The sequence below is a fragment of the Triticum urartu genome, chromosome 7A (assembly GCF_056163025.1).
Source record: "Triticum urartu cultivar PI428250 chromosome 7A, HENAU_Tu73, whole genome shotgun sequence".
Lineage (NCBI taxonomy): Eukaryota > Viridiplantae > Streptophyta > Magnoliopsida > Poales > Poaceae > Triticum > Triticum urartu.
Window position 1 is genome coordinate 520,626,396 of NC_141879.1, and position 72,089 is coordinate 520,698,484.

The following is a 72,089-nucleotide window of genomic DNA, read 5'->3' on the forward strand; positions in this document are numbered from 1 at the left end:
CCATAAAACATATCTCTCATATAAATAGAACAACCTTTATTCTCGGATTTAAATGAGTAGCCATCTCGTATTAAACGAGATCCTGATACAATGTTCATGCTCAATATAGGCACTAAATAACAATTATTGAGGTTTATCACTAATCCCGTAGGTAAATGTAGAGGTAGCGTGCCGACGGCGATCACATCAACCTTGGAACCATTCCCGACGCGCATCGTCACCTCGTCCTTTTCCAGTCTCCGTTTATTCCGCAGCTCCTGTGGTGAGTTACAAATATGAGTAACGGCACCGGTATCAAATACCCAGGAGTTACTACGAGTACTGGTAAGGTACACATCAATCACATGTATATCAAATATACCTTTGGTGTTGCCGGCCTTCTTATCCGCTAAGTATTTGGGGCAGTTCCGCTTCCAGTGACCCTTCCCTTTGCAATAAAAGCACTCTGTCTCAGGCTTGGGTCCATTCTTTGACTTCTTCCCGACAGCTTGCTTGCCGGGCGCAGCAACTTCCTTGCCGTCCTTCTTGAAGTTCTTTTTACCCTTGCCCTTTTTGAACTTAGTGGTTTTATTCATCATCAACACTTGATGTTCCTTCTTGACTTCTACCTCTGCTGATTTCAGCATTGCAAATACTTCAGGAATGGTCTTTACCATCCCCTGCATATTGAAGTTCATCACAAAGCTCTTGTAGCTTGGTGGAAGCGACTGGAGGATTTTGTCAATGACCGCGTCATCCGGGAGATTAACTCCCAGCTGAGTCAAGCGGTTATGTAACCCAGACATAGTGAGTATGTGCTCACTGACAGAACTATTTTCCTCCATCTTACAGCTAAAGAACTTATCGGAGACTTCATATCTCTCGATCCGGGCATGAGCTTGAAAAACCATTTTTAGCTCTTCGAACATCTCATATGCTCCATGTCTCTCAAAACGCTTTTGGATCCCCGGTTCTAAGCTGTAAAGCATGCCGCACTGAACGAGGGAGTAGTCATCAGTACGTGTCTGCCAAGCGTTCATAGCGTCTTGGTTTTGTGGGATGGGTGGATCACCTAGCGGTGCTTGTAGGACATAATCTTTCTTGGCAGCTATGAGGATGATCCTCAGGTTCCGGACCCAGTCCGTATAGTTGCTGCCATCGTCTTTCAGCTTGGTTTTCTCTAGGAACGCGTTGAAATTGAATACAACGTTGGCCATTTGATCTACAGGACATATTGTAAAGATTTTAGACTAAGTTCATGATAATCAAGTTCATCTAATCAAATTATTAATGAACTCCCACTCAGATTAGACATCCCTCTAGTCATCTAAGTGTTACACGATCCAAGTCAACTAAGCCGTGTCCGATTAACACGTGAGACGGACTAGTCATCGTCGGTGAACATCTTCATGTTGATCGTATCTTCCATACGACTCGTGTTCGACCTTTCGGTCTCTGTGTTCCGAGGCCATGTCTTCACATGCTTAGGCTCGTCAAGTTAACCCTAAGTGTTTTTGCATGTGTAAAACTTCTTACACCCGTTGTATGTGAACGAAAGGATCTATCACACCCGATTAACACGTGGTGCTTCGAAGCGACGAACTGTAGCAACGGTGCACAGTTAGGGGAGAACACTTCTTGAAATTGTTGTAAGGGATCATCTTATTTACTACCGTCGTTTTAAGTAAACAAGATGCAAAACATGATAAACATCACATGTAATCAAATAATAATAGTGACATGATATGGCCAATATCACACAGCTCCTTTGATCTCCATCTTGGGGCTCCATGATCATCCTTGTAGATCGTCATACTCATCGACATATAAGTCGTGATTCCTTGTACAAGAACATGATCAATCTCATACATCACATATATCATTCATCACATCCTTTTGGCCATATCACATCACATAGCATACCCTGCAAAAACAAGTTAGACGTCCTCTAATTGTTGTTTGCATGTTTTACGTGGCTGCTATGGGTTTCTAGCAAGAACGTTTCTTACCTACGCAATGACCACAACGTGATATGCCAATTGCTATTTACCCTTCATAAGGACCCTTTTCATCGAATCCGATCCGACTAAAGTAGGAGAGACAGACACCCGCTAGCCACCTTATGCAACTAGTGCATGTCAGTCGGTGGAACCTGTCTCACGTAAGAGTACGTGTAAGGTCGGTCCGGGCCGCTTCATCCCACGATGCCGCCGAATCAAGATAAGACTAGTAACGGCAAGCATATTGAACAAAATCAACGCCCACAACTACTTTGTGTTCTACTCATGCAAGAGAACTACGCATAGACCTAGCTCATGATGCCACTGTTGGGGAACGTTGCAGAAAACAAAAATTTTCCTACGGTTTCACCAAGATCCATCTAGGAGTTCATCTAGCAACGAGTGATTAGATGCATCTGCGTACCTTGTAGATCGCGAGCGGAAGCGTTCAAAGAACGGGGATGATGTAGTCGAACACGACGTGATTCAAATCACCGATGATCAAGCACCGAATGGACGGTGCCTCCGCGTTCAACACACGTACGGAACGGATGACGTCTCCTCCTTTCTTGATCCAGCAAGGGGGGAAGAGAGGTTGATGAAGATCCAGCAGCACGACGGCGTGGTGGTGGATGCAGGGCGTCACAGTAGCAGGGCTTCGCCTATACTACGAGAGAGAGACGTAACGGGGAGAGAGGAAGCACCAAAGGCTGAGGTATGAAATCCCTCCTCTCCCCCACTATATATAGGAGGGCCAAGGGGGGGTGGTGCGCAGCCTAGGAGATCCAATCTCCTAGGTGCGGCGGCCAGGGGAGGGTTTCCCTCCCCCCCAAGGCACCTCGGGGTGCCTTCCACCACTTGGACTCCTCCGTGGTGGAAACCCTAGGCGCATGGGCCTAGTAGGGCTGGTGCCCTTGGCCCATGAAGGCCAAGGCGCACCCCCTACAGCCCATGTGGCCCCCCGGGACAGGTGGCCCCACCCGGTGGGCCCCCGGGACCCCTCCGGTGGTCCCGGTACAATACCGATAACCCCGAAACTTGTCCCGATGGCCGAAACAGCACTTCCTATATATAATTCTTTACCTCCGGACCATTCTGGAACTCCTCGTGACGTCCGGGATCTCATCCGGGACTCCGAACAACATTCGGGTTACTGCATATTCATATCTTCATAACCCTAGCGTCACCGAACCTTAAGTGTGTAGACCCTACGGGTTCGGGAGACAAGCAGACATGACCGAGACGACTCTCCGGTCAATAACCAACATCGGGATCTGGATACCCATGATGGCTCCCACATGCTCCACGATGATCTCATCGGATGAACCACGATGTCGAGGATTAATCAACCCCGTATACAATTCCCTTTGTCAATCGGTATGTTACTTGCCCGAGACTCGATCGTCGGTATCCCAATACCTTGTTCAATCTCGTTACCGGCAAGTCACTTTACTCGTACCGTAATGCATGATCCCGTGATCAACCACTTGGTCACCTTGAGCTCATAATGATGATGCATTACCGAGTGGGCCCAGTGATACCTCTCCGTTATCCAGAGTGACAAATCCCAGTCTCGATCCGTGTCAACCCAACAGACACTTTCGGAGATACCTGTAATGCACCTTTATAGTCACCCAGTTACGTTGTGACGTTTGATACACCCAGAGCACTCCTACGGTATCCGGGAGTTACACGATCTCATGGTCAAAGGAAAAGATACTTGACATTGGAAAAGCTCTAGCAAACGAACTACACGATCTTTGTACTATGCTTAGGATTGGGTCTTGTCCATCACATCATTCTCCTAATGATGTGATCCCGTTATCAATGACATCCAATGTCCATAGCCAGGAAATCATGACTATCTGTTGATCAACGAGCTAGTCAACTAGAGGCTTACTAGGGACATATTATGGTCTATGTATTCACACGTGTATTACGATTTCCGGATAATACAGTTATAGCATGAATAAAGACAATTATCATGAACAAAGAAATATAATAATAATGCTTTTACTATTGCCTCTAGGGCATATTTCCAACAGTTATATAGGAGAGCACACAAGCAACAGACCACACATCTTGTGCTAATTTCCATGATAAGTTTTAGCGCATATGAACAAGTTATAGTGCCAGTTAAGTTATGAATAGAAATTGAGTTGCTTATCATTGAGTAAAAGACGTTACTTTAGAGTATTTATAGTTTTATACTAATACTTTATCAAGGTGATATGCTGAAGATTTGTGATTATCACAGTATGGCCTTTACATTGCTTCTGTATGATCTGACCTGATGAGCTCATCACAAAGACCATAAAAATTGGCTCTATCCCTGATGTCCTATAAAAAAGGGGAACTATAGCCTCATATCGAAAAGGTTTCTTTTCCTATGTGATTTTGCAGCGGGACTTGCTTATGGAGACGTTCGCTCTGGGTCAAAGCTTAAGAGGACTGATGCTTTTGACCATTTAATTAGTGTTTAGGTATGCCCTCCTCTCCTTGCCCTTCAGCTGGAATCTCTGATAAGGTTGTAATTTGCTAGTGCAGTGCTGCTCTGCTTTTATTTGTGGATTTCTCTGGGATCTAATTTTGAACTGTCAAAACTGGTTTGTTGGGTGCCGGTTGGTTTAACATGATGCTATAATGCCGTAGAGAGAGATATGTTTTTCCAGTAGAAGTGGCCTGTTAGTTAATTTGAGATTTGTGCCTTTTGTTCTTTAGGCCTGAAGCTTTTGGTTTCAGGCCGACAGTTAAAAGTTGCATTGGCTTGTAAAAAACTTCATGTGACTGGACCAGTAGGGGGAGGATAGCTTCATATGGAAAATAATTCTCCATGGTGGGAAAATTTGTTATTTGACATGATTATATAGAGAGATACAACTAGCAGTGTTTAAATATGGGTTCATCTCAACCTATGATTCCTATGTATATAATTTTTGGGGCTAGAACTGCGGCCACTGCCCACCACCATTACAAGTCAATGATAGGAGCTCCTTGGATGTACTCATGCATGCTTTGTCAGATCCTTTTCTGATGAATCGATTGATGAACCGATGGCATCTCAGGACTAACTACCCCGTACGTGTACTCCACTAACTAAGGATAGCTCGTGAATATTTCAGCCTTTTTGTCGAAACGCTAACCAAAATCTCTGAAATTCACTAAATTTAGGTGGTTTCGGTTGGTGATGAAATTTTTCTGAAACTGAAAGTGAAAACCATAGAATACTGAAGGTGTTTGCAGCCTGTAATTAGTGCCCTACTTAGCATCAAGAATTGAGAGAGGGCATTTAGATGATTTTAGATTTTACGACTTCGTATCTATTTTCTTAATCTCTAAGCATTTACATAGGCGACTCGCATTGTAGATGCTATTAGCCTGCTGCTGCTATGGTCCCTCTGTACACACATGCACATTTGACTGATGAAGAAAATGCCTCAAATCATCAAACCCCTGATTATGTGTTGTGCTCTTGCAACACTGAAACTGACACATTCTCTTCTGGATGTTAATGATGTTCGATTGCATGTGGTGGTTGTGTCGTTGAAGCTCACATGATCGAGTGTTTATGCACAACTGAAGTTGGCACATTCAGTTCTTCATATATTGAACAACTTTTAAAACTTATGAAAGCAAAGAGCAGGCGAACCATCCTCTAGGCTCTACTGTACCTCCCATAGATTTTTTTACTTCCAAAACTTATAATGAACACAACAAGTTCCAATGCAATTTCACTTGACAGATGTTGTTATTTAGGTTTTAATCATACTATATCAGCTTCAAAGTTTATTTTTACTCTCAAGTAGTCAATATCTGAGCATGCACACTCAAACTATTGCAGGGGGAGGATTTCCACAGTAACCTTGGGCTGGTTAACCTATTTGGAATAGAATTCCCTGATTTGAATATCAAGCATTCACAAATGTAGAATACATTGTCTCGAGGTACAATCCCACTTGATTCTCAAACAATCACTAATTCATGAATTGCAGTAGGGTGAACCCAAGATGTCCGGAGCCTCTCTTGTGAATCGCATTGCTTACAATGATTTCATGATTGAGATCTCGGGATTTAACAGTTGTATTTTCTTGTGGAGGAGAACAAGATGCATCTTTTAAAGGTGTGACTGTAGAAGTTTAGCTAAATAAACAGAATATATCTACTGCAAGTTGATATATAGAAAAGTGGATTTTTGCATAGGTTTTGTATTATATATATAGTTAAGTCAGTACTTCCTTTTCTTGCTTTGGAGTGATTGTTTTGCTTGACTCAGCATCCCTATGGTTCTGAGAGGGGCTGGGTGGCTAGATACAGAGGGCCTGGGTGCATGTGCTCTAATATATATTTTCTTTTGGGGAGGGTCACCTGAATGCATTATTAAGAGGTTCACTCTTAACTGCTCTTGCGGAACTAGGCCATCAGGCTACTATATATGCCCGTTGATTTAATCACCGTTGTCTGTGCTAGACGTTCACAGATCTGGATGCCTTTGCTTGCCAAATAAAATATGAACAATAATTATGTTAGGAAGTTACACTAGCTTTGACGATCCGATCATTCATGGAATGTTTTCCGGCATTGCCAACATATTGAGTACTTCAGTTGTAAGTCTGTAAGCAGTTCTCTTTGAAAGAGAAAAATGCATACATGCTTCAGTGAATGGCCACCCCCTTCTATTTTAGTAACAGTGCACTTCTTAGTAGTACTTGCTAATCAGTATGGTTATTGGTCTGTAATCTTATTGTTTCTACATTAATTCTTTGTACGTAGGCCGGATCAAGCGCATCGCCGATGCCACGATCGCCGGTCTGCCGTGCTGCTCCTCTCATGTGCGCCCTCGATGCTGACGCCGTCCTATTTTCCGCAGCCACCGCTGTCGGGCTCCGCGTCCACGTGCCCCTTCAAACCTACTGGATGCAATCTCGCATTGCGCTGTCATCCACACTGTCTGGCACCACCTATGGACACAGAACGGCAGATCAAGGTTTAATTACTTTGATCAGGCAAGATACATTCTGCCCGCTCATCTCCCCGTGGTGCCGTTGGTAAGTTTGGTGGTATTCTCCATGCTTCTTTTAGTTCTTCTCTCTAAATTCGTTGGGATCCAATTTTGTTCCTGCAAAAGTTGCTTGTGTTCTGTATAGGTGTATAGTTTTCATGTTAACTGGAAAGTACCAAAGTTATTTATCCTAGCTGCATCAAACTACAATTTTCTTGTTTTATTAATAATTTAATATGAGATATACAAGAAAGTGCAGCGGGCATGGCTTGTACTCATGCTTGAGGATATTTGGCTTAGGCTCCTGGACTGTGTCATGACCACACTGAAGATGGGACACTTGTGGTTATCTTCATGTGTCATTGGTGGTTAGAGAAACCAAACAAAGCTGGAGTGAAAGGTCTATGAGTTTCAATACCGAACAAAGGGTCTACAAGTTTCAATACATTGTCGAAAAATTGTGCCAAACATTAAGGTTGATTTCAGTTCCTTCATCCTTCTAGAGCATAAGAAAAATATGGTGCTTTGCTTGAAAAAATTATGGTTTAATTCTGAAAAGCATTAAGTTTCCATGCATGCTGATACTGATCAATCCATAACTCTAAAAACATGATACCCTCTTTCACATGCTTCATATAAGTTATGCACATGCCATCTCGCTAAGCACTGATAACATGTTTCATTTAACAGATCATCTAAGATTTGCATAATTGTTTTGAGAATGAGCAGGGCAGCATTGACACCGGCCTCGATCGGTGTCGGGGCAATGGTGAACCAATGAAGAAGCTTAAGGCGGCTCAGGTAGGGTGGCACACGATATTGACATCGGCCACGACCAGCGTCGGAGGATGGGTCATTGGGACGGAAGGAGGAAGACACAGAGGAGGAAGAAGACGATGATCACAAAATTTTAGCACTGATAAAAAACATGCGGTCGATGCATAGTTGCTCTTGTAGTATCTGCTAAAGAAATTCATAAAATATGATATATATTCGTAGGACTTCACTCATGTCACTTAGTCATCAGTTTGATTTATTTTCCTGTATTTTGCCCGTGGCAACGCACGGGCATTGTACTAGTAGATATAGTACGTGACTCGGTACTCCATGTGTCTGAAAATACCATTAGATTTGCGGAAAAACTAACGCCCACACGTGTGGGCGTTTGTAGATCGCCCACACGCCTCCATCACCACTCATTTTGCCACGTATGAATAGATGACATCAGTAGAAATCTTTTTGGTTTTCGGCTTAAAAATGTTTTATCTCCTAAATAAAAAAGCAAACTAAATATCCGTTTTCACCATTAAATCCGTCTCAACGAGATCTTCAAAACTAGACCCCATGTTGATATGTTCCGATGAATTTTTTTGCCCAGAAGTTGCCATGATGTTTACACTATAGTTGCCATAGTGCTTAAACTAAAGTTGCCATGTGGCATTTTTAGTTTGTAGATCATGGCAATTTTAGTTTTTTGATGATGGCAATTCCAGTACTTTGACCATGAAAATATTTTTTATTGAACCATGGCAATTTTAAGTGCATGTATCATGACAATTTTAGTTTATGGTGCATGGGAAGTCTAGTTTCTTAATCTCCATTTTATAATATGTTAAAATTTACTTTTAAATGTAAAAGAAAATAGTTGAAACATATCATGGCAACTTCAGTGTAAATATCATGGCAATTCATGTGCAATAGACATGGCAACTTTTAACCAAATTTTTTTTCGCCGAAGTATATCGATATGAGATCTAGTTTTGAAGATCTCGTCGCGAGGGATTTAATGGTGAAAATGGATCTTAAATCGGATTTTTCATTTAAGAGACAAAACATTTTAAAAACTGAAAATCCAAAAAGATTCTCGCATGCATGCATGCGATGACGGTGACAATCTATTTGCATTAGAGACGTGTGGTGCGTCTCCTTTCCTGCCACACGTGTGGCAGTTATCGACGTCCTAGATTTGAGGTGCCCCACTGCCTCGTTATCGTTAGATTTTCTTTTAAAATCAACTTTTCTAAATTTTGATCAAGATTATTAGAACATAAACATTTGGCATATCAAATTAATACCATTAGATTCACCATGAAATATATTTATATGTTGTATATATACTATAGACATTTTTTATAAATTTGCTCAAAGTATATCAGATAGAGAATTACTTGGTCAAAGTTGATGAAGCTCTTTTTTCTCCTTTTTGTGGGAAATACCTTTTGGAAGTTAATGAAGCTCTATTGTCGCGAAAACCTATTCACATTGTACTATGGGTACTAATCTTTCTGAAATCTTCATCTTTTCCTATCAAATCACTTTAATAGTCGCATTTACGATAAAAATAAAATTTTAGGATAAAGACACACCTAACGCGAATCCCTAAAGGTTAGCTCAATCTTTTTTTGAACACAATACAAACATAGTCAATAGGAGCGTCTCCTTCCGCTAAAGAAACATGGAAAGTCTCAATAAAATCCAGAAAAATCGACTAACAAGTGCCAACTTAAGAACTTGAAAGCAGACCTGCCGCTTGTTATGGCCTACATTGGAGGCTAGGGGCTCCCGTGACCCGCGCTAGGGTTCCTCCCCGCCGCTAGCAGCCGCCCTCGCCCCCCCCCCCCCGCCGGAGCAGGCCGCCGTCGCGCACGCCCCCTGGTCCATCTCCCTCTACCCCTCCTCCTCGCCATTCCAGGCGCTCATGTCGCCCCCGAGGCGGCGGAGCGCCCCCTTCCCTCCTCCCCCTCTCGGCCCCTCCTCCTTCTCCTTCCTTCGCCGCCGCTGGCGTGCCCGGGTGGCGCCAGCGGCGGCGGACGTCCCTTCCCCGCGCGCCTGGAGGGGGAGTCAGGGCTCCCTCCTGCCCGGTGGCGGTGCTACTCGGCTGGCGGCGGTGAGGCTCGGCGGCAGCATTCTGTAGGCCTCAGGTGCCCTCGATGCGGCGGCGTGTGTTGGGGAACATAGTAATTTCAAAAAAATTCCTACGCACACGCAAGATCATGGTGATGCACAGCAATGAGAGGGAAGGGTGTCATCCACGTACCCTCATAGACCGTAAGCGGAAGCGTTATGACAACGTGGTTGATGTAGTCGTACGTCTTCAGGATCGACCGATCCTAGTACCGAACGTACGGCACCTCCGCGATCTGCACACGTTCAGCTCGCTGACGTCCCGCGAACTCACGATCAAGTAGAGCTTCGAGGGAGAGTTGCGTCAGCACGACGGCGTGATGACGGTGATGATGATGCTACCGGAACAGGGATTCGCCTAAGCACCGCTATGATATAACCGAGGTGGATTATGGTGGAGGGGGGCACCGCACACGGCTAAAAGATCAATGATCAACTTGTGTGTCCAAGGGGTGCCCCCCTCCCCCGTATATAAAGGAGTGGAGGAGTGGGAGGGTCGGCCCTCTCTATGGCGCGCCGACTCCCTCCGGGAGTAGGATTCCCCCCTTCCAAGTAGGAGTAGGAGAGGAAGGAGGGAGGGAGGAGAGAGGGAGGAAGGAAAGGGGGGCCGCCCCCCCTCCCAATTTGGATTGGGCTTGGGGGGCGTGCCTCCCTCTTTTCCCTTCCCTCTCCTCTATTCCACTAAGGCCCAATAAGGCCCATATAATCCCCGGGGGGTTTCGGTAACCTCCAGGTACTCCAAAAAAATGCCCGAACCACTCGGAACCATTCCGATGTCCAAACATAGGCTTTCAATATATCGATCTTTATGTCTCGACCATTCCGAGAGTCCTCGTTATTCCAGTGATCAAATCTGGAACTCTGAACTACCTTTGGTACATCAAAACACATAAACTCATAATACCGGTCGCCACTGAACGTTAAGCGTGTGGACCCTACGGGTTCGAGAACTATGTAGACTTGACCAAGACTCACTTCCGGTCAATAACCAATAGCGGAACCTGGATGCTCATATTGGTTCCTACATATTCTACAAAGATCTTGAAGGAAATATTCCCTAGAGGCAATAATAAAGTTATTTTCTTCCTTATATCATGATAAATGTTTATTATTCATGCTAGAATTGTATTAACCGGAAACATGATACATGTGTGAATACATAGACAAACAGAGTGTCACTAGTATGCCTCTACTTGACTAGCTCGTTCATCAAAGATGGTTATGTTTCCTAGCCATAGACAAAGAGTTGTCATTTGATTAACGGGATCACACCATTAGGAGAATGATGTGATTGACTTGACCCATTCCGTTAGCTTAGCACTTGATCGTTTAGTTCGTTTCTATTGCTTTCTTCATGACTTATACATGTTCCTATGACTATGAGATTATGCAACTCCCGTTTACCGGAGGAACACTTTGTGTGCTACCAAACGTCACAACGTAACTGGGTGATTATAAAGGTGCTCTACAGGTGTCTCCGAAGGTACCTGTTGGGTTGGCGTATTTTGAGATTAGGATTTTTCACTCCGATTGTCGGAGAGGTATCTCTGGGCCCACTTGGTAATACACATCACTTAAGCCTTGCAAGCATTGCAACTAATGAGTTACTTGCGGGATGATGTGTTACGGAACGAGTAAAGAGACTTGCCGGTAACGAGATTGAACTAGGTATTGAGATACCGACGATCGAACCTCGGGCAAGTAACATACCGATGACAAAGGGAACAACGTATGTTGTTATGCGGTTTGACCGATAAAGATCTTCGTAGAATATGTAGGAGCCAATATGAGCATCCAGGTTTAGCTATTGGTTATTGACCGGAGACGTGTCTCGGTCATGTCTACATAGTTCTCGAACCCATAGGGTCCGCACGCTTCAAGTTCGATGACAGTTATATTATGAGTTTATGGTTCGATATATTGGATGAATGTGTTCGGACACTGGAATGGTTTCGGGGAGTTTCGGGCATATACGAGAGTACCGGGGGGGGGGGGGTTACCAGAACCCCCCGGGGAGACTAATGGGCCTATTGGGCCCTAATGGAGAAGAGGAGGGCCGGCCAAGGGCAGCCGCGCGCCCCCTTCCCCCTAGTCCGAATTGAACAAGGAGGGGGGCGGCGCTCCCCTTTCCTTTCCCCTTCTCTCTCCTTCACTCTCCTCTCCTACTCCCACATGGAAAAGGGGGAGTCCTACTCCCGGTGGGAGTAGGACTCCTCATGGAGTGCGCCTAGGGTGGCCGGCCCCTCCTCCTCCTCCTCCACTCCTTTATATACGGGTAGGGAGGCACCCCTTGGAGAGACAACAATTGATCTCTTGGATCTTTTAGCCGTGTGCGGTGCCCCTCTCCACCATAGTCCACCTCGATAATATCGTAGCGGTGCTTAGGCGAAGCCCTGTGACGGTAGAACATCAACATCATCACCACGCCGTCGTGCTGATGGATCGGAGTTCGAGGGACGTCATCGAGTTGAACATGTGCAGAACTCGGAGGTGTCGTGCGTTCGGTACTTGATCGGTCGGATCGTGAAGACGTACGACTACATCAACCGTGTTGTGCTAACGTTTCCGCTTTCGGTCTACGAGGGTACGTGGACACACTCTCCCCTCTCGTTGCTATGCATCACCATGATCTTGTGTGTGCGTAGGAATTTTTTGAAATTACTACGTTTCCCAACAGTGGTATCCGAGCCAGGTTTTATGTGTTGATGTTATATGCATGAGTAGAACACAAGTGAGTTGTGGGCGATACAAGTCATACTGCTTACCAGCATGTCATACTTTGGTTCGGCGGTATTGTTGGATGAAGCGGCCCGGACCGACATTACGCGTACGCTTACGCGAGACTGGTTCTACCGACGTGCTTTGCACACAAGTGGCTGGCGGGTGTCAGTTTCTCCAACTTTAGTTGAACCGAGTGTGGCTATGACCGGTCCTTGAGAAGGTTAAAACAGTGCTAACTTGACGAACTATCATTGTGGTTTTGATGCGTAGGTAAGAACGGTTATTACTCAGCCCGTAGCAGCCACGTAAAACTTGCAACAACAAAGTAGATGACGTCTAACTTGTTTTTGCAGGGCATGTTGTGATGTGATATGGTCAAGACATGATGCTATATTTTATTGTATGAGATGATCATGTTTTGTAATCGAGTTATCGACAACTGGCAGGAGCCATATGGTTGTCACTTTATTGTATGCAACGCAATCGCCCTGTAATTGCTTTACTTTATCACTACGCGGTAGCGATAGTCGTAGAAGCAATAGTTGGCGAGACGACAATGATGCTACGATGGAGATCAAGGTGTCGCGCCAGTGACGATGGTGATCATGACGGTGCTTCGGAGATGGAGATCACAAGCACAAGATGATGATGGCCATATCATATCACTTATATTGATTGCATGTGATGTTTATCTTTTATGCATCTTATTTTGCTTTGATTGACGGTAGCATTATAAGATGATCTCTCACTAAATTTCAAGATAAAAGCGTTCTCCCTGAGTATGCACCGTTGCCAAAGTTCGTCGTGCCCAGAAACCACGTGATGATCGGGTGTGATAAGCTCTACGTCCATCTACAACGGGTGCAAGCCAGTTTTGCACACGCAGAATACTCAGGTTAAATTTGACGAGCCTAGCATATGCAGATATGGCCTCGGAACACTGAGACCGAAAGGTCGAGCGTGAATCATATAGTAGATATGATCAACATAATGATGTTCACCATTGAAAACTACTCCATTTCATGTGATGATCATTTATGGTTTAGTTGATTTGGATCACGTGATCACTTAGATGATTAGAGAGATGTCTATCTAAGTGGGAGTTCTTAAGTAATATGATTAATTGAACTTAAATTTATCATGAACTTAGTACCTAATAGTATTTTGCATGTCTATGTTTGTTGTAGATAGATGGCTCGTATTGTTGTTTCGTTGAATTTTAATGCGTTCCTTGAGAAAGCAAAGTTGAAAGATGATGGTAGCAAGTACACGGACTGGGTCCGTAACTTGAGGATTATCCTCATTGCTGCACAGAAGAATTACGTCCTGGAAGCACCGCTAAGTGCCAAACCTGCTGCAGGAGCAACACCAGATGTTATGAACATCTGGCAGAGCAAAGATGATGACTACTCGATAGTTCAGTGTGCCATGCTTTACGGCTTAGAACCGGGACTTCAACGACGCCTTGAATGTCATGGAGCATATGAGATGTTCCAGGAGTTGTAGTTAATATTTCAAGCAAATGCCCGGATTGAGAGATATTAAGTCTCCAATAAGTTCTATAGCTGCAAGATGGAGGAGAATAGTTCTGTCAGTGAGCATATACTCAAAATGTTTGGGTATCATAATCACTTGACTCAACTGGGAGTTAATCTTCCTGTTGATAGTGTCATTGACAGAGTTCTTCAATCACTGCCACCAAGCTACAAAAGCTTTGTGATGAACTATAATATGCAAGGGATGAATAAAACAATTCCCGAGCTCTTCGCAATGCTAAAGGCTGCAGAGGTAGAAATCAAAAAGGAGCATCAAGTGTTGATGGTCAATAAGACCGCCAGTTTCAAGAAAAAGGGCAAAGGGAAGAAGAAGGGGAACTTCAAGAAGAACAACAAACAAGTTGCTGCTCAGGAGAAGAAACCCAACTCTGGACCTGAGACTGAGACTGAGTGCTTCTACTGCAAACAGACTGGTCACTGGAAGCGGAACTGCCCCAAGTATTTGGCGGATAAGAAGGATGGCAAGGTGAACAAAGGTATATGTGATATACATGTTATTGATGTGTACCTTAACAGAGCTCGCAGTAGCACCTGGGTATTTGATGCTGGTTTTGTTGCTAATATTTGCAACTCGAAACAGGGACTACGGATTAAGTGAACACTGGCTAAGGACGAGGTGATGATGCACGTGGGAAATGGTTCCAAAGTTGATGTGATCGCCGTCGGCACGCTACCTCTACATCTACCTTCGGGATTAGTTTTAGAACCTAAATAATTGTTATTTGGTGCCAGCATTGAGCATGAACCTTATATCTGGATCTTGTTTAATGTGAGATGATTATTCATTTAAATCTGAGAATAATGGTTGTTCCATTTATATGAGTAATATCTTTTATGGTCATGCACCCTTAAAGAGTGGTCTATTTTTGATGAATCTCGATAGTAGTGATACACATATTCATAATGTTGAAGCCAAAAGATGCAGAGTTGATAATGATAGTGCAACTTATTTGTGGCACTGCCGTTTGGGTCATATTGGTATAAAGCGCATGAAGAAACTCCATACTGATGGAGTTTTGGAATCACTTGATTATGAATCACTTGGTACTTGCGAACCATGCCTCATGGGCAAGATGACTAAAACGCCGTTCTCCAGAACTATGGAGCGAGCAACTGATTTGTTGGAGATCATACATAGTGATGTATGTGGTCCAATGAATGTTGAGGCTCGTGGCGGGTATCTTATTTTCTCACCTTCACAGATGATTTAAGCAGATATGGGTATATCTACTTAATGAAACATAAGTCTGAAACATTTGAAAAGTTCAAAGAATTTCAGAGTGAAGTTGAAAATCATCGTAACAAGAAAATAAAGTTTCTATGACCTGATCGCGGAGGAGAATATTTGAGTTACGAGTTTGGTTTACATTTGAAACAATGCGGAATAGTTTCGCAACTCACGTCACCCGGAACACCACAGCGTAGCGGTGTGTCCGAACGTCGTAATTGTACTTTACTAGATATGGTGTGATCTATGATGTCTCTTACTGATTTACCGCTATCATTTTGGGGTTATGCTTTAGAGACGGCCGCACTCACGCTAAATAGGGCATCATCAAAATCCATTGAGATGACACCTTATGAACTATGGTTTGGCAAGAAACCAAAGTTGTCATTTCTTAAAGTTTGGGGCTGCGATGCTTATGTGAAAAAGCTTCAACCTGATAAGCTCGAACCCAAATCAGAGAAATGTGTCTTCATAGGATACCCAAAAGAAACTGTTGGGTACACATTCTATCACAGATCCGAAGGAAAAACATTCGTTGCTAAGAATGGATCCTTTCTAGAGAAGGAGTTTCTCTTGAAAGAAGTGAGTGGGAGGAAAGTAGAACTTGATGAGGTAACAGTACCTGCTCCCTTATTGCAAAGTAGTTCATCACAGAAACCGGTTCCTGTGACGTCTACACCAATTAGTGAGGAAGTTAATGATGATGATCATGAAACTTCAGATCAAATTGTTACTGAACCTCGTAGGTCAACCAGAGTAAGATCCGCACCAGAGTGGTACGGTAATCATGTTTTGGAGGTTATGTTGCTAGACCATGACAAACCTACGAACTATGAAGAAGCGATGGTGAGCCCAGATTCCACAAAATGGTTTGAGGCCATGAAATCTGAGATGGGATCCATGTATGAGAACAAAGTGTGGACTTTGGTTGACTTGCCCGATGATCGGCAAGCCATCGAGAATAAATGAATCTTCAAGAAGAAGACTGACGCTGATGGTAATGTTACTATCTATAAAGATCGACTTGTTGCAAAAGGTTTTCGACAAGTTCAAGGGATTGACTACGATGAGACCTTCTCACCCGTAGCGATGCTTAAGTCTGTCTGAATCATGTTAGCAATTGCCGCATTTTATGATTATGAAATTTGGCAAATGGATGTAAAACTGCATTCCTGAATGGACTTCTGGAAGAAGAGTTGTATATGATGCAACCGGAAGGTTTCGTCGATCCAAAGGGAGCTAACAAAGTGTGCAAGCTCTAGCGATCCATTTATGGACTGGTGCAAGCCTCTCGGAGTTGGAATAAATGTTTTGATAGTGTGATCAAAGCATATGGTTTTATACAGACTTTTGGAGAAGCCTGTATTTACAAGAAAGTGACTGGGAGCTCTGTAGCGTTTCTGATATTATGGCCCTATTTGGTTCAGCTTTTATCGACAGATTCGGCTGTCGCACAGCAGAATCTGAACCAAAGGACGAACCTAGCAGAATCCGATTCCAGAAATCTGCTGCCAAAATCTAAACCAAAAGCGGAAGCAGCCCAGGATGTGCTTTCCAAAATCTGATTCCGCTGCGGGTCAAAATCTGAAAAAGCTGTATCAGCTGGTTTGCCAAATGACCTACATCCTTTTCACATCAGATTTTTCACAGTTGTTTTTCCCCAGCAGATTTTTCACAGCTGCTTTTAGAAATCCACAGCTGAACCAAACAGGGCCTATATGTGGATGACATATTGTTGATTGGAAATGATATAGAATTTCTGGATAGCATAAAAGGATATTTGAATAAGAGTTTTTCAATGAAAGACCTCGGTGAAGCTGCTTGTATATTGGGCACCAAGATCTATAGAGATAGACCGAGACGCTTAATTGGACTTTCACAAAGCACATACCTTGACAAAGTTTTGAACAAGTTCAAAATGGATCAAGCAAAGAAAGGGTTATTGCCTGTGTTACAAGGTGTGAAGTTGAGTAAGACTCAATGCCCGACCACTGCAGAAGATAGAGAGAAAATGAAAGATGTTCCCTATGCTTCAGCCATAGGCTCTATCATGTATGCAATGCTGTGTACCAGACCTGATGTGTGCCTTGCTATTAGTTTAGCAGGGAGGTAATAAAGTAATCCAGGAGTGGATCATTGGACAGCGGTCAAGAACATCCTGAAATACCTGAAAAGGACGAAGGATATGTTTCTCGTTTATGGAGGTGACAAAGAGCTCGTCGTAAATGATTACGTCGATGCAAGCTTTGACACTGATCCGTACGATTCTAAATCGCAAACCGAATACGTGTTTTTATTAAACAGTGGAGCTGTCAGTTGGTGCAGTTCTAAACAAAGTGTCGTAGCGGGATCTACATGTGGAGCGGAGTACATAGCTGCTTCGGAAGCAGCAAATGAAGGAGTTCTGATCTAGGTGTCATACCTAGTGCATCGGGTCTAATGAAAATCTTTTGTGACAATACTGTTGCAATTGCTTTGGCAAAGGAATCTAGATTTCACAAGAGAACCAAGCACATCAAGAGACGCTTCAACTCCATCCGGGATCAAGTCCAGGTGGGAGACATAGAGATTTGCAAGAAACATATGGATTTGAATGTTGCAGACCCGTTGACTAAGCCTCTTCCACGAGCAAAACATGATCAGCACCAAGGCTCCACGGGTGTTAGAATCATTACTGTGTAATCTAGATTATTGACTCGAGTGCAAGTGGGAGACTGAAGTAAATATGCCCTAGAGGCAATAATAAAGTTGTCATTTATATTTCCTTATATCATGATAAATGTTTATTATTCATGCTAGAATTTATTAACCGAAAACATGATACATGTGTGAATACATAGACAAACAGAGTGTCACTAGTATGCCTCTACTTGACTAGCGCATTGATCAAAGATGGTTACGTTTCCTAGCCATAGACAAAGAGTTGTCATTTGATTAACGGGGTCACATCATTAGGAGAATGATGTGATTGACTTGACCCATTCTGTTAGCTTAGCACTTGATCGTTTAGTTTGTTGCTATTGCTTTCTTCATGACTTATACATGTTCCTATGACTATGAGATTATGCAACTCTCATTTACCGAAGGAACACTTTGTGTGCTACCAAACGTCACAACGTAACTGGGTGATTATAAAGCTACTCTACAGGTGTCTCTGAAGGTACTTGTTGGGTTGGCATATTTCAAGATTAGGATTTTTCACTCCGATTGTCGGAGAGGTATCTCTGGGCTCACTCGGTAATACACATCACTTAAGCCTTGCAAGCATTGCAACTAATGAGTTAGTTGCGGGATGATGTGTTACGGAACGAGTAAAGAGACTTGCCGGTAACGAGATTGAACTAGGTATTGAGATACCGACGATCGAATCTCGGTCAAGTAATTGTTGGGTTTCGTAGTAATTTCAAAAAAATTCCTACGCACACGCAAGATCATGGTGATGCATAGCAACGAGGGGGGAGTGTGATCTACATACCTAGTAGATCGACAACGGAAGCGTTTGGTTGATGTAGTCGTACGTCTTCACGATCCGACCGATCAAGCACCGAAACTACGGCACCTCCGAGTTCTAGCACACGTTCAGCTCGATGACGATCCCCGGACTCCGATCCAGCAAAGTGTCGGGGAAGAGTTCCATCAGCACGACGGCGTGGTGACGATCTTGATGCACTACAGCAGCAGGGCTTCGCCTAAACTCCGCTACAGTATTATCGAGGACTTTGGTGGCTGGGGGCGCCGCACACGGCTAAGGAAAAGATCATGTGGATCAACTTGTCTGTTTCTGGGGTGCCCCAGCCTCCGTATATAAAGGACTAAAGGGGGGAGGCTGGCTGGCCAAGGAGGGCGCGCTAGGAGAGTCCTACTCCCTCTGGGAGTAGGATTCCCCCCCAATCCTAGTTGGAATAGGATTCGCGAAGGGGGGAAAAGAGAGAGAAGGGCCGGCCCCCTCTCCTTGTCCTATTCGGACCAAGGGAGGGGAGGGGCGCGCGGCCCATGTAGGGCTGCCTCTTCTCTTTTCCACTAAGGCCCATCATGGCCCATTTAGCTCCCGGGGGTTCCGGTAACCTCCCGGTACTCCGGTAAAATCCCGATTTCACCCGGAACACTTCTGGTATCCAAACATAGGCTTCCAATATATAAATCTTTATGTCTCGACCATTTCAAGACTCCTCGTCATGTCCGTGATCACATACGGGACTCCGAACAAACTTCGGTACATCAAAATGTATAAACTCATAATATAACTGTCATCGTAACCTTAAGCGTGCGGACCCTACGGGTTCGAGAACAATGTAGACATGACCGAGACACGTCTTCGGTCAATAACCAATAGCGGGACCTAGATGCCCATATTGGCTCCTACATATTCTACAAAGATCTTTATCGGTCAGACCGCATAACAACATACGTCGTTCCCTTTGTCATCGGTATGTTACTTGCCCGAGATTCGATCGTCGGTATTCCAATACCTAGTTCAATCTCGTTGCCGGCAAGTCACTTTACTCGTTCTGTAATACATCATCCCGCAACTAACTCATTTAGTTGCAATGCTTGCAAGGCTTAAGTGATGTGCATTACCGAGAGGGCCCAGAGATACCTCTCCGACAATCGGAGTGACAAAACCTAATCTCGAAATACGCCAACCCAACATGTACCTTTGGAGACACCTGTAATACTCCTTTATAATCACCCAGTTATGTTGTGATGTTTGGTAGTACCCAAAGTGTTCCTCCGGTAAACGGGAGTTGCATAATCTCATAGTTATAGGAACATGTATAAGTCATGAAGAAAGCAATAGCAACATACTAAACGATCGGGTGCTAAGCTAATGGAATGGGTCATGTCAATCAGATCATTCTCTTAATGATGTGATCCCGTTAATCAAATAACAACTCATTGTTCATGGTTAGGAAACATAACCATCTTTGATTAACGAGCTATTCAAGTAGAGGCATACTAGTGACACTTTGTTTGTCTATGTATTCACACATGTATTATGTTTCCGGTTAATACAATTCTAGCATGAATAATAAACATTTATCATGATTATAAGGAAATAAATAATAACTTTATTATTGCCTCTAGGGCATATTTCCTTCAGTAACATACCGATGACAAAGGGAACAACATATGTTGTTATGCGGTTTGACCGATAAAGATCTTCGTAAAATATGTAGGAGCCAATATGAGCATCCAGGTTCCACTATTGGTTATTGACCGGAGACGTGTCTCGGTCATGTCTACATAGTTCTCGAACCCCTAGGGTCCGCATGCTTCACATGTAGATCCCGCTACAACGCTTTGTTTAGAACTGCACCAACTTACAGCCCCACCGTTTAATGTAAACACGTATCCGGTTTGCGATTTAGAATCGTCCGGATCAGTGTCAAAGCTTGCATCAACGTAACCTTTTACGATGAGCTCTTTGTCACCTCCATATACGAGAAGCATATCCTTAGTCCTTTTCAGGTATTTCATGATGTTCTTGACCGCTGTCCAGTGATCCACTCCTGGATTACTTTGGTACCTCCCTGCTAGACTTATAGCAAGGCACACATCAGGTCTGGTACACAGCATTGCATACATGATAGATCCTATGGCTGATGCATAGGGCACATCTTTCATATTCTCTCTATCTTCTGCAGTGGTCGGGCATTGAGTCTTACTCAACTTCACACCTTGTAACACAGGCAAGAACCCTTTCTTTGCTTGATCCATTTTGAACTTCTTCAAAACTTTGTCAAGGTATGTGGTTTGTGAAAGTCCAATTAAGCGTCTTGACCTATCTCTATAGATCTTAATGCCTAATATGTAAGCAGCTTCACCTAGGTCTTTCATTGAAAAACATTTATTCAAGTATCCCTGTATGCTATCCAAAAATTCTACATCATTTCCAATTAGTAATATGTCATCCACATATAATATCAGAAATGCTACAGAGCTCCCACTCACTTTCTTGTAAATACAGGCTTCTCCAAAAGTCTGTATAAAACCAAATGCTTTGATCACACTATCAAAGCGTTTATTCCAACTCCGAGAGGCTTGCACCAGTCCATAAATGGATCGCTGGAGCTTGCACACTTTGTTAGCTCCCTTTGGATCGACAAAACCTTCCGGTTGCATCATATACAACTCTTCTTCCAGAAATCCATTCAGGAATGCAGTTTTGACATCCATCTGCCAAATTTCATAATCATAAAATGCGGCAATTGCTAACATGATTCGGACAGACTTAAGCATCGCTACGGGTGAGAAGGTCTCATCGTAGTCAATCCCTTGAACTTGCCGAAAACCTTTTGCGACAAGTCGAGCTTTGTAGACAGTAATATTACCGTCAGCGTCAGTCTTCTTCTTGAAGATCCATTTATTCTCAATTGCTTGCCGATCATCGGGCAAGTCAACCAAAGTCCATACTTTGTTCTCATACATGGATCCCATCTCAGATTTCATGGCTTCAAGCCACTTTGCGGAATCTGGGTTCACCATCGCTTCTTCATAGTTCGTAGGTTCATCATGATCTAGTAGCATGACTTCCAGAACAGGATTATCGTACCACTCTGGCGCGGATCTTACTCTGGTTGATCTACGAGGTTCAGTAGTATCTTGTTCTGAAGTTTCATGATCATCATCATTAGCTTCCACGCTAACTGGTGTAGGTGTCGCAGAAACAGTTTTCTGTGATGTACTACTTTCCAATAAGGGAGTAGGTACAGTTGCCTCGTCAAGTTCTACTTTCCTCCCACTCACTTCTTTCGAGAGAAACTCCTTCTCCAGAAAGTTTCCGAATTTAGCAACAAAAGTCTTGCCTTCGGATCTGTGATAGAAGGTGTATCCAATAGTTTCCTTTGGATATCCTATGAAGACACATTTCTCCGATTTGGGTTCGAGCTTATCAGGTTGAAGCCTTTTCACATAAGCATCGCAGCCCCAAATTTTTAGAAACGACAACTTTGGTTTCTTGCCAAACCACAGTTCATAAGGCGTCGTCTCAATGGATTTTGATGGTGCCCTATTTAACGTGAATGCGGCCGTCTCTAGAGCGTACCCCCAAAATGATAGCGGTAAATCAGTAAGAGACATCATAGATCGCACCATATCTAGTAAAGTACGATTACGATGTTCGGACACACCATTACGCTGTGGTGTTCCGGGTGGCGTGAGTTGCGAAACTATTCCACAATTTTTCAAATGTACACCAAACTCGTAACTCAAATATTCTCCTCCACGATCAGATCGTAGAAACTTTATTTTCTTGTTACGATGATTTTCAACTTCACTCTGAATTCTTCGAACTTTTCAAATGTTTCAGACTTATGTTTCATTAAGTAGATATACCCATATCTGCTCAAATCATCTGTGAAGGTGAGAAAATAACGATATCCGCCACGAGCCTCAATATTCATCGGACCACATACATCTATATGTATGATTTCCAACAAATCTGTTGCTCTCTCCATAGTACCGGAGAACGGCGTTTTGGTCATCTTGCCCATGAGGCACGGTTCGCAAGTACCAAGTGATTCATAATCAAGTGGTTCCAAAAGTCCATCAGTATGGAGTTTCTTCATGCGCTTTACACCGATATGACCTAAACGGCAGTGCCACAAATAAGTTGCACTATCATTATCAACTCTGCATCTTTTGGCTTCAACATTATGAATATGTGTATCACTACTCTCGAGATTCGATAAGAATAGACCACTCTTCAAGGGTGCATGACCATAAAAGATTTTACTCATATAAATAGAACAACCATTATTCTCTGATTTAAATGAATAACCGTCTCGCATTAAACAAGATCCAGATATAATGTTCATGCTTAACGCTGGCACCAAATAACAATTATTTAGGTCTAATACTAATCCCGAAGGTAGATGTAGAGGTAGCGTGCCGACCGCGATCACATCGACTTTGGAACCGTTTCCCACGCGCATCGTCACCTCGTCCTTAGCCAATCTTCGCTTAATCCGTAGTCCCTGTTTCGAGTTGCAAATATTAGCAACAGAACCAGTATCAAATACCCAGGTGCTACTGCGAGCATTGGTAAGGTACACATCAATAACATGTATATCACATATACCTTTGTTCACCTTGCCATCCTTCTTATCCGCCAAATACTTGGGGCAGTTCCGCTTCCAGTGACCAGTCTGCTTGCAATAGAAGCACTCAGTTTCAGGCTTAGGTCCAGGTTTGGGTTTCTTCTCTTGAGTAGCAACTTGCTTGCCGTTCTTTTTGAAGTTCCCCTTCTTCTTCCCTTTGTCCTTTTTCTTGAAACTAGTGGTCTTGTTGACCATCAACACTTGATGCTCCTTCTTGATTTCTACCTCCGCAGCTTTTAGCATCGCGAAGAGCTCGGGAATAGTCTTGTTCATCCCTTGCATATTATAGTTCATCACGAAGCTTTTGTAGCTTGGTGGCAGTGATTGGAGAATTCTTTCAATGACGCAATCATCTGGAAGATTAACTCCCAATTGAATCAAGTGATTATGATACCCAAACATTTTGAGTATATGCTCACTGACAGAACTGTTCTCCTCCATCTTGCAGCTATAGAACTTATTGGAGACCTCATATCTCTCAATCCGGGCATTTGCTTGAAATATTAACTTCAACTCTTGGAACATCTCATATGCTCCATGACGTTCAAAACGTCGTTGAAGTCCCGATTCTAAGCCGTAAAGCATGGCACACTGAACTATCGAGTAGTCATCAGCTTTGCTCTGCCAGACGTTCATAACATCTGGTGTTGCTCCAGCAGCAGGCCTGGCACCCAGCGGTGCTTCCAAGACATAATTCTTCTGTGTAGCAATGAGGATAATCCTCAAGTTACGGACCCAGTCCGTGTAATTGCTACCATCATCTTTCAACTTTGCTTTCTCAAGGAACGCATTAAAATTCAACGGAACAACAGCACGAGCCATCTATCTACAATCATCATAAACAAGCAAGATACTATCAGGGACTAAGTTCATGATAAATTTAAGTTCAATTAATCATATTACTTAAGAACTCCCACTTAGATAGACATCTCTCTAATCCTCTAAGTGATCACGTGATCCAAATCAACTAAACCATGTCCGATCATCACGTGAGATGGAGTAGTTTCATTGGTGAACATCATTATTTTGATCATATCTACTATATGATTCACGCTCGACCTTTCGGTCTCCGTGTTCTGAGGCCATATCTGTATATGCTTGGCTCATCAAGTATAACCTGAGTATTCCGCGTGTGCAACTGTTTTGCACCCGTTGTATTTGAACGTAGAGCCTATCACACCCGATCATCACGTGGTGTCTCAGCACGAAGAACTTTCGCAACGGTGCATACTCAGGGAGAACACTTCTTGATAATTTAGTGAGAGATCATCTTATAATGCTACTGTCAATCAAAGAAAGATAAGATGCATAAAAGATAAACATCACATGCAATCAATATAAGTGATATGATATGGCCATCATCATCTTGTGCTTGTGATCTCCATCTCCGAAGCACCGTTGTGATCACCATCGTCACCGGCGTGACACCTTGATCTCCATCGTAGCATCGTTGTCGACTCGCCAAGCTTGTGCTTCTACGACTATCGCTACCGTTTAGTGATAAAGTAAAGCATTACATCGCGATTGCATTGCATACAATAAAGCGACAACCATATGGCTCCTGCCGGTTGCCGATAACTCGGTTACAAAACATGATCATCTCATACAATAAAATTCAACATCATGTCTTGACCATATCACATCACAACATGCCCTACAAAAACAAGTTAGACGTCCTCTACTTTGTTGTTGCAAGTTTTACGTGGCTGCTACGGGCTTAAGTAAGAACCAATCTCACCTACGCATCAAAACCACAACGATAGTTTGTCAATTTGACTCCGTTTTAACCTTCGCAAGGACCGGGCGTAGCCATACTTGGTTCAACTAAAGTTGGAGAAACTGTCACCCACAAGCCACCTATGTGCAAAGCACGTCGGGAGAACCGGTCTCGCGTAAGCGTACGCGTAATGTCGGTCTGGGCCGCTTCATCCAACAATACCGCCGAACCAAAGTATGACATGCTGGTAGGCAGTATGACTTATATCGCCCACAACTCACTTGTGTTCTACTCGTGCATATAACATCAACATATAAAACCAGGCTCGGATGCCACTGTTGGGTTTCGTAGTAATTTCAAAAAATTTCCTACGCACACGCAAGATCATGGTGATGCATAGCAACGAGGGGGGAGTGTGATCTACATACCTAGTAGATCGACAACGGAAGCGTTTGGTTGATGTAGTCATACGTCTTCACGATCCGACCGATCAAGCACCGAAACTACGGCACCTCCGAGTTCTAGCACACGTTCAGCTCGATGACGATCCCCGGACTCCGATCCAGCAAAGTGTCGGGGAAGAGTTCCGTCAGCACGACGGCGTGGTGGCGATCTTGATGCACTACAGAAGCAGGACTTCGCCTAAACTCCGCTACAGTATTATCGAGGACTTTGGTGGCTGGGGGCGCCGCACACGGCTAAGGAAAAGATCACGTGGATCAACTTGTCTGTTTCTGGGGTGCCCCTACCTCCGTATATAAAGGACTAAAGGGGGGAGGCTGGCCGGCCAAGGAGGGCGCGCCAGGAGAGTCCTACTCCCTCTGGGAGTAGGATTCCCCCCCCCAATCCTAGTTGGAATAGGATTCGCGGAGGGGGGAAAGAGAGAGAGGGGCCGGCCCCCTCTCCTTGTCCTATTCGGACCAAGGGAGGGGAGGGGCGCGCGGCCCATGTAGGGCTGCCTCTTCTCTTTTCCACTAAGGCCCATCATGGCCCATTTAGCTCCCGGGGGGTTCCGGTAACCTCCCGGTACTCCGGTAAAATCCCGATTTCACCCGGAACACTTCCGGTATCCAAACATAGACTTCCAATATATAAATCTTTATGTCTCGACCATTTCGAGACTCCTCGTCATGTCCGTGATCACATCCGGGACTCCGAACAAACTTCGGTACATCAAAATGTATAAACTCATAATATAACTGTCATCGTAACCTTAAGCGTGCGGACCCTACGGGTTCGAGAACAATGTAGACATGACCGATACACGTCTCCGGTCAATAACCAATAGTGGGACCTGGATGCCCATATTGGCTCCTACATATTCTACGAAGATCTTTATCGGTCAGACCGCATAACAAAATACGTCGTTCCCTTTGTCATCGGTATGTTACTTGCCCGAGATTCGATCGTCGGTATTCCAATACCTAGTTCAATCTCGTTGCCGGAAAGTCTCTTTACTCATTCTGTAATACATCATCCCGCAACTAACTCATTTAGTTGCAATGCTTGCAAGGCTTAAGTGATGTGCATTACCGAGAGGGCCCAGAGATACCTCTCCGACAATCGGAGTGACAAAACCTAATCTCTAAATACGCCAACCAAACATGTACCTTTGGAGACACCTGTAATACTCCTTTATAATCACCCAGTTACGTTGTGACGTTTGGTAGTACCCAAAGTGTTCCTCCGGTAAACGGGAGTTGCATAATCTCATAGTTATAGGAACATGTATAAGTCATGAAGAAAGCAATAGCAACATACTAAACGATCCGGTGCTGAGCTAATGGAATGGGTCATGTCAATCAGATCATTCTCTTAATGATGTGATCCCGTTAATCAAATAACAACTCATTGTTCATGGTTAGGAAACATAACCATCTTTGATTAACGAGCTAGTCAAGTAGAGGCATACTAGTGACACTTTATTTGTCTATGTATTCACACATGTATTATGTTTCCGGTTAATACAATTCTAGCATGAATAATAAACATTTATCATGATTATAAGGAAATAAATAATAACTTTATTATTGCCTCTAGGGCATATTTCCTTCAGTAACATACTGATGAGAAAGGGAACAACGTATGTTGTTATGCGGTTTGACCGATAAAGATCTTCGTAAAATATGTAGGAGCCAATATGAGCATCCAGGTTCCGCTATTGGTTATTGACCGGAGACGTGTCTCGGTCATGTCTACATAGTTCTCGAACCCGTAGGGTCCGCACGCTTAAAGTTCGATGATGGTTATATTATGAGTTTATGGTTTTTAATGTACCTAAGGTAGATCGGAGTCCCGGATGTGATCACAGACATGACAAGGAGTCTCGAAATGGTCGAGACATAAAGATCGATATATTGGATGACTATGTTCGGACACCGGAATGGTTTCAGGCATATACCGGAGTACCGGGGGGTTACTGGAACCCCCCGGGGAGACTAATGGGCCTATTGGGCCCTAATGGAGAAGAGGAGGGGCAGCCAAGGGCAGCCACGCGCCCCCTTCCCCCCAGTCCAAATTGGACAAGGAGGGGGGCGGCCCCCCCCTTTCCTTTCCCCTTCTCTCTTCTTCCCTCTCCTCTCCTACTCCCACGTGGAAAAGGGGGAGTCCTACTCCCGGTGGGAGTAGGACTCCTCATGGGGCGCACCTAGGGTGGCCGGCCCCTCCTCCTCCACTCCTTTATATACGGGGAGGGAAGCACCCCTTAGAGAGACAACAATTGATCTCTTGGATCTTTTAGCCGTGTGCGGTGCCCCTCTCCACCATAGTCCACCTCGATAATATCGTAGCGGTGCTTAGGCGAAGCCCTGCGATGGTAGAACATCAACATCGTCACCACGCCGTCGTGCTGACGGAACTCTCCCTCAAAGCTCGTCTGGATCGGAGTTCGAGGGACGTCATCGAGTTGAACGTGTGCAGAACTCGGAGGTTCCGTGCGTTCGATACTTGATCGGTCGGATCGTAAAGACGTACGACTACATCAACCACGTTGTGCTAACGCTTCCGCTTTCGGTCTACGAGGGTACGTGGACACACTCTGCCCTCTCGTTGCTATGCATCACCATGATCTTGCGTGTCCGTAGGAATTTTTTTGCAATTACTACGTTCCCCAACAGATCTTTATTGGTCAAACCGCATAACGATATACGTTTGTTCCCTTTGTCATCGGTATGTTACTTGCCTGAGATTCGATCGTCGGTATCTCAATACCTAGTTCAATCTCATTACCGGCAAGTCTCTTACTCGTATCATAATGCTACATCCTGTAACTAACTCATTAGCTACATTGCTTGCAAGGCTTATTGTGATGTACATTACCGAGAGGGCCCAGAGATACCTCTCCGACAATCGGAGTGACAAATCCTAATCTTGATCCATGCCAACTCAACAAACACCATCAGAGACACCTGTAGAGCACCTTTATAATCACCCAGTTACGTTGTGATGTTTGGTAGCACACAAAGTGTTCCTCTGGTATTCGGGAGTTGCATGATCTCATAGTCATAGGAACATGTATAGTTATGGAGAAAGCAATAGCAACAAACTAAACGATCATCATGCTAAGCTAACAGATGGGTCAAGTCAATCACATCATTCTCTAACGATGTGATCCCGTTAATCAAATGACAACTCATGTCTATGGTTAGGAAAGATAACCATCATTGATTCAACGAGCTAGTCAAGTAGAGGCAAACTAGTGACACTCTATTTGTCTATGTATTCACACATGTACTAAGTTTCTGGTTAATACAATTCTAGCATGTATAATAAATATTTATCATGATATAAGGAAATATAAATAACAACTTTATTATTGCCTCTAGGGCATATTTCCTTCAGCGTGGTCGTTGGCTGCGGGGCGGCGCGGTGGGCGGCTGGCCGGCGGCGCCCGCTCGGCCCAGATCTGGGCCCTATCTGGGCTGGGGCGGGCCTGCCGTCCAGTGCGCAACGGCGTGGCTCCCTGGTGGTGTGACGAGGGGGCCGTGGCTCCGATGGTGGTGTCTCTGGCGGCCGGCGTGCTGCAGCGTGGCTGCAGGGACTGTCCGGACCCGTTGGGGTCCGGCCAGGCCGGTGGCCTGGCAAGTCCATGTCGCCATGTCCGGTCGGCTCCTCGCGGCGGTGGAGGTTGTTCCCTCCCGTCGGCTACGTTGCGGTTGCCTCCGAACCCGGTGTCTTCTCGTCCTACCTCCAGGTCTCGTGTTGGTGGCCTCAATGAAACGGTGAAGATGGTGCAGTATCCGTGGTGGCACAGGCGGGTGGGCGGCATGTTGGGCGGTGCGCTTCCGATTGTCTGAGGTGGCGGTGATGGTTTCGAGGCGGGAGAAATCTCTGGCGGCTCATTTGCCACCGGCGCGGCTGCGCCCGCGGGTGTTGCCGGACCCTCCTGAGGGGCGTCGGTGATACCCCCTTCCCCACTGCCATCCGCGTACCTGGGGAAACCCTAGGACTTGTCCGGGCAGCAGCGGCGTCATTGTCGCATTTCTTCCTGGAGATGTTGCTTGGCGCGCGAGGCTTCGGAGTGCTTGGCGGGTGGTGGTTCTTCTCCGGTGGGTGCAACGGGTATCGGTCATCTTTGCTTAGTTGAGCTGCCGGCGTCGGCATTTGTTTCTTTTTTCTTTCTCTTCTTTTTCTTTTGGGTTTGTTTGTGCTGCGGCCCCAGCACGATGGTTGTATCGGTTGGACATTGCTTTATAATCTAAAACGGGGGGAAACCCTTTTTCTTAATTAAGAACTTGAACCCCGGTGGGTTGATTCCATCACAAAGAAACTAACCATCTAAGATAAGCTCAGTTCACAAAGATCTACTTAGTTGGAACGCTTTTGATGTCCATTAGAGTAGAGTTGGATAGTTAATAGAAAAACAACTTCTTTTGTGAGACAAATAGTGTGATGGTATACGTATGAAAACTATCTACATCCAAAACCTGATCAAGGGTAATCACCTTTGAGCCTGTGAATGACTTCAATTCAGGCGGACTAGCGATTTAAAAGTCCTACCTTTTGTACACATCAGGGCGTCTGCGCTGATCACTTTGGAGATTCCAAGCCATCTCATAAAGTTGGTAATGCCCAGATTTTAGGTTCAGCCCATATATATACCCTCACCTATCCTACTTGTTCACTTGAAGCAAACTAAACTCCTATCATATGTTCAAAGAGAGAACCACGCCTTCTTGTGCTGATTCAAAGAGCTTTCTACTCCAACCATCCAATCAATTCCTTTGAGATCTAATCCCCCCTTTGCTTCCACCCCTACTTCTCCAATCCCAAGCAAAATCATAAGAGAGTTTAAGTGCAAGTGGAGATCATCTTTTGAAGCATAAGAGCAAGACATTTATCTCCAAGAAGCCTCATCTTATTACTTTTGGAGGGTGCAAGCCTTATATATCTGCTAGGTGTGCTTGGGAGTGTTCAAAGTTTGTGAAGAACCAATAATTTTTAAGGGCTTAGAGATCGCCTATTGATGGTTTGCAAGACACACAGGGCACCAAAAAAGAGTGTAGGTCCAACAACTTATCTGCTGCTCGCGTCGCTCACGGGAGGGGGGGGGCTCGGGCAGAAACTCAAGCTGCCGCCGCCCCCGTCCTCTCCATATGCTCCCCCGCCGCCACCGAAGGACGCCAGCAGGCAAAGCCTGGTTGGCCGATGGCGGTGGCGGGGATGTCTTCTCGCGCTGAGATCCCTCATGCGGGTATCGCTCCAGCCGGCATGGCGTGGTGGCCCCGGGTGTTGGTGGTGGTGCTGCCGAGGTGGCCGTGTGGGCGGCGCTGGGGCGGACCTGTAGCGAAGGCAAGGTCCTGCGATGGCGGATGGTGGCGATGGGGCAGATCGATCCCCTAGCTTGCTGCGCGCGCCCCTGACCTCCTCCCCAGGATGGTGTCGTGGTCTGTGTCGGATGGAGTCGCGGACTAGCAATGGCCATGGTGGCGGCGCTCTGTTTCCCCATGAGCTACACCTGATGTCTTCCAAGATCCAACCTAGCTGCGGCCAGTTGCAAATATGCCTCATGCATGGCAGCCCTCGTCTCTGGTAGCGCCCACCTCCCTCGATCTGTGGTGGTGGCTCCGGCGTGGGGGTTGTTGAGGCAGTGGTGGTCTTGGCATTGCTCCAGCCACGCGGTCTCTAGATTGTTGGGCCGCGGTGGTGTGTTGGATGGATGAGGTGATTTGGATCCGATTGGCTGGATGGTGGCGTATGTAGATTGTTCTGCAGCAACTTCATATGGATCCACAAAAGACTTCGGGAGGTTTTATCTCCTGATCCGGTGGATGACTTTAGTGGTGGGTTACAAACTATGGACAATGACTTGACGCAGAGGGTTGTTGTGGAGTAGCGGTGATCCAATTGTAGCTGCTCAGATAGCGGAAAAGCGATGGAGACAACACATGTGAGATTTAGATGGTGGTGCTATGTGCACCCGATCTCGAGCTCCGTGGCGAAAGCCTAGGACAGACCCGAGTGGTTATTCCTGGCAATGGCGATGTTTTTTACGTCGTTACCTTGTTGGAGGCATTGCTTGGATATGTTCGGACTGATTCTTCAGGGTGAAAACTTTGATACTGACCTTTGTGGTTGGATCCAGTGATGGCGTCGGTTGAGTGTCGCTTCCTTCCTGAAGGCGTTGTTGTTGAAGATCCTTGTCATCCATGTGGTGTTAATGGTTGGTGCGGATATGGTCTTAGTTGTAGTTTGTCGATCGTTCATCTGATCGCTTTGGGGCTTATTTCTTGTTTCTTTTTCTTTTTTCCACACCTGCACATAGCTTTTGGTCTTTTGAATTTTCTAGTTGCGGTGTGTTTCTGTGTGTGTGTTGGGTTGGTTGTGTGCATCTTAGTTATGCAGAGACCGTGTGTGTGTTCAATGTGATGTATCATCTTGATGCTCCATTTGAGCCAATAAAATTCACCCTTTGTAAAAAAAATGTAGGAGAGTATTTACGAGTAACGTTTCGATTACACACGAGTTGTTACCTTTTTTTTGAAACTCAACCACACTTTTATTTAACCATCCCACGTGGGATCTCGTCCGAGACAGTCTGCAAAATAAAATCTGGGGGCAGATGCAGCCACACCTTGCATAACTTATTTGACACTGCTTCCCTAGCTAACAAGTGGGCATCTTTATTAGCATCATGCCTAACCCACGATACTTTCCAACTCTCCCTCGAGGTTAGCAGATGCTTGACCTCCTCCACAATAGGCCCCAGTGGTGAAAAATCCTTCTCCGTGCATTGAAGTTTGCATACGATCTCCTTGCAATCCATCTCGATATGTAGGTTGGTGATGTTCAACTCCTTAGCTACCTGGGCGGCTCTCCTGCAGGCCAGGAGCTCCATCCTCGCTCGGTCGCTCCCCAGTGGGAGGACATGGCAAAAGCCTTCGAGAAAAGCATCATCGTGGTTTCTAAAAATCATCTCGGCTCCTCCGCTGTCACCCCCCTTCGATGTGGCTCCGTCGACGTTGGCTTTCACCTACCCCTCCTCCGGAGGCCTCCATTTTTCCTTCACCGCCGGTGTATTCTGCTTGCTCTTGCGACCGTGAATCGATTGCCACTCACCCATCAGTTGGAAAACTCTTTTCGCTATCTTCTCCGCCTCCTCAATCCGATGCCCATCGCATGCATTATTCCTCGCGAGCCAGAGCGCGTATGCACCCTGTACCATGACAGCCCGCTTGTCATCCGTAGCTTCCGCGAACCATGACATCAACCATCTCGACAATGCACTCAGGGAGCAAACAGGCTCCGGCGGGATCGCCACCGGTACCCCCAATTTTGACTGCATTATCTTCCAAAACTTGGCCGAGTGATAGCAGCCCCAGAATCTATGATAGTTCATTTCTTCCCTGCCGCAAGCAATGCAAAAAACACCCTGCTTGATCCTCCTCCTTAGGAGTTCCGCTCCCACAGCTAGCCCATTTCGAATCAGCCGCCACATATGAATTTTAACTTTGCCCAGCGCAACTGTATCCCAAAGACTCAACCAAGACTTATGATCTGCCACCGATGATGAAGACTCCGGCCGTCCGGATCTCACCCGCTTCTGGCTCATGCGTAGATGGTACGCCAACCGGACGGAGAAGATACCACTCTTGGTATAGTTCCACGCTTGGTAGTCTTGCACCCCCCCCCCCGACTGGTATTTGAGGAATTTCTTTGGCTTCCTCCGGAGCAAACATCTCACGCACCTTACTATCCCATGAGATACCATCGGCTTCAAGCAGATCCCTCACGCGAATAATGCCATCAATGTAGCTTTGGCCCAGTGGCCTCAAGCTACCTCTCCTCGGGAACCAATTATCATGGTGGATCAAAACTCGCGAGCCATCACCAATACGCCAGATCAATCCCTCAATGAGTAGGTCACGGCCGTGCAGAATGCTTCGGAATGTGTATGATTCCCTAGAAGGGCATGTAGGATTCAGTATCGACCCATCGGGGAAGTACCGTGCCTTCAAAACCCGTCCACACAACGAGTTTGGCACCTGAAACAAGCGCCACGCTGCTTTGGCAAGCATAGCTTGGTTGAACGCTTCCGGGTCCTTAAAGCCCAGGTCTCCTTCGTGCTTCCGCGTGCACATCTTCTCCCACCCAATCCAGTGCACCTTCTTGTGACAATCTGCTTCACCCCACCAGAAGTTTGAAGAAATAGTTGACAGGTTCCCGCACATTTTCTTGGTGAGTTGGAAGCAACTCATGGTAAAAGTTGGTGTGGATTGCAAGACGGACTTGACCAAAACCTCCCTAGCCATTTTTGATAAGCCTTGACCCTTCCATCCGGATACTTTCCCTTTAGCACTATCCTTGATGTATTTAAACGTTCCATCCTTAGCCCTCCCCACCACCGTAGGGAGACCCAGATATCGTTCACTCAGCACCTCCTTCGTAATTGCAAGCACCTATTTGAGATCGTTTTTATCATCATCCGGGGTGTCTTTGCCAAAAAAGATCGCTGATTTTTTAAGATTTACTTTTTGGCCCGAAGCAGCTTCATAGTCATGCAAGATGGAGCGTAGCGTCTCAAAATTTTCCCTTGAGCCCTCCACAAAGACCACACTGTCATCGGCAAACAGAAGATGAGTGACCGTTGGTCCACCCCCTCCAAAAGACACCCCCTTAATGTTTCCCTCGCGTTGTGGCTCCTTCAGCAACACAGAGAAGCCCTCCACACAAAACAAGAATAGGTATGGAGATAGGGGGTCCCCCTGGCGAAGCCCTCTGGTGGGATCAAAGATCTCAGCGAGGCCCCCATTTAGATTCACCGAAAATGTTGCTGATTTCACACACCTCATAACCATCTCTATCCAGTGACGAGAGAAACCAAACTTCAGCAACATTTGTTCAAGGAAATCCCACTCAACTCTGTCATATGCCTTCATCATATCCAACTTGACCGCACAGATAGGTTTCCTCCTTTTCCTCTTCCTTATAGCACGCACACACTCATAGGCCGCCAACACATTATCAGTTATGAGCCTGCCTAGGACAAACGCGCTCTGCTCCTCTGAGATCATGAAAGGAAGAACAATCTTCAAGCGGTTGGCCAGTGCCTTCGCCGCAATCTTGTACAAGACATTACATAAGCTAATAGGGCGAAACTGCGACAATAATTCTGGTGACTTTACTTTCGGAATCATTACAATAATTGTGTCATTGAACCCGTTGGGAGCGGCGGTCTCGGCCAGAAACTCACGAACCGCACCGCACACATCGTTCTTAACCAGCGCCCAGTGGCATTGGTAGAACATATCCGGGAGGCCGTCCGGGCCCGGCGCCTTAGTGGGTCCCTTTTGGAATAGAGCAGTCTCAATCTCGTCATCCGTGAAAGGAGCATCGAGTTTTACATTCATCTCCTCGGTCACAGATTCTTCGATATGTTGGAGCACTCTTTCCCCATCCCGCAAGCCCTCAGATGCAAATAAGTGTGCATAGAACTGGGCGGCCATCCTCCTCATCCCCTCGTCATCCATACACCTAGATCCATCCTCGCGCCGAAGCGCCTTGACTGTGTTCTTCCGTTTTTGGTGCGAAGCACAGTTTTGAAAATACTTAGTATTTTGATCGCCCTCTTGCAGCCAGTCAACACGCGAGCGTTGCTTGTAGAACACCTCTCGTTCGTACAACTCATGTAGCTGGTCCTCAATCTCCTTGATTTCCTGTCTTAACCCGTCCTCGCTGCTCATTCCTTCGCATCCACCAGCTGCGTTTTGAGGTGGCCAATTTGCTTCTTGATGGAACCAAAGACCCTTCGACTCCACTCCTGCATGGATTTCATGGCGGCCCGCAGGCTGTTGCATGTTGTCGCTAGCCGCCCGCTGCTCTGATTGGCTGCATGCGCCTCCTCCCATGCAGCGGCCACCATGGTCTCGTACTGCTCATGTCGTGCCCACGCTGCCTCGTGCATAAATGGCCTCTGACCACGCATGGATTTGTCCCCCGCCAACATCAGTGCCTTAATGATCAGTGCCTGGTGGTTCGATTCTTCCGTCATCACGTGTATCACTTCAGTTGCCAGGAAGAGCTCAGCAAAATCTCCGTTGCAGGTCGCATGATCCAGCCAAACTTGAATGCTATCTGCACCATCTCTCTTATTGTCCCAGGTAAATGGGTACCCAAAGAAGCCGAGATCTGCCAGCCTGCAGTCGGTCAGGCAGTTCTCAAAAGATTCCATCTGTCCTCTGCTCCTCGGGTTACCACCTTGTTGCTCGTTCTGGCGAAGGGCATCATTGAAGTCGCCCGCGCATAGCCATGGGAGGTTGTCCTGGGCACATCGATAGTGTATTGACTCCCACATCTTCGTTCTTTTCTAAATGCATGGCTCTCCATAGATTCCAGTGAACCTAAAGGAGCCACCCTCACTCGCAATAGCTGCATCAATGTAATATTGGCACCACGTCCTAAATGTAACATCAATATGGTCCCTCCACCATAGTGCTAAGCCTCCACTCTTGCCATTGCAATCCACCGCTACCCCTTTGGTCAACCCCAAACTCCACTTGAGTCTATCCATCGCTCCGGATCTCTTCTTTGTTTCTGATAAGAACACCACCTCTGGGTTGTATGACTTAATCAGGCCCCGAAGCTCGCCAACTGCCGAGTCCAACCCCAAGCCTCGGCAGTTCCAGGCAAGGATAATCATTGCTCCCGGCGGCCCCTCTCCGTGGCAGGGTCCGCCGATACCTTATCATTCTCTTCAATACGATCGAAAACAGAGGATGTCTTCTGTCTAGTGTCGCGGACAAACGATTCATCCCCCTCTTGCCTGTCCCCATCCCCTTTTGGTACCCACATCTGTCTCGGCCTTCTTTTCCTCGAGTTTGGAGTGCCTTGAGGGCTATCTCCCCTCCTCCTCGTCTCATCATAATCCTGCCGAGGCTTACGAACATAGTAACCCCTCTTTCTCTCCCGAGGGAAGTGAGGGTGGTAACCGTGCCTGGTCTCACCACCTCTGCTCGTTGAACCCCGCTCCCATTGGCTTGTCGCCTCATACTGCTTGCGCTCGTACTCCCTCTGCCACTGTTGCGCCTTGAGCTGCTCCCTAAGATCCCTCTCTTTCTTCCTCTCTATTTCATGTCTCAGATCTCTTTCCTCTGGCCAGCCTCCCCTATTCTTCTCCTTGCTTTGGGAGATAACAACCCCTTTCTCTCGTCGGTCGTGCCCACCAGTGCGGGCATCCCTCGGACGATCAAACTCAGCATTCAGGTTGCGCTTAACAGGGCCATCCCTAGCTCGAGCATGGCTGTCCTGTTCTTTCTTGTTACCATCAGATTGTGAGCTCATAAAGCTACTGGCACTAGCATTGTTATTCTTCACTCCTTTCACCTCATTCTTGGAGCCAGTGCTCCTCCCGGTTGAGGCTCTTAGCCAACCGCCCCATTGCCCTGCTTTGTCAACAGGAGGGACACAACGCCCGTTTTCATGCACCAACCACCCACACTCAAAGTAGAAGTGTGGGATATTTTCATAGTGGAAGTCATACCACATGCACAACTTATCCTCCTGTGAGTTTTTGAGGAAGAAACCCCGGACTAGAGGCTCAAAGAGCGGGATCCTTGCTCTAACTCGCAGCCGGTTCCCTCGAGCCATACCATCCTTATCGACATCCACTTTAACAACTTCGCCTAGCCAATTTCCCAGTGCATTCCCAAATGCATCCGTTCTCTTTCCTGGTGGGAGATCCGTGATTTTGACCCACACATCTATCCTGTCTACGACCATCTCTGATGGCTTAACATTGCTCTCATACTCCTTCAAAGCCAGGACATTGAAATCATATTGCCATGGTCCATTATTCATTGCATGCCTCCAATCCCCTTCGCTCCGAAAGTGAACAACGAAGACGTTGTCGCCCATGTCCCGGAACCGTGCCTCGTGGTGGAGACCCCAAGCCCTCTGCATCGTTTTCTCGAGCACTGTCCTGTTCAGCGGTCGCGGGGAGAACGCCTTCCCCACCGCCGACCACTTCATGTTCTTGGGCAAGATCTGATCTAGTTCCTCGAAGACGAAACCCTCCGCCTCCTTATCCAACAACACCATCCCTCCCATCCTTGTTGAGGGGCTCGCGGTAGGATCCGGCGTCTTACACGTGATCGGGGATCTTGAAGAGCCCCTACTTGTTGCTTTCCCCGGGGTCGCTGTCGCCGCCGGGGTTGCCTTCGTCGCCGGGATCTCCGCCGAGTGCACCGTCGCCTTCTCCGCCATGCACCGCTACGTAGAGGAGAGAGGCTACACCAGTCTGCGTCAAGGGAGACGCAGTCGCCGCCCCAGACACCACCGTAATCTCACCACCCCCGTCACCAAAACCCTAACCCTAACACTATCAGGAGATCGCCTCGCAATCGCCTGCCAGTTGCCCCTTAGCGTTTCGTACGTGGTGGACCCAGTCGGTTATCACACAAGTTTTTACCGGTCTCGTATGAAGTAACAAGTTGGCACACACGAGTTTTCCCTTTTCTTATTCATTTATAGAATACGTGAAGTTTTTTTTTTGCGAATTGAATACGTGAAGTTTTTTAATTCAAAATATTTTTCAAATTCCTAAATTTTATTCAATTTTACATTTTTCAAAATTAGTGAATTTTTTTAATTCAAGACCTTTTTCCAATTTCATGTTTTTTCACATTTTCGAAAAAAAAATAGACCCGCAATTTTTCCCCCAAATTTTGTGTACTTTTTTTGAAAAAAATGCAAATTTTGCAGATTCATGATTTTTGGTTCAAAAGTCAACGATCGATCGGTGCACCCGAAATTGAGCGAAACTTTTTTAAAATTTGTGGTCCTTCTCAAATTTGTGGAGCTTTTTTCAAAAGTCTACGATCAACTAAGCAACTAATCAACCGGTCCACGTGTCAGTGGTTAGTGGTCAACGTCGACCAGTCAAACAATTGAGAACCAGCTCACTCGCTCGCATGGAGCGCTGGTTTGTTGGGACAACCCAAAAATAGCTCGGGGTGAGCGCCGGTCTGCTATCTGGCGCAGAAGGCGCTGACTAGTACGTCTCGCGTGGGGCGGCGTGAGCACACCATTTTTTTTAGACAATTTCGCGAAATTTTATTAATTTGTCACAATGTTTACATAGATGGAAGAAAGATCTTCATAATGGCCTGACCAAACATGGTGGCCACCCCTGAGAGATAGTGCGTGCTTCGCTAATTTGTGAGCTTTAAAATTTGAGCTCCTAAGCTCAGAACAATTTTACAAAAATGAAAATTCAAAAAATGGTCTAATATTTCCTGTGCCAGTGCTCTATAAACTGCAGAGTTATCGTGCTTGAGGTTGTCAACCACCATCTTGCAATACAAGGCTATATCAATGTGTTTGGATATATAAATCATCTGAGTGTGTCAAAGATTCTCTTATCGTCAGTGCCTCCAAAGTTTGAGGATCCCTGGTGCACCTGAAGATAATCACCGAAGCTCTAAGAAAGGCTCCATCCCGGTCCCTACAAATCGCACAAACTGCCCCATATCTGCCTCGATTTGATACCACTTCATCCACATTAATTTTAGCACACACCTCAACAGGAGGCAGCCACTGTGAAGGTTTCGGTCCAAGAAACTCCTCCGGTTTCTAAACTCGATTGTTGATAATAGCTCTGACATGAAGCTCATGATGAAGCCATGGGTCGCGTAGGGAGACTAGAAAATGTCCTCATAGATGGCCTTTCTCCTAGCTCCCCATATCCACGCAGTCATGACCACACGAACAAAATCGTCCTCATCTAGTATTTCATGTAGTGTAAAGAGCCACTCCTTCGGGTTTTCGTCTTGGTGGTCACTGATTTTCTCTACTAACTCCTCAGGCGCAAGGGCCCAGATATTCCTTGACATGGTACAATCACCCCACCATCCCATCATCAAATCACCAAACATGCACCACACCATAATCCGAGGAGTTTGGGCCAGACCATCTCTGGGTCAGAGCCCTTCATCTTTTTCATTCTTTTGAAAATCTGAAGAATGATCACAAATATGAAAAAAAACGTAGGAGTCCAAAAATTGATACTCTTTTAAAAAATATTCTAGAAATGGAAAATACGCCTGAATTTTAAAAAATATCCAGAAATGTTTTAAAAATTCATTTCAAAATAATATTCTAAATTTTAAAAAATGTGCTTGAATTTAATAAATATTCACATTGTGATAAAACAATTTCCCAATTTGTTCATGAATTTTATAAAAATCTCGATCTGAAAATTAATGGACTTGATAAAATGTTCAAAATTTCAAAAATTTGGATGAATTCAGAAAATGTTTACGGGTTTCGTGAAATGATCAACATTTAAAAAATTGTTTATGAACATACAAAATGATTCTAGATTTAAAAACAATACTGAATTTGATTTCTTTCGCATTTCATAAAATGGTCACCAATTTTAAAAATGACATCAGATTACAAAAACATTAAGAATCTGAAAAAGAATTCAAAATTTTAAAAATCTTTCTGGATTTCATTAAACGTTGATGAATTTTGAAAATAGTATTTGATTACAAAATATGAACAAAATTTGGAAAATGTTCCTGTTTTCGAAAAAAGATTACAAAATTTGAGAATCACTGATGAATTTGGAAAATTTCTTAGAATTAAAAAATGTGACAAATTTTAATAATATATTGATAAATTAATAAAATGTTCCAAAGTTTTTTTTAAAAAAATAGCAAAAAATAAAAAATAAAAGGTGAAGTTAAAAATATATAATTTTTTTTTGAGAAAATCGGTATAACCATAACAGAAAACACAGAAAAATAGAAAACCAGTCGGGGAGTGGTTTTAGGACCTTCACAAAACCAGTGGGAAAATGAACAAAGGAGCTACCCCGGGCAGACCCAATAGCGTTCTGTGTCAGTTGAGAGGATGGACGATTGCTGAGTACTTGTCGCATTACGCGCTCAATAAGTTTTACCATGCTATAGGGCACCCCTAAGTCTCGCTTCACATGAGACAGAGGCAACCCTCGCCTGAAGGAAGGTGCGAGTTGGGCCGTCCCAGGCGCGTGGGAGCCACAGCCTTGCTTTTTTTGTTTTTTTGGTTATTCATGGTCTCTTTTCCTTTTCTTTTGTTTACTTTTGTTCATACTTCAAATATTCTAAATAAATACTCCCTCCGTTCCTAAATACTCTCTCCGTCCCAAAATAAGTGTATCAACTTTGTACTAACTTTAGTATAAAGTTGTACTAGAGTTGAGACAGTTATTTTGGGACGGAGGGAGTATAAGTCTTTGTAGAGATTTCACTACAAACTACATACGGATGTATATAGACATATTTTAGAGTGTAGATTCACTCATTTTGCTTCGTATGTGATATATAGTGGAATCTCTAAAAAGACTTATATTTAGAAACGAAGGGAGTATATTAAAGAAAATATTTGAAAAAACGATTAATCAGGAGTTTGAAAAATGTTAAATGTGTATAGCGAAAATATTTCTCATGTATACGGAAAATGCATAAAAAAACATATGATGTGTGTATTCTTTTGATCATATTTTGAAAAAAAATCTTAATCAAGCATTTAAAAAGAAATGTTAAACAACTATTTGAAAAATGTAAATCAAGCATTTGGAAAATGTTAATTTTGTACATAAAAAATACTGACCATGTATTAAAAAATAATAATATTGTATTAAGGAAATGCAATCAAGCATTTGAAAAATGTTAAATGTGTATGGAAAATGCAATCGAGCTGCAGAAGGCCGGCAAGATGGCGCCGTTGCCGCCAGAGTAAGGCTTGATCTGGCGGTTGAGGATGAGGCGTGGCATGACTTATTTCCGTCCGCCAAGGTTGTCCATCTAGCTTCGCCGCGCTCAGATAATTGTCCGATCCTTGTCCAGTTTGAGGTCGTCGACAAGCCTCGAAGACAGCGTTCCCCACCACGATACGAGATCATGTGGGAGCGGCATTCAACGTTACAGGAAGTTATAACTACAGCTTGGGCGGGAAAGGGCCTGCTGGTCATTTAGGGGACGTTGCAAATTCCCTTAAGTCAGTTATGGCCAGCCTGCGTTTGTGGAGTGCAGAAAATTTCGGCCACATCACTCAAAAGATTGAAAAACTTAGAGCTGAATTGGATGAAATGAAACTGAGTTCAGCTGAACGTGTCCTCATCCGCGCAAAAATGAATGAGATGGATGAGTTACTATATCGCGAGGAAATGCTATGGCTACAACACTCGCGTATTACGTGGCTAAAAGAAGGTGACCGTAATACAAAATATTTCTTGCGACGAGCTGTTTGGCACTCACGACGTAATTATATTCATCGGCTTCGTCGAGTGGATGGGACGTGGTGTAATGTTTCGTCTGATATGGAACGTATGGCAGCCTCGTATTTCAAGGAGGTTTATTCTAAAGACCCTACCCTCCCCCCTGAGGGGTTTTTGGATTGTATTCCGCCTAAGGTGACTGCCGAGATGAATGCTTCTCTATGTGAGCCATATACAGAGAAAGAAATATCAGACGCCTTGTTTTAAATAGGGCCACTTAAAGCGCCAGGTACCGATGGGTTCCCAGCGCATTTTTATCAACACAATTGGGATATACTTAAGGTTGAAATAATTGCTGTTGTTTTTCAGTTTTTTGAGACAGGAGTTATGCCTGAAGGAGTTAATGCCACGACGATCGTCCTAATTCCTAAAGTTCAGTATCCTAAAGAACTAAAGGATTTTAGACCGATTAGCTTGTGTAATGTGTTATATAAAATAGTCTCTAAGTGTATGGTGAACAGACTACGTCCCTTGCTTAAGGATCTTATTTCAGATAATCAGAGTGCCTTCGTTCCAGGACGGCTTATCTCGGATAATTCTATCACTGCCTTCGAGTGCATCCACCATGTACAGTCTTTGCAGCAGGGTGGCCCAGCTTTTTGTGCATATAAGTTAGATCTATTGAAGGCATATGATCGGGTGGACTGGGTCTTTTTGGAGAAAGCCCTTGTCAAATGGGGCTTTGATCTGGGTTGGATTAATCGCATTATGGCATGCGTTTCTTCAGTGAAGTATTCTGTCAAATTCAATGGTAAATTATTAGAGTCCTTCACACCGTCGAGAGGGTTGCGACAAGGTGATCCATTGTCTCCTTTTCTATTCCTATTTGTTGCTGATCTGATCTGTTAAGTAAGTCAATGTCTGATGAGGGATTAGAAGGGATCAAGATTTGTCGAAGGGCCCCTGTTATTTCACACCTCCTTTTTGCGGATGATGCCTTGTTAGTTTTTCATGCCTCTAGGCAGCATGCAACGTTGGTCAGAGGTTTGTTGAACACTTATGCTTCGGCGACAGGGCAACTCGTAAACCCTACAAAGTGCTCCATCCTCTTCTCCGACAATTTTTTAGTGACAGAGGCCGTGGGAATTAAATCTATTTTGGAGGTGACGCAAGAAGTTTTTGATCCCAAGTATCTTGGTCTGCCAGTTCCTGAAGGAAGAATGCATAAGGGGAAATTTGAAACATTGCAAGACCGGCTTAGGAAGAGACTCGTTGACTGGAGTGAACAGTATATGGCTTCTTCAAATAAGGACCTATTAATTAAGTCGGTTGTGCAAGCCATTCCCACCTATGTGATCAGTGTGTTCCGACTACCGGTGTCTGTACTAGATGATCTCACACGGTTAATGCGGCAATGTGGGGAGTGGAGAAAGGGAAAAGAAAAATGGCATGGTTGAGTTGGGATAAAATGAGACTTCCAAAGTCTAAGGGTGGTATGGGTTTCCGTGATATGAGAGCCTTCAACCAAGCGCTGCTCGCCAAGCAGGCTTGGCGTCTCCTTGATACCCCAGATAGTTTGTGTGCTCGTTTGCTATGTGCGAAGTACTACCCCCATAGGAACCTGTTGGATATAGTCTTTACAAGAAATTCTTCGGCTATGTGGAAGGGAATTGAACATGGTCTGGAGCTGGTTAAAAAAGGAATCATTTGGCAGGTTGGAGATGGTGCACTGATACGTACATGGCGGTATCCATGGATACCTCGTGGCTAGAATCTCCGACCAGTCACACCCAAAAGGAATTGTCGTTTCAACCGGGTGTCTGATTTTCTTGATGCTAATGGTGCCTGGATGGTGCAACGATTGAATTATCATTTTTGGCCAATGGATGTACGTGAAATTCAGAAAATCCGTACCTCGCCGAGACAACGTCAAGATTTCTTCGCCTGGCACTCGAAGAAGAATGGTCGGTTCTCAGTGAAAAGTACGTACTATTTGGCGACGACCGAACATGATGAGAAGTTCGCCGGCGGAGTGTCCAGCGTTAACCCGGACGGGAATCGTTCCATTTGGAATCTTATATGGCGGTCTTCTGTCCCTCTGCGCATGCAACATATGGCATGGCGGGCGGCGACTGGTGCCTTAGCTTCAGCAGCTTGCATGCAATATTTGCACCTGGTGTCGCATGGGACATGCCCCCTATGCGGTACTATAGATGAGGATAGCTATCATGCTTTGGTTGCATGCAACCATGGACAGTATCTTATGGGAGGCAATGAGGCAGGTTTGGTCGCTCCCTCATGACCAGCTTCTTATAAATAGCGGCAGGGAATGGCTGCCGAACTTGCTACTAAATTGCAACGAAGATGAGCGAGACAGAGTTCTTATGCTTCTTTGGCGTATTTGGCATTTATGGAATGATTTTACTCATGGTAAGGAAGTTTTCCCGGTAGCTGATGAAGCTATGTACCTAGGGTAGGGGCACGGACCTGTCCAAAGAGCCCTATTCAAGGACATCTCTAGAAGAAGTCACCTTTCAATCGACTTGAAGGTAACCTACTCGACGGGTTCAAGACACTCGACCAAGAAGCTATCACTCGACCATGAAGCCAACCACTCGACTGCTAGAAGACCTAAAGTCACTCAGCAGGCAAACGGTCGGCTATTAAATAGTCTTTATGGTCATTATAGCACTTTATTAGGGGCGTTACCAGTAACGGCGTCCAACCTTAAATGTACCTTAAACCCTGCATCACTGAGGGCAGGAGAGGGCCGGCGAACTCTATATAAGCCACCCCCTCCTCAGTATGAAGGGTTCGCACCCCTGTTATTCACACACGCATAATTCAATCGACCGCCTCCGGGCACCGAGACGTAGGGCTGTTACTTCCTCCGCGAAGGGCCTGAACTCGTACATCCTGGTGTATTTACAACTTCTCCATAGCTGTGATCTAACCTCTCCATACACACCCCCGTACATCACTGTCAGAATTAGAACCACGACAGCTGGCGCCCACCGTGGGGCAGGAATCTTAGCGCCTAGTTGGAGAAGTTGCGATCTTTTCCGATCCCTTTGATCATGGTTTCTCGCGGAGTTTTGGTGGAGGGCCGCGAGATCCGTCTCGGCGCGCTCACATTCATCGCCGACGACTCCGCCTGACTTCAGGAGGCACCACTCGACATCGACGCGCTCCCCGTCCGCGGTACGACGCACTTCCGCGCGTGCATTCGTGGCGTCCTCCTGCGGCAGCCATCGACCCAGTATCAGTCGGCCCCCGTGTCGTCTCCCCGCCCTGTCTCCCACCGGCGCAAGCACTCCGGCCGGTCGAGACTCGGAGGTGGGTGAGGCATGTCGTGGCCCGCCAGTCGGCAACCCCGCAAGTCGCGACAATCGAGCCCGACGAATCCCTCTACGGCCTGTTCGACTGGCTCCGTGGGGACCGCATCCGAGTGCGACAGCAGCGACCCGGCGGCTGAGGTTCTGGCGGTCGATGGAACACACAGTCCTCCCGGTTTCCCTCGCACCGATGGAGGCGCGGGTGGAGGCGACCCGTCGCATCCTCACGATGAATATCTCCCCGAACCTCTCACGTCAGTGCAGCGAGAGGAGCTTCGCCGCCGGAACATGGATGCACTTCACACTCCTATCGTCGGAGAAACCCCCGAGGCCCGGGCCTTGGAGGACGCGCGCTTGGCTAACTTGGCCGAGCTCACTCGACTGGAGAATCTCCAGCGAATACTCGACGAGCAAGCGCGTCAGCGGGCTCCCGAGTCCAGTCGACGTCAGCTCTTCCCGCCTACGCAGGTATATCGAACCCCAGTTCAGAATTTGGCAGCCGCGGCCCGTATAGCGGAATCGATTCAGCCCTCCCAGTCGGAGGCTGGCAGGGGCTTGTTGCAAATCAGAGCGTTGCTCCGGGCGGCGGGAAACCAGAATTCCGCCGTTTCTCAGTCGCGGAATAGGATCCACAGTCGATCCGTTGCAACAGATACAATCCAGTCGGCTCACAGCCCGAGATCGCCCCCGAGGCGTGAGGGACGTGGTGACCGGCATGATCAGTACAGGAGGAATGAGCAGTATGATCACCGATTCGATCGTGATGATCGACGTCAAGTGCCAACCCCTCCCCCGAGGAGTGGGTCGTATGCGCCTCGACGGCAAGATGACAGACGCCCTCATAGTGTTGGGCAGAGGATTCCAGTCGACCCCAGGGACACAGGCTTTGATGCGAGATCCATCCTCGTTCAAGGTTTGGTTGACAGGAACAGAGCTCATCGAGAAGGCCACAATAGAGATGCGCCTACCAGCAGCAGAGTACATGCTTCAGGGCCAGAGTGTTTCAGTCGAGCCATCAGGGCCGCAGTGATTCCTCCCAACTTCCGGTTGGCGACCGGAGTCAGCAAGTTCACCGGCGAGTCTAAGCCTGACACTTGGCTCGAAGACTACCGAGTGGCTGTCCAGATTGGTGGCGGCAATGATGAGGTGGCTATGAAGCATTTTCCTCTCCTGTTAGAGGGCTCAGCCAGAGCATGGCTGAATCAGTTAGCACCCAGCAGCATCTACACTTGGGAGGATCTCTCTCGAGTGTTTGTCACAACCTTTGAAGGAACATGCAAGCGACCGGCAGGCCTTACAGAATTGCGGTCCTGCGTGCAGAAACCGAGTGAAACTCTGAGGGATTACATCCAGAGGTGGATCACTTTTCATCACACGGTTGAGAATGTACCAGATCACCAAGCAGTTTGTGCCTTTAAAGAAGGCGTCAAGAACAGAGAGTTGAACCTGAAGTTCGGTCGGACCGGAGAAATTTCTCTGAATCGGATGATGGAAATTGCCACCAAATACGCTAACGGAGAAGATGAAGATCGACTCCGGAGTGGCAAGCAGAAAGCAGTCGCCCAGGAAACCGGAGGCAATTCCAGTCGGAAGCAGAAGCGGAAGGCCGAGCCAGCCGCTCCTGGGAAGGCCCTGGCCGTGACCCAGGGAAAATTTAAGGGAAAACCCAAGGGGCCCTGGAACCCCAAGAAAGTCAAGGATCAAGATGGAAATGATGTTTTGGATCTGCCATGTCACATCCACACCAAGAAAGATGAAGAGGGTAATTTTATTTACCCAAAGCATATCACTCGACAGTGTCGGCTCCTAATCCAGCAGTTTCAAGGCAAACAGTCCAAGGACAAGGAAAAAGAGTCGGACAGAGTTGAGGACAAGGAAGACAGTGACGATGGGTACCCCCAAGTCAATTCCACCCTGATGATTTTTGCTGATGTCGAAAGCAAAAGTCGACTAAAAGTCATTAACCGTGAAGTGAATATGGTTGCCCCGGCAACACCCAGCTACCTGAAGTGGTCTCAGCCTGCCATCACGTTCGACCAGTCCGATCACCCTGCGTGCATTGCCACCCCCGGGAGGCAAGCTCTGGTGGTCGATTCAATTGTCGAAGGCACTCGACTGACCAAAGTCCTGATGGATGGTGGCAGCGGCCTGAACATACTGTATGCAGAAACGTTGAAAGGGATGGGCATTCCGATGTCCAGGCTCAGTGCCAGCAACATGGGTTTCCATGGAGTCATTCCTGGAAAGAAAGCCGAGTCACTCGGCCAGATTGCTCTCGATGTGGTTTTCGGTGATTCAAAGAATTACCGCAAGGAAAAGTTGACATTTGAGGTTGTGGACTTCCAAAGTGCTTATCATGCTATTCTAGGCCGGCCAGCTTATGCACGCTTCATGGCTCGACCGTGCTATGTGTATCTCAAGTTGAAGATGCCCGGCCCCAAAGGCGTGATCACCGTTACAGGCAATCGGAAGAAAGCAGAGGAGTGTTTTCAGAAAGGATCAAAGATCGCTGATGCTCAGATGTCAGTAGTCGAACTGCAAGAGTACCAGAAGACTGCTGATCCGAGTGAATTGCTGCGAGCGAAGAAGCCAGCTTCAGAATCAGCTTTTCAGTCGTCTGGTGAAACTAAGCCAGTTCACATTCACCCGACCGACCCCAATGCCGCCCCGACTCACATCTCAACGACGCTCGACTCCAAATAGGAAGAAGCGCTCATCTAGTTCCTCCGTGAGAACTGGGACATCTTCGCATGGAAGCCTTCTGACATGCCTGGAGTTCCCAGGGGGCTGGCTGAGCACCGTCTATGATTCGACCCGAAGTTCAAGCCTGTGAAAGAACATCTTCAACGGTCCGCCGTCCAGAAGAGGAAAGCTATTGGCGAGGAGGTGGCTCGGCTCTTAGCAGTGGAGTTCATCCGAGAGATTTACCACTCCGAGTGGCTCGCCAATGTCGTCATGGTCCCCAAGAAGGACAAGTCGCTTCGCATGTGCATTGACTTTAAACATATCAATCGGGCCTGCCCGAAAGATCATTTCCCTCTCCCCCGCATCGACCAGGTAGTCGACTCGACCGCAGGGTGTGAGCGTTTGTCTTTTCTAGATGCTTATTCAGGGTACCATCAGATCCGTCTGTATGGACCCGACGAGATCAAAACAGCTTTCATCACCCCATTAGGGTGCTTCTGTTATGTCACCATGCCCTTCGGCCTCAAGAATGCTGGAGCCACATTCATGAGGATGATTCAGAAGTGTTTGCTCACTCAGATCAGTCGGAACATAGAAGCATACATAGATGATATTGTGGTTAAGTCACGGAAAGGTTCCGACCTACTGACTGACCTTGCCGAAACCTTTGCTAACCTCAGGGGATACGATATCAAGCTCAATCCATCAAAGTGCACATTCGGAGTTCCAGGTGGAAAGTTACTCGGTTTTCTCGTTTCCGAACGAGGAATCGACGCCAATCCCGAGAAAGTTGGCACCATACTCCGAATGAAGCGCCCTGTGCGTGTACACGATGTCCAGAAGCTTACAAGTTGCTTGGCCACTCTAAGTCGATTCATTTCTCGTCTTGGTGAAAAGGCGTTGCCTCTTTACCGACTGATGAAGAAGTCTGACAAGTTCGAGTGGACTCCAGAAGCTGACGCAGCGTTTGCAGAGCTCAAAGCTCTGCTCTCCACCCAGCCGGTGCTTGCTGCCCCAATCAGTAAAGAGCCTCTGCTGCTGTACATTGCGGCCACGGGACAAGTTGTCAGTACAGTACTTACGGTCGAGCGGGAAGAAGAAGGAAAGGCCTTCAGAGTTCAGCGCCCAGTATATTATGTGTCTGAAGTTTTGACCCCATCGAAGCAAAGATATCCCCATTACCAGAAGCTCGTATATGGGATCTACATGACCACAAAGAAGGTTGCACACTACTTCTCTGACCATTCCATTACAGTCGTCAGCGACACTCCACTGTCAGAGATCTTGCACAACAGAGATGCAACTGGTCGAGTGGCGAAGTGGGCGATTGAACTCCTTCCCCTAGATATCAAGTTTGAAGCAAAGAAGGCTATCAAGTCCCAAGCAATTGCAGATTTCGTCGCCGAATGGATTGAACAGCAGCTTCCGACTCAAGTTCACTCGGAGCACTGGACCATGTTCTTCGATGGATCTAAGATTCTGAATGGTTCCGGTGCTGGGGTAGTCTTGGTCTCCCCCCGAGGAGATAAGCTCAGATATGTTCTCCAGATTCACTTTGATTCCTCCAATAATGAAGCAGAATATGAAGCACTCTTGTATGGGTTGCGCATGGCCGTTTCACTCAGCGTCCGGCGCCTCATGGTCTATGGCGACTCAGATTTGGTGGTTAATCAGGTGATGAAGGAGTGGGACGTCAGAAGCCCAGCTATGACTGGCTACTGCAACGCAGTAAGAAAGCTAGAAAAGAAGTTCGAGGGGCTAGAGCTTCATCACATCCCCCGACTGAAAAATCAAGCAGCTGATGATCTGGCAAAGATAGGCTCCAAGAGAGAAGCCATTCCTAGCAATGTGTTTTTGGAGCACATCCGCTCGCCGTCAGTCCAAGAGGATCCTTTTACAGAAGAAGCCCCGCAACCGAAAAGTGCCACAGATCCGACTGAAGTCGAAATTCCTGCTGTGGTCGACCTAGTCATGGAGGTCTTGGCAATCACTCCCAACTGGACGGTACCATACATCGCGTATATCTTGAGGAAAGAACTCCCGGAGGACGAGGAAGAGGCTCTACAGATCGTCCGCCGATCCAAGGCCTTCACAGTCATAAAGGGACAATTGTATAGGGAAAGCGCGGCTGGAATCGGTCAGAAGTGCATAACACCAGAAGAGGGTCAGATAATCCTTGATGATATCCACTCGGGGACCTGTGGTCACCATGCGTCCTCTCGGACCATTGTGGCTAAAGCATACCGAGCGGGATTTTACTGGCCAAGAGCAAATGAGATGGCAAAAGAGATAGTCGACAAGTGTGGAGGCTGCCAGTTCTACTCCAACATGTCACACAAGCCTGCATCAGCCCTGAAGACCATTCCACTCGTCTGGCCCTTTGCTGTCTGGGGACTAGACATGGTTGGTTCACTGAGAACAGGTAGGAGCGGATTCACGCATGTGCTTGTGGCAGTCGACAAGTTCACCAAATGGATTGAAGCCAAGCCTATCAAAAATCTTGATGCCAGCACTGCTATCGGTTTCATCAGAAAGTTGATATTCAGATATGGTGTCCCGCATAGCATCATCACTGACAATGGGTCAAACTTTGATTCAGACAAGTTCAGAGCTTTTTGCGCCTCTCAAGGCACACGAGTCGACTACGCGTCGGTCGTGCATCCTCAGTCGAATGGACAAGCTGAAAGAGCAAATGGTCTGATTCTCAAAGGACTGAAGCCTCGATTGATGCGTGATCTCAAGCACGTAGCAGGCGCTTGGGTCGACGAACTTCCGTCAGTTTTGTAGGGGCTGAGGACCACCCCGAACCGGTTGACCGGAAGAACGCCATTCTTTCTGGTTTACGGAGCCGAAGCCGTCCTGCCGAGTGATCTACTTCACAACGCCCCCAGAGTCGAGCTTTATAACGAAGACGAAGCAGAGCAAGCCCGGCAAGACGCAGTCGACCTCCTAGAGGAGGAGAGGGAAATGGCTATGATCAGATCGACCATCTATCAGCAAGACTTGCGTCGATTCCATGCCAGAAATGTGAAGAGCCGAGCCTTCCAGGAAGGAGATTTGGTCCTTCGAGTGGATCAACAGAAACCACACAAACTTGCTCCTACTTGGGAAGGCCCCTTCATCGTCACCAGTCCTCCACAATGGAGCGTATCACCTCTACTATGTTGATCGCCAGATCGACGAGCCACGAGCTTCGAATGCGGAACTGCTCCGCCCCTTTTACACTTGAGTTCTCCCTTGGACGAGATGTAATAAGAAAAAATTTCTGCAGTTTATTTTTACCAAAGACAAGAGTGTTCCAATAATTGCTGTCACTCTTGTTTGCATAGGAAATCCCCCAGTGGGTGACTTAGCTGCGAATCCATTTTGCCTAAGTTTGAAAAAATCCTACCGAGTGGAGAGCAATCCTCCCACTCGGGGGCTTAGCTGCAGTCCAGTACTCGCCTAAGTTCTCCCACTTAGAGACTTAGCTGCAGTCAGGCACTCGCCTAAGTTTGAAAAAATCCTACCGAGTGGAGAGAAATCCTCCCACTCGGGGGCTTAGCTGCAGTCCAGTACTCGCCTAAGTTCTCCCACTCGGAGACTTAGCTGCAGTCAGGCACTCGCCTAAGTTTGAAAAAATCTGACCGAGTGGTGAGCCAGACTCCCACTCGGGGGCTTAGCTGCAGCCCAGTGCTCTCCTAAGTGTTTAAAAATCCTACCGAGTGGAGAGCAAACCTCCCACTCGGGGGCTTAGCTGCAGCCCAGCGCTCGCCTAACTGTTTAAAATTCCTACCGAGTGGAGAGCAAACCTCCCACTCGGAGGCTTAGCTGCAGCCCAGTGCTCGCCTAAGTACAGGACACAACCCAATCCGCAAGGACGACGAGGCGCAAGTCGACTTCTGCCTTCTCCTTCGGAGTTGCGCCGCAAATACAAGGTTATTCTGAGTGAAGATCAAGTTCCACTCGACGAATCAAATCATGAAGATATTCAACGAGAAATCAAGATCAGATAAAGCCTAAAAGGTCCCAGACCTCAGATCAAAGTACTCGAGCCCTCGGCTCGGCGGAGTTTAATGGTTACAAATCCACTCGGCATTCCGAGGCAAATTTAAAGTAAAGCATAAAAGTTTTTCATTCCTCAAGAGGAGGACTGGAAGGGGCGACGAACTCGTCCAAGTCGATCCCGTCTGCAATACGAGTGGAAGCAGCAATGAAAGCCTCCATGAAGTCTTGAAAGTTGTGCTTCCTGGTATTGGCAACTTGGATGGCGGCCAGCTTTTCTTCTCGCGCCTCCTTGCAATGGACGCGGACCAGAGACAGAGCGACATCAGCACCACATCTAGCAGAAGATTTGTTCCATTCCGCCACTCGACCTGGGACTTCATTAAGTCGAGCCATCAGGGACTCGAGGTCGTTCTGAAGCGTCGTCCCAGGCTAGAGTGATGTGTCGATCCGCGACATCGCAACCTTCAGTCGATCAAGATAGTCAACCACGCTGGCAATACGAGACTCCAGACGGAGCACGTTCATTGCAGCCTCGTCCTTCACAAGGGAGTTAGCAGGGTCCAAGCCTGGCTCCACTCGACTGGTCTCCTCTTCAAAGTTCTGACAGAATTCTGCAAACACGATTCAAGAATAAGACAGTGACCCTACACAGACTTGGTAACTGCAAGATAGTCGGGGCAGAGTAATTACCTTCGAGCACGACGAACAGCTTCTTGGCGAGTCCACCGAGATAAGCCTCCAGATCGTTCCTCTTCCCCGCCAGCTCACCTGCCTTGTCGTGCAGAGCCACGTTGTCGTTCTTCAGTCGGCTGACCTCTTGATTGGCTACCTCGAGAGCAGCTTTCAGTCTGGAGTTCTCCTGCTCAAGAGCTCTGACCGAGGCCATTTTCTCTTCAGCAAGCCTCGTTTTGTCCAAGACCTCCTTCTGTGCCTCTGCAAGATCTTGATCCTTCTTCTTCAGAGCTTCCTCCAGTTTATCTGCGGCGCGTCGAGTGCAATCAACATCAATAATGGACAAGAAAAAAAAGCCACTCATCAAGAATGGAGAACCTCACCAGCCATACCTTTTGCTTCTTCTTGCGCCTTCTTCAAATTCTCCTGAGCAAGCTCCAAGTTAAGGTTGAGCTGGACCTGCTGATTCTCCAACTCAGTATAGCGAGCTACAAGTTCGCAGGATTTCTGTAAAAAGAAAAATCAGTCGACAGACGTCCAAAATAAGTTGCTTCCGAGTAACTAAGAGACAATGATGACGTTTCTAAGACTACAGCCGAATCAAGAACATTCGACAGTAGTCTCAGGGACTACACCCAGTGGGTGCACTCAGCGTGCCCCCACTGTAAAAAAACAAAAAAAACAAACAAAAAGTCGACTGCCCGCAGTCGACAGGATACAGTCCCATTCGACATGGCCTGACCAGACCGAGTGAAGAAATATAGCTACAGCAACACAATATAAAGACTACAGTCGACTGCCAGCAGTCCACCGTAGTCTCGGGGACTACACCCAGTGGGTGCACTTAGCATGCCCCCACTCGTCCAAGAATTGGAAGACACACCCAGTGGGTGTACAGATACAAAGATCTTCGGAAAAGAGATTCTTCAAACAACATATCATAACAGACCAAGTGTTGAGTCGACTGACCTGGACGTTGCTCTGAAGAGCCGAGCTCGCGTCATAAGCTGCTTGGCTGGCCTCCCGAGCCACCTTCACTTGCTCCATCATGATCCCCGTCTGGCGTATAGCCTCTTTTGCGGTAGCCGCTTGGTCCTCAGGGACAGGGTACGCGGCAAAAAGCGAAGGCGGATCCGCAGTCGACGTCGAAGGCCGCACACTTGTCAGAGGAATGGCGAAAGTCACTGAAGCCCGAGCGGTGTCACCACCATCCCGAGCTACGGCCTCAGACGCCGGAGCAGATTGGGGGATCTTGTCAGCCGACGCCCTCTTGTTCCTCCTCACTCTCAGCGGTTCGTTGTCGTCGTCATCCGGGAGGTCGATAACATGAGGAGGGGCTACAAGGGAAACATTCAATCGACCAGAGTTGCAATAAATGTTCAGTCAACTCAAAACGGAACATCAGTAATCGTACCAAGGTTGGAGGTAACAGCATCCTCCATCTCTTGGTCGTCGTCCTTGGCGGAGATCTCAGAAGTAGCAGCGCTGCAAATCTCGAAAATCAGTCAGTTGGCTCAATGAATCGACCAAGGATCTGTCCTCGGTCGATGAAGGAAAGCAAGTTTTATTATTACCCAGAAATAGTAGGGACAGCCATCTTCATCTTGGGCAGAGCCTTGGGCGGGTTGGACAGCATCGCGCGTGGGTGCTTGGGAGCCTTCCCAGTCGGCGTAGGAGAAGAGGTCCGAGGGCGTTTCAACGACTGCCCAACAGAAGCAGTCGCCTTGCCACGTTCCCGCGCTGGATCGTGTGTGAGCTTGGATCGCCCCTCCGGGCGAGGGGGTTCAACCTCCTCCTCCTCCTCTTCGCTGGAGTCGACATTGTCGTCTCCCTCTCCTTCACCATCGGACTCCCACTCACCTTGGTCGTCTCCACTCTCACCTCCGCTCGCCTCCCCTTCCTCAGTTGGCTCCTGGGCCCCGTTGGGCGTCGAGTACATCTCGGTAGTCGCCTGGAAAACAACAGACAAGACGAAAGTCAATTGACCTACTCAAAGAAGACCAATGAAGAAAACAAGATCTCAGTCAGGAGCATAAAGACATACCTGGTCCACGTCATACGAGTTGTCGAGTGGAATTACCCTCCTGGCTCCTCGGGGGTTGTCTTTGTTCCCTGTGATGCTCGACAGCCACCCCTCCAGCATCTCGTCAGTAACCTCCTCCGGGTGGTCCTGAGTGGTGTCGTCGAGACCCGAGTACAGCCACATCGGGTGGTCACGAGCCTGGAGCGGTTGGATGCGCCTCCGGAGGAAGACCTCCAGCAAGTCCATACCAGTCACGCCCTCACGGACAAGCTCAACCACGCGACCAGCCAGCACTTTGACTTGGGCCTTTTCCTCCGGCGTCACTTTCAGAGAAGCAGGTTTTTCAGCTCAGTCGAGAGAGAAAGGGGGAAGTCCGGTCGACTGCCCTGGGGTCGCCTGGTCTTGACAGTAAAACCAGGTCGCCTGCCAACCGCGGACCGACTCCGGGAAAGTGATAGATGGAAAATAACTCTTTCCCCTCGTCTGGATCGCCAGGCCCCCGCACAGCTGAATCACCTGCGTCCTTTCGTCACTCGACTTGGCCTTCTTGACCGATTGAGAGCGGCAGGTAAAGATGTGCTTGAAGAGTCCCCAATGGGGGCGGCAACCCAAGAAACCCTCACACATGGAAATGAAAGCAGCAAGATATACGATGGAGTTGGGAGTGAAGTGGTGGAGCTGCGCTCCGAAGAAGTTCAGAAAGCTTCGAAAAAAAGGATGGGGCGGCAGAGAAAACCCTCGGTCGACATGGGTGGCTAGGAGCACACACTCACCGTCGCGAGGCTGAGGTTCGATCTCTCTCCCCGGGAGACGCGCAGCTTCGTGGGGAATGACTCCCCCCTCGACCATGTCGTCGAGATCTTCTTGCCGGATCACCGACGGCATCCAGTCGCCCTGGATCCAGCCGCGGGGCAGAGCAGACCTTGAGGAAGATCCGCCCCGAGCAGATCTCTTCCCTTTCCCCTGCGCCGCCGCCTTCTTCGCGCGCTCCAGAGCGGATGTCTTGTCCTTCGCCATCGTCGCCGACAAATCTCGCACGGGTCTGCGGCGCTAGGGTGAGAGCGGAGGTGGCGGAGGAGCTTGCGAAGGGAGAGAGGAAGAAGAGAGCACACTGTTTGGAAACCCCGAGCCGGCTACTTATAAGAGGCCACTCCCGAGTGGATGACTGGTAGGCCCAGGCAATCCAGTCAAATCCCGCAGCAGACACGCGCGCAGTACGTGGCGAAAAAGGTGGCACGGAAATCGAGGAGCTTCCGCTTTATCGCTTCCGATTACTGCAGCCGCTCCCGTCCCGCGCGCTTCCCGAAATCCGAATCCCGCGACATCCGCGGGCCGCAAAACAACTTGTCAAAACAGAAGACCCCACTCGCGCCGACACTCGGTATGTCACAAGTAAAGAAATTCACTCGACGAAAGGCCTGGAATGGATCAAGGCGACTGAAAGAGGTTGATGACGTCATCCATGACGATTGACCCAAAACGAGGCACTCATGTAGCCCAAAGAACCAGTCGGAAAGATCTCCAACTCTTTCCCCATTCAAACCTTGATCCATTCGGGGGCTAATGATGAAGCTATGTACCTAGGGTAGGGGCACGGACCTGTCCAAAGAGCCCTACCCAAGGACATCCCTAGAAGAAGTCACCTTTCAATCGACTTGAAGGTATCCTACTCGACGGGTTCAAGACACTCGACCAAGAAGCTATCACTCGACCATGAAGCCAACCACTCGACTGCCAGGAGACCTAAAGTCACTCAGCAGGCAAACAGTCGGCTATTAAGTAGTCTTTATGGTCATTATAGCACTTTATTAGGGGCGTTACCAGTAACGCCCAACCTTAAATGTACCTTAAACCCTGCATCACTGAGGGCAGGAGAGGGCCGACGAACTCTATATAAGCCACCCCCTCCTCAGTATGAAGGGTTCGCACCCCTGTTATTCACACACGCATAATTCAATCGACCGCCTCCGGGCACCGAGACGTAGGGCTGTTACTTCCTCCGCGAAGGGCCTGAACTCGTACATCCTGGTGTATTTACAACTTCTCCATAGCTGAGATCTAGCCTCTCCATACACACCCCCCTACATCACTGTCAGAGTTAGAACCACGACAGTAGCCACTACGGTGAATTATCTGGATAGTTATATAAAGTCTATTGGACATCCTTGCAAGTATAGTACAGAAGAAATTATCAAGGGTAAAATGCCGGTTGCTGATTTGGTCTTACCGAAAGAGAGGATTGTACATGTTTCTAGGCTGTGGACACCACCGACCAATGGTTATGTTGCTCTACCAGTGGATGGATCATTTTCTCAGGAATCCGGTGCGGCAGCAGCAGGAATGATTCTCTAACGACATGATGGGTCAGTTGTTTTTGCAGCATATCGGTTTATTTTCAATTGTAACGATGCACTGGAGGCGGAGATACATGCAATCATGCAATGGCACTTGCTATACAACATTGCGGTCTTCTAGTCATGGTACAATCTGACTCAACTGAGGCTTTATCCTATCTATCAGGGGATGGACTAGTTCGTTCTGCTTATGGTCATCTTGTGGCTCAAATTAAGGAGTTGATGAGAGAGAGGGTGTTTATTCCCCAGAAGTTAACTAGGGATGAAAATAGAGTTGCCGATCGCTTGGCAAATTATAATCGTATAGAATGTATCACAACTGTGTGAATGCACCTTGAACCATCATGTATTGAGGTTCTTTTGAATCTCGACTGTAACTCTCTAAATATGAAATAAAACTCTGTTTTCCCTAAAAAAAGAGCCGCCTTTGCCGCCGTTGTAGTTGTTGGTGTTTGCACAACGGCTGTGCAGGACATAAGATTGTACAGTAGATTTGAGGTGCCTCACTACCTCAATATCGTCGTGTTGGTACTCTGCTGACGATCGAATGCCGTGTACTCTGTACTCCCTATGTCCAAAAAGGATCAAGTTTATTAAAAACATCAGCATTTGGAATACCAAATTAATAGCAATAGTTTTATCATGAAATATATTCGTATCTATATTGTACTACATCTAAACCAAAATATAAGACGTTTTTGCAGTTCTATTTAAACTACAAAAACATTTTATATTTTGATACAGAGGGAGTATTTACCGATAATTTTCTTTGTAAATTTGGTCAAAGTTTATCACATAAAAAAACTTGGTCAAAGTTTATGAAGCTTTATTTTGGCAAAAACCAATGCACGTTATACTATGTGTACAATGTTTGTGAAATATTCCACTTTTCTCTAAGATACTATCAAGTCTCTCTAATAATCACATTTTGTGCATTGTTAATTTTCATACGGGAAAAAGAAGAATCTTATGATAATGACACACCTAATCACGAACCCCCAAAGGTCAGCCCAGTCAAAACACATTTGATGCCTGTCAGAGTAGACTTGGATAGTTAGTAAGAAAACAACTTCTTCATTTTGTTTTCGACAAAGAGAATATTAATATATTAATATCGTGGATACCAATTACACAACCTCTGCAATAACGCAATATCTTAATGGCACTACACATGCACACATCCAAAAGAAGAAGAAGAAGACGCTAAAAAAGAAAAGTCCTGCTACAATGATCTTGTCCTTGAAGCAACAGTACAAACATCATCAAGACAACACCTGAAGTCCAAATTCTTCAAAAGCAACGCCTCCAAGAAGAAAATAGTGCACAAGCACCGTCAACATCCAATCATAGGTCATAGGTTTTCATCCTGAAGAAAATCCACACTCTCAAAACAGTGCCTTCAACAAGGCCATTGGCAGGCACAACCAATTAAGGCCAAACCTTGGATTTTCACCCTGAAAGGTAAGACCTTGAAGTTCTCCTGTGATGTCGCCCCCACTTGCATGTCGCTGCTACGGGTCCTGAAACACTAAGCAAATTCATCATCACCGCAAAGACTCGAACCACCATTACTAGTCCTCAGATCACAGCTTCCATGACATTATCTACCTCTGGCTTCACCATAGAACGAAAAAGAGATGCCCCATGATGGCAACAAATAGCAGAGCTTCACGCCGCTCCCTCAGAAACCAAAACGGTCGGAAAAAGAATCTGTGCACACGACCGAATCCCGTCCGATCTAGCAATCTCCAGGCATGAGGCGCCTAATGGAGTTCACCGGCGAAGCCTTTCGGAACTTGACACTCCGGCCAGATCAAGGAGGACAAGTATCAAGCAGATCTTCATCTTGGCGCGAGAGGAACCCAAGGACCGTGCCTGTATCAGGCAGAATGACGGCCCCACGCCATCGCCCACCGACTCCCAACAACATGCCGGAGATCTGAGTGGACACAGTCGTCACCACTCGCAGCACGCGAAGTTGAGGGGCTTAGCCGCACCGAGTCCTGCGAACCAAGCGTTGTGCCACCCTCGCAGACACAGCGGTTGCCAAGGGCGTTGAAGAAGACCGGAGCCGCCGCCCCGGTGTCCGTCTCCGCCGCGTGCACCTCGATGTCTAGGGCCGCCGATCTGCAGCAGCCGGAGATCCTGGCGCATGTGGATGAAAGGCCCACGCCGCCACCCACTATGCGAGGAAATTAAGCCCGACCGCCACCGCCAGGCACGCAAGCTTAGCCCGTTGACTTCCTCCAACGACGGCGAGGGATAGAGGTGGAAGGAGTGGGGCAGTGGCGGCTGAGATTGGATCGCCCGAGCCGCCCAGTGGAGCGACACGAGCAGTTGTTTGTTCTCACTTCTTCTGTGAGACAAATAGTGTTATGGTATACACACGAAGACTAGTATTCATTTGTTTACGAGGTTGCATGATCCTAAGTATTCTCACTTTTGTTATTTTTAGGTTGCCAAAAATTTATTTGAACTAAAACCAGGACAGTTGTTTTGGGATAGAGGATGTTTTTTCCTCACATTTGGTATCCCCTCTCCCTTTTTTTCTTTATGTTGTTTTATTTGTACCTTTTTTGCGGGCATAAAGAGTTTATTCCATTGGTAAAGGGTTACAGTCAAAAGGCAATAATTCCTTGATACACGGAGGTCCATGATTAAGCCACACAGCAGTGGTATGTTCTGTACGACTGTAAAGAGTCGATCTGCTACCCTATTCTGTTCCCGTCTAATCTGATGAGGAATAAACTCCTGGTTCTGCATTAGAACCTTAATCTCTGCCACTAAGTGTTTGTATGCCAATCTACACAAGCGATCATCGATGAGACTTGATAAAGCTTCAGAAGAATCGGATTGCACCATCACAGTACCAACTGAATGTTGACGGACGAGGGCCATTCCTTGCATGAGAGCATATAATTCTGCTTCCAACGCGTCATTGCAATTGAAAATAAATACATGAAACGCAATTCATCATCACGTGTCAATTAACCACAAATCTTTAAGTTCTTGTTTTTTGTTAAAATATTGTGCACAACATAGATATATACTCCCTCCGTCCGGAAATACTTGTCCTAGAAATGCATAAAATTGATGTATCTATAACTAAAATAAGTCTAGATACAACCATTTTGAGGACAAGTATTTCCGGACGGAGGAAGTACATGCAAGTCCCATGTAATTTGTGTGCAAATCATATTGCCGTCCAAAGTTATACTACTAAATCACGAGTGGACATGGTTCCATGCGAGGATGGTATCTGTAAGTGCATCTAGTGCCACCCCTAGTTGGTTTTGTAGTATTGACGACAAACCTAGTTGAGGGACTAATGTGTTTGTGAGAATTGCAGGATAACACAGGTAGAAGTCCCTCATTGATTCGGTTTTCCTACCAGAGATGACCCCTAAAAATGTATGAAGACATTGATGTCAAAGGTGGTATATGAAGATATTCACATTGAAGACTATGACAAGAGAAGACATCGCATGAAGCCTATGGAGCTCAAAGACTTAGATCTTTCGTAGTTCTTTTTCTTCTTTGATTGAGTCATAGGAACCACCGTACTGTTAAGTGGGGTCCAAGAGAATTAGTCAGAATGACTGAAGTGATGCTTAACCAAAACCTATGTCTTCGAGTGAAGACTATGAGAGCGAATCTTGTCCAGAGTCGGACAAGTCAGCTTTGCTTGTAGCCCAAGTAAAGTTGCCATGTGAGTTTGAAATCTGACCATTGGAACACGTGTCAGTTCCTTAGTGACCCAGGGTTATTTCGGACAAATTAGGTCAGGTTGCCTAGTGGCTATAAATAGCCCACCCCCTACAACCATAAACGGTTGGCTGCTCAGAGTTAGAGTACGGCTTTTGTCATTTGAGAGCAACCCACCTCGAAGCCTTTGAGAGAGAATTCCTTGCGAGGATAAAGCCCTAACCACCCAGAGCCAAAGAGAATTAGGCATCACTTAAGTCTTCTTATCTGTGTGATCTGAAGACTTATTACACTTGAGGATTGTGAATCCTCCAGCCGGTTAGGCGTCGCGTTCTGAGCATCCAAGAGACATTGTGGATCGCCGGTGAACGAAGTCTGTGAAGGTTTGGGAGTCTACCTTGAAGACTTACCAGAGTGATTGGGCGAGGTCTGTGTGACCTTAGCTCAAGGGGAATACGGTGAGGACTGGGTGTCCTGAGCTGCGTGTTCAGGACTGGGTGTCCGGGACTGTGTGTCCTCAGGTTTAAATACCTAGCTGCCCTAACCAGACGTACAGTTGTCACAGCAACTGGAACTGGTCCAACAAATCATTGTCTTCAACGAGTCACTGGTTTCATCCTTCCCTTCCCTTTACTTACCGTTACTCCTTGTGAAGTCATTGTATGTTTGCACTATCTTTTGTCTTCACTGAGTGACTGCGTGTTCTGTTTGGCTTCATAATATCTTCCTACCTGTTCCTTACTACATTGCTGCTATTAGTCATTGTGCTCTCACTCCATTGAATACTTGATTATGGTTTTCCTAGTGTAGTCTACCTTCCGCTGCATGGTAATAGGTTTATTTCTATCGTTTGTCTTCGAAACTTCCACGTTTTGAAGACTTTCATAAAAATCGCCTATTCACCCCCCCTCTAGTCGATATAATGCACTTTCAATTGGTATCAGAGCAAGGTACTCCCTTGTTCTGTGTGATTCGGTTTAACCAGCTGGAGTTTTAGCTATGTCGATTGCAGGGATAATTAAAGTCTCCGCTGCATGCCCCGTCTTCGATGGAACTGAATATCCCTACTAGAAGAATAAGATGCGCATGCATCTAGAAGCCATTGACGTCGACCTATGGTATGTCGTCAAGAACGGCATTCCCAAGGCTGGAGAAGGTGTCACTGCTGCTGATGTCAAGAAGTTCTTTCAACTGGACTCTACTGCCAAGAATATCATCTATGGTCATCTGACCAAAGGACAGTATGGCCGTGTGAGTGCTTTGGAAACATCTAAGCTAGTCTGGGACTAGCTTTCCAAGGTCAACAAAGGCGTCTCAACCCAGAGAGATCAGAGAATCAGTGTCCTTCACAACCTCTTCAACCGCTTCAAGCGAAATGACAATGAGAATGTCCAGCTCACGTTTGATCGACTCACTGACATCACAAATGAGCTTCAAGCCCTCGGCGCTACTGAGATCACCAAGCATGAAATCGTCAAGACACTACTGAGATCACTTGACAGTTCGTTTGACACCCTAGCCCTGATGATTCAAGAACGACCTAATTTCAAGACACTCGATCCGTCCGACATACTTGAGAGGCTCAACACACATGAGTTTCAGCTTTTTGAGAAAAGAGATATCTACGGTCCAAACTATGGGCGAACTCGTGCCTTGAAGGCAAAAGCTGTCTCCTCATCTGAAGAAGAATCTGACAGTAGTTATGATGATCCTGAAGACATTGGAAAGGAACTTGCTATGCTTGTGAAGAAGTTCCAAAAATTCACCAAGAAGAAAGGCTTCAGAAAGTCTTCACGATCAAGCTCAAGGAATGATGAAGCTTCTGCTCATGACTACAAGAAGAAAACATGCCACAAGTGCAAGAAAACTGGCCACTTCATCTCTGAGTGTCCGCAGTGGGACAATGAGAACAGAAAGAAGAAGAAGAGCAAGGAATATGACTCTAACGACAAGAAAAAGAAGAAATACTCAAAGTCTTCTTCCAAGTCTTCCTCAAAGTCTTCATCACACAAGAAGAGCTCATCTGGCAAGGCACGTGCGTTTGTTGGCAAGGAAATGGATTCAGAGGAGGAGTCCGCTTCTGAGGAGGCGGAGGTGGAGTCTGAGGAGGAGTCCGATTCTGGCGTTGCAAGTCTGGCTACAGCATACGTTGCCAAGTCCATCTTCAACACTGAAGACAATGACTTCACCACCGACACTGATGCAAATGACAAGGACTACTCCACTCCTACCTACTGCTTCATGGCACGCGGTGCCAAGGTAAACACATGCACTACTCACTATCAAACATCTAGTGACGATGACTCTGATTGTGGTTCAAGACCCAGCTACAAAACACTTGCTAAAATTGCAACTGAACAACAGAAAGCCATGGAACATATTCAAAAACTGTTAGACAAAAGCGATGATCTGTTAGGCGCTGAAATGACTCGATCCGAGTCCTTAATTGAAGACATAAAAAATCTTCACGTTAAGTATGAGGAACTTGAAAGTTGTCATGAAACGCTCTCAACAACTCATGAAAAGCCTTCCTTTGATTATCTTTAAAGGAAGCAAGATCTTGAGAAATTGAGAGCGGCTCATGAAGATCTTCAAAAAGAAAACGAGTCACTTCGCGCCAAACAGATCAGTTCCGCTCAGGAAGGATTTGAACCACCATGTCTTAAATGCATTGAGCGTGATAATGCTACTTCTGTTGCTGAATGTTCTACTGCTACTACTATTGCAATATCTTCAACTGTTGATGTGGGAACTAACCCCTCTGCTGAGGATTCCACTGCTATTGCTGATGAGAATGCTAGGTTGAAGACATTGCTTGAAATAGGGATGTACAAAAGTCTCAAAGGGCATCAGACACTATGTGATGTCCTCAAAAGACAGATCCTGAACCGAAACCCTAGGAAAGAGGGTGTTGGGTTTGTAAGGAAAATGAATGCTGATGGCTCTTACTGGAAACCTGAGCAGTACCCCAAAACCACATGGGTTGCTACAAAGGAACCTTCAGCAGATCCATCCAATCTATCTGGCTTCACTTGTGCTAACCCCATTGTCATTGATGAATCCTTTGATGCAAACTATAAACTGTTTAAGAATCAGAATGGTGAAGTGTTTGCCAGGTACATTGGTACTAACTGCAGGAATGGACCGCCTATGAAGAAGATCTGGGTGCCGAAAAAGTGTTTGGGAAATCTTCCTGTGAATGTCATCACGACACCATAGTTGAAGAAGATAAACCCCAGACCACAGGCTTCATACGGCCCAAAGGCTTCATACAGACAGAGGACTCACCTGAGTCGCACTAACGCAAATGTTTTGCAGGGAAACCATGCTCAGGCCTATGAATATAAGCGCGGTTCATCGAACCGCCATGTTCATAAGACCAAGAACTATTCTGCTTATTCCTATGAGTACTATTCTCCGCCTGCAAGACTTTTTGCTAGGGCTCCAAAGCCAAAGTTCTCAGACGCTGCACTTAGACTTATTGCTTCTAAGCCACCCTTGAAGATGTGGGTGGCTAAGAAAGCTTAACTCTCTTTTGCAGGGAAAGGTCTCCAGTAGAAAACCAAAATCGTCTGACGCTATTGCTGGGGACCTTGAACATCTTGTAGGGCGCAAGATCAAATGCCCGAATGGTCTTACTATGTACTTCATTCCTGAATCGCTTGCTACTCTCCCTATTAGTCCTAATCTGGACCTAAGCTTTCATAACCCACTGGTTCGTCAAATGTTTTTGCTCCACAATTCTCTTCGTGAAGCCTATCCCCCTAACTATACTGTAGGGTACGACACCAGCGTCTTCAGAATGGATTATTGATAGTGGGTGTACCAATCACATGACTGGCAAAAGAAGCCTTTTTATGGACTCAACCTTACGTCCATCCGACAAGATTCACATCACATTTGCTGACACTGGCAGAAGTAAGGTATTGGGTCTAGGTAGAGTTGCAATCTCAAAGGATCAACACATGGACAAAGTCATGCTTGTTGAATCCCTTGGCTTCAACTTAATGTATGTCTCAATGCTTTGCGATTTGAACATGATCGTAATATTTGGAAAATATCGCTGCCTTGTACTAATGGAATCTGACAAGTCTCTAGTGTTTGAAGGGTATCGGAAAGATGATTTGTACGTGGTAGATTTCTCAGCAGGACCACAGCTTGCCGTATGTTTTCTAGCAAAAGCTTCAGAATGCTGGCTCTGGCATCGGAGGCTAGGGCATGCTGGCATGAGGAACCTCCACACCCTTGCAAAGAAGAAGCATGTCATAGGCATCGAGGGCGTCAAGTTCAAGAAAGATCACTTATGCGGTGCCTGTGAAGCAGGAAAGATGACGAGGGCCAAACATCCCTCGAAGACAATCATGACAACTACTCAACCCTTCGAACTGCTCCACATGGATCTTTTCGGTCCCACTCATTACTCAACTCTTACTACTACTGCTTGTCTCTATGGCTTTGTCGTTGTTGATGATTATTCTAGATATACTTGGGTGCACATAATCCTCTACAAGACTGAAGTGCAGGATGTCTTCAGATGCTTCGCCAATCGAGCAATGAACAACTATGGCGCCAAGATAAAGCACATCAGAAGTGACAATGGCACTGAATTCAAGAACACCGGCCTTGATACATATCTTGATACCTTGGGCATCACACATGAATTCTCAGCCCCGTACACGCCACAGCAGAATGGCGTCGTCGAACGCAAGAACAGAACACTCATTGAGATGGCCCGAACGATGCTTGATGAATACAAGACTCCAAGAAAATTCTGGCCTGAAGCCATTGATACTGCATGCCATACAATCAATCGTGTTTATCTTCACAAGCTTCTGAACAAGACATCTTATGAGCTCCTTACTGGCAAGAAGACAAATGTCAGTTACTTCAGAGTATTTGGCGCCAGGTGCTGGATCAAGGATCCACATCACACTTCAAAATTTGCACCAAAAGCACATGAGGGTTTTATGCTTGGATATGGAAAGGATTCGCACTCCTACAGAGTCTTCAATCTCTTTCATTATAAAGTGGTTGAAACAGTGGATGTGCGATTCGATGAGACTAACGGTTCACAAAGAGAACACCTGCCAAATGTGCTAGATGAAGTTCCATCCAGCGAATCAATCAAGCTAATGGGAACTGGAGAAATCATACCCTCTGAAGCTCAACCTGAAGAGGAACTTATCATCTCCGCACCTGATCAACCTGAAGACAATGCTCAGCCTAAAGACAATCCCTCTAACAACGACAATGATCAGCAAGAGCAAAATCTTCGCCCTGTACATCCTCGTGTTGCCAATGAAGTGCAGATTGAGAGAATAATTGATAGCATCAATGCACCCGGTCCGCTCACTCGTTCAAGGGCAACTCAACTAGCAAATTTCTATGGGCACTTCGCATTCGTCTCAATAACAGAACCCAAGAAAGTTGAAGAAGTCTTCATGGAACCTGAATGGATTCAAGCTATGCAAGAAGAGCTTCAACAGTTTGAGCTGAATAATGTATGGAACTGGTTAAGCGTCCTGATCCTCGGAAGCACAACATAATAGGCACCAAATGGATATACCGCAACAAGCAAGATGAGCATGGTCAAGTTGTCAGAAACAAAGCTCGTCTCGTTGCTCAAGGATATACTCAAGTGGAAGGCATTGACTTCGATGAAACATTTGCTCCTGTGGCTAGACTTGAAGCCATACGCATACTGCTGGCCTATGCAAACCATCATAACATACTTCTATATCAAATGGATGTGAAGAGCGCCTTTCTCAATGGCAAGATTGAAGAAGAAGTGTATGTTGCACAACCGCCTGGCTTTGAAGATCCAAAACATCCTGACATGGTATACAAGCTCAACAAGGCACTGTATGGCCTCAAACAAGCCCCTCGGGCCTGGTATGACACACTCAAATACTTCCTGAAGAGCAAAGGCTTCATACCTGGTTCCCTCGACCCCACTCTCTTCACGAAGACATATGATGGTGAACTGTTTGTGTGCCAAATATATGTGGATGACATTATCTTCGGCTGCACCAATCAGAAGTATAGTGAAGAGTTTGGATATATGATGCAAGAGCAATATCAGATGTCCATGATGGGAGAGCTGAAGTTCTTCCTCGGTCTTCAAATACGACAGCAATGCAACGACATCTTCATATCTCAAGAGAAGTATCTCAAAGATTGCCTGAAGAAGTTCGGTATGCAAGACTGCAAAGGCTTCACGACGCCAATGCCAGCCAAGCATCATCTGGGTCCTGACGACAATGGTAAAGAGTTCAATCAAAAGGTATACTGCTCCATGATTGGTTCTTTGCTTTATCTATGTGCATCTAGGCCAGATATTATGCTTAGTGTTTGCATGTGTGCTCGATTTCAAGCGGCACCAAAGGAGTCGCATCACTTAGCTGTGAAGCGAATTCTTCGATATTTGGCTCACACCCCAACTCTAGGATTATGGTATCCAAAGGGCTCAGAGTTTGATCTGGTTGGATTCTCGGATGCTGATTATGCTGGTGACAAAGTGGATCACAAGTCTACATCAGGCACATGTCATTTTCTGGGACGATCACTTGTATGTTGGTCTTCAAAGAAGCAGAACTGTGTATCTCTCTCCACTGCTGAATCTGAATACATTGCTGCTGGATCTTGCTGCGCTCAGCTTCTGTGGATGAAGTATACACTCAAGGACTATGGCATTCATCTGAAGCAAGTGCCACTCTACTGCGACAACGAAAGCGCCATCAAGATTGCCAACAACCCAGTTCAGCACTAGAAGACAAAGCACATTGAAATTCGTCATCACTTTCTCAGAGATCATGTTGTGAAGGAAGATATTGATATCATACACGTCAACACTGTAGAGCAATTGGCAGATATCTTTACCAAGCCCTTGGATGAGAAGAGATTTTGCAAGTTACGGTGTGAGCTAAATATCTTGGAATCCTCAAATATTCTGTGATCAGGCACACATCCTAACACTTATGCATATTGATGACTTAGATGTGCAACACACGAAGTAAAGTATATCTTCAATCAATGAAGACATACATTCTAAGTGTGAATACATTAATGTGGAATTTGACTTCGGAGCGCCACAATAATTGTGCGCCGTGTCTGGGTCTAATACTTCCTATACGGTGGGTAATGCCACCACCAAATGTTCTGTTTGAAGTATTTCACTCATGGCGTTACATTTGCTATGTCTTCACATTTGGTTTGGCTTGAATCTCAACATGTCTTCATGATTATCTTCACTATGTTGATTATATATATATATATACTAGTGTTCAGTCCTCTACATCATTCACTTATAGCTATGTCTTCTTGTTGAATCTTTTGAACTAAGTGAATGTGATCGGACCCTAACCTCTCTATGCTTTCTATCTCAAACTCTATCTCTCCAAATCATATGCATTCTATTGAAACTGTCGAATGCCTTCTCTGCGTCCTTGTCAGCAGAAGATACAGAGACAAACATTAAGTCCGTTTTCAATGCTCATTCCTTCACCTGAAACCCGGAGAAGTGGGAACGACCACCCGACAATCCAGGCGTACGTGGGACGTGGAACAACCCCCGATATGCTGCATGATGGCCACGTGTCCCTCAGATGTGAATCGCCAGGGGCACCTGTGTAATAACGCAGTGCCGCCCCTGTACCTATAAATACACGCCTCACAGCAGTCATTATCTCTTCTTCCACTCTCACACGAACCCTAGCGCCACCACTAGCCCTCGACGACGCTGGCGACGAAGTGCTTCGCTGCCGCAACCTCTCCGACACCGTCTTCACGCCGACCGCGGATATCGTCTTCTCCGCCGTCGCCGTAGGTGTCCTCCGTCACCAAGTTAGGGCATGGAAGATCGAACTGCTGGGCCTCCTCTTCCACTCCGTCTAGCAGTTCTTCGTGTGGTAAATAAAACTTCCTTTTTACGGCCCCTTTGATCCTATAGCTTTATCACTTTCTACCACAAGCAATTTCTATTCACACAAGTTGGATCTCTTTCATACTGCATCTCATAACATGCCTAGTATATTCACTTATGCTTCACAAAGTAGTTAGATTCCTCACTTGTACTGATCCGTGAATTCGTACAAATCTGGAACCAACTCCTTATCTATGAGTGAATGTCTTCGCACGATGAGGTCAATGTCTTCTAAACTGATTTATCTTCAAAATCTTCTGAGAATGCATTTGACCTCTTCCCCTTCCCTCGCACCTTAATGCTGTCACAGGTACATGTTCGTGGGAGAATCCCTTGGTTCTCATAGTCTGCATTCATTTGTAGAATTCTTATAGTATCACATAAATTCTCCTGAAGCCAGTTCCTGTCTGTCCAGCAAGTGGAAGCCTTTGAAGCCTTTGAACATATTGAAGCCTTTCAGTTTAAAGTTCATGACTTCAGAGAAATCAGCAAGGAAGGGTGGCAGAAAGCGTCAAGGAGAAACATCAAGAGATCTGCCCGATGACCTCTCAGAGCTGTACAAGACAGATCCTGAAGAGGATTACAATCAGCGCAAGACACGAATCCAATGGATTCAACGCTATTGGGCAGAACAGTGGTTCAAGTACAGATTTGTGACAAAGGAATATGCTGAAAAGAATGCCATCAAGCGACCATGGGGAGACATCCTCTACAAAAATCTTCAACCCAGGACCAGAGATGAAGCCATTGAACAAGGCTTCTATCCCTGCATGGTCCGTGGGCCACAGTCTGCAGATGCACACTCATCGTCACTACTATGGTGTCGTGACGACATTCTGTTCAAGCGCAACTTCCAGTTTGCCCAGAACTCAGCAAAGCAGAACAAGAAGTCATTGGGACTAGACTTCAACCCTGGTCCTTCTGCTCCAAGGGCTGACGGCACACGATATGCAGAACCCAATGTCGTCGGTCCTTTCTACAACCTTGAAGGTCTCATCAACCATATCTTGGTTCAAGGGACAGCCGTGAATGAGCTTGCAGATGACGCGGAATCAGATGAAGCGCCTGCAGCGCCGAAGCCAAAGAAACTGAAGCAGCCAAAAGCTTCAAAGCCTGCCTCAACACCAAAAATCTCCCGAGCGAAGCCATTGGCCACTGCACCTCCTGAAGACAGCGTGCAGTCTGAAGATTTATCACGCATCTCCAAGCCCCAGAAAGTCAAGATGTCTCTGCCACACACCGGCCAAGGACTGACAGCTGCTGTTGTTCTGCGTAACGATGCCATTGATCTATCCAGTGATGAAGATCTTGCAGATGACGCTCTTGAGCAGCTGATCAAGAGCAAAGAAGAAGCAGAAATCTTCAACAATTTGCCTCTCTTTGACGTGGCAATCATCCACAACTTCATTGATGAGTGGTTTGAAACGCCCAACCTCAGTTTCGAAGACCTGCAACTTCCCATTGGTCTCAGTGTCGCCTTCCATGGCACCATTGCTTCAGAGCTAGCTCTTGCTCAGCGCATCGTCGAACTGAAGTAAAAGATTGACTATGAAAAGGCTCAGTTCAAGAAGCATATGGCCAAGCTCAGTGTACAAGAGGTCAAGAACTTCAAGCTCATGCTACACAAGCTTAAAGAAGCCTTTCTCAAGAAGCGTGAAGAAGCTCAAGGCTCTCGTGAGCGCATGAAGAGTCTGGCTGACAAGTGTGTGCAAGCCTACAATGAGGCTGAGAAGCGCAAGGCCCTTGGGCGTCCTGGCATTGACCCCAGGATGGCTGTAAAGAAGAAGAAGAAGCCCGCTATGGCTGAACCCGACGCACCAAGGCAGGAAGCAGTTCCCATTGTCTTCCCAACTAGCATGACTGGCTCGAAGCCAAAAGCCAGGTCTACTGCTTCAGAACTGAAGAAGACGAGGACTGCTGAGGCTGAAGCCAGAAAGAGAAAATATCCCGAGACCTCTGATGCTGCTCCCTCCAAGAAGAAGCGGAAGACGAAGAAGGAACGGGCTGCTCCCACAGAGCCCTTGATTGTTGAACCCATCTCCATGGTTCGCCCTGACACTGAACCTCAAGACTGTCAACTGACTGTCCATGAGCCTGCTTTCACAGAGGCTCATGAAGCTGAAGACTCAGCTGATCCCATCGCTGCTGAAGACATTGGTCATCATGACCATGTTGAAGATGATGCAGTTCTTCCTCAGCTCGAGCACCAACAGGTATCATCGCCTGTGCTAACGCACAGCGAACTCATTACCATTGGCCGCCCTCTGACGCCAATCGCTCAGGATGCATCATGGGCTGATCGCCCACAAGCACAAGAGGAAGAAGACATTGAGGCCCAGCCAACTCCAACTCCACAAGCGTCGCCAGCGTTACACAGGCTTCGCAAAGGACCAAGGCCTCCAATCTCTGAGTCTGAAGTTAAAGCTGCTGAAGACATTCCGGCTGCATCAACCGATGAAGAAGAAACACTAAGCGCTGCTACACCCCCGTCTCACCAAGAAGCTATTCTCGAGGAGAACGTGACTGTGACCGACCCTCCAGCTCGTCAAGTGGAGGTTGAGAATCTCGAGGCTGCCACCACTAACACCAATGAAGCCAATGATGCTGTCATGGCTAAAGCTAATGTGGAGCCTTCACCAACCCAAGCACCAGAAGTCAGTGAAGCCACTGATCCCACTGCTTCTGTTCCTACACCTGCTGCCGGTCCTCAGTTCGACTATCATGTTGAGCACAGGCCTCAGGTACAGAAGCCAATCCCAAGATTGCCCAGATTTCCAGGTCCTGCATCAGCACCTGGATCCTTCAATATCAATGGCTTCAAAGCAGACAACACTTTCTTCAATAGCTCCAGGAACCCCTACTCAAGGGAAAGAATATCATCTGATCGGTTGTGGAGCTATCCGCAGTGAAGCTATTACTCCTGCATTCTATACAATCAAGGTCGCATCTTCCCACATAAGCGACTTGACATTGAAGCAATAGCTGGTCTGCCCTGTCTGGGAGAAGCTCTGGATTGCTTCAAAGAGGTTGGATTGCTGCCGTTCGTCACCGACTAAGAGCATTGGAATGAAGAGTTGCTGCTCCAATTCTATGCCACACTTCACATCCGTGGGTACAATAGAGATCCGAAGACTTGGGTCCTGGAGTGGATAACAAGAAATGTTCATCACGAAGCCAAAGCCTTTGATATCATTGAGCTCACTGGTCTACCCACTCCTGGCGATCTCTATGAATCTGGCTGTCAACTTCACAGTGAAGCTGTAGAGAGCATCTTTCAGAAGCCTGAACCTAATATGAGTCATATGCTCAGTATGATGAAGCCATTGCCCCACGATGCTGCATATCCCAAGGAGTTCTTCGTTGAAGACCTTGAGTATCTGCCAAGGACTATTTATCACATCAGAAGGCGAACTCTCTGGCCCATCAAAGGACATTCTCCACATGCCAAGCTGGAAGGTGCAATGAAGACCTTGGTCTTCTATATTCTTCATGGCAAATGCTTCAA

The 72,089-nt window shown here is 46.4% G+C and overlaps 1 protein-coding gene across 1 annotated transcript; it reads right to left on the reverse strand.

Moving 5' to 3' along the window:
- Positions 1–35,380: 35,380 nt before the first annotated feature.
- On the reverse strand, positions 35,381–35,995 carry LOC147960240 (uncharacterized). The gene has a single exon (XM_087533225.1). The coding sequence runs from the start codon at positions 35,993–35,995 to the stop codon at positions 35,381–35,383; it is 615 nt and encodes a 204-aa protein (XP_087389351.1).
- Between the last annotated feature and the right edge of the window lie 36,094 nt (positions 35,996–72,089).

Coding starts and splice junctions, on each gene's coding strand:
- LOC147960240 (XM_087533225.1), bottom strand. CDS start 35,995: ATGTGGGAGTCAATACACTATCGATGTGCCCAGGACAACCTCCCATGG.